This window comes from Lactuca virosa, chromosome 5 (assembly GCF_052849685.1).
Source record: "Lactuca virosa cultivar CGN04683 chromosome 5, Lactuca_virosa_CGN04683_v6, whole genome shotgun sequence".
NCBI lineage: Eukaryota > Viridiplantae > Streptophyta > Magnoliopsida > Asterales > Asteraceae > Lactuca > Lactuca virosa.
Window position 1 is genome coordinate 159,286,326 of NC_136430.1, and position 72,089 is coordinate 159,358,414.

At 38.4% G+C, this 72,089-nt stretch overlaps 1 non-coding gene across 1 annotated transcript; it reads left to right on the forward strand.

Moving 5' to 3' along the window:
• The first annotated feature begins 37,128 nt into the window (after positions 1–37,128).
• LOC145117991 (small nucleolar RNA R71) lies at positions 37,129–37,235 on the forward strand. Its single transcript, XR_013712978.1, has one exon. It is a non-coding gene; the product is annotated as a small nucleolar RNA R71 (small nucleolar RNA).
• Positions 37,236–72,089: the final 34,854 nt, after the last annotated feature.

Genomic DNA, 72,089 nt, shown 5'->3' on the forward strand with positions numbered 1-72,089 from the left:
TGTGTTTCACTTTGCATGTTTTGACTTCCCGAATAACTTGGTTATTCAAACCATCCACAGTCGATCATACTTTGGAAGTAGGTATTGAGGCAAGACTGTCATGAATGGGTCTGTAGTTTGTCTAGGACAAGGTGGTTGTAGTGTTCATGAGTACTCATGGAATAAGATTTGAGTATTGGATTCAACCCACGCTCATCTGAATCACTTCATGAATTTTATCACGAGTGATTGGGAGATGATAATATCTTATATTCTTGAAACGGAGACATGTGAGTTGTAGTTGTGAGTCGGTTGCACATTGACATATGTAAACGCACCAGGAACTTGGATGTTATAAAACATATTGTTGTGTGTAATTTGATGAGTAAGTACAAGCGAGCATTTGGGTCGAAGTTTATCTGTTACTTTTACCCCATGTGGATAAAAGCGATATCTGTGGGCCCCTCGATGATTTAGTGATGACACCAGGCCTGGACTGATTTGATTTGTTCAATTAGTCAGTCGTCATAAATCGGAAATCGGGAAACAACAGATAGACAGAAAGAATGATTATAATCCATGTCTCAGTCCATATGATATCTAGAATGGAGGAATATATGATCCCTTATCTAATGGACACGTCATTGACTAGGTCAGAGTTCGACAACGGCTTTTAAGAGCAACGATTGCTAGTCGGGTTGGAGTCATGCTTGAAATAATAGTTATTAGACTTATCCAAGTGGGAGACTGTTGGACTAGGTGTCTAAGCCCATAACTATTATTGGTATGAACTTGACCCGAGAGTAGCATGGTCTATTTGGGTTGCATGGCACCGGAACAATCTGAAGGATGAATAATTGAGAAGAGGTTATTTATGGTTTATTAATATATTATAAGTTCTAATATATTAACATGAAATCATATTATTTAATTAGTATTGATCAAGAATTAATTTGGAATTAATTTTGTGATCAAAAGAGACTAATTAAATATATGGGGATTAATTTGGTAAATCATTCATTCTTATAAAGTGGGCTTGTGATCCATAGTTCTTCATGTTGGGCTAAACCCATGTGGTAACCCATGCATACTCCATGGAGTCTCACAATTTCCTTGATGTAGATTCTTGTTAGTCGCTCCATCTTGTATGTCTCCTTTATTGGCAGGAAATGGGCAGATTTTGTCAACCTGTCGACTATTACCCATATGGTATCCAATCCATCTATTGTCTTGGGTAATTTGGTCACAAAATCCATAGTAATCCTTTCCCATTTCCACTCGGGTATTACCGGCTGTTATAATAGTCCCGAGGGCTTTCGATACTCTACCTTCACTTTCGCACAAGTGAGGCACTTGCTAACGTAAGTGGCAATCTCTGCCTTCATGTTAGGCCACCAATAGCATTGCTTGACATCCAGGTACATTTTATCTGATCCTGGATGGATGGAGTATTGTGTCTTATGAGCTTCATGATGGGTTTTGAGCATTCTAACACTCCTATGGTGTACATGCAACCCTAGAAACCTTGGATCTATGTTTGACTATGATACATGCAAATAATTATTTTTCCAAGGTTCTTATCCTATCTAGCATGGCATGGGGAACTTGAATCAAATAAAGCTAGTAGAATTACTTACCTTGTAGTTGTAGTTGATTGCTTGGAGTTTTAGAGCCTAGCACCAATAGTGTGGATGCCTCAAATGGAAATCACAAATCACCACAAACTTGGAACTTTGAGAGAATAGTAATCACCTTCTTGAAATCGGCCCTCTTACTTTACTCACCACAACTCGTGTGATTTCAAGAACCAAAGCCTCCTTTATATAGTGTGGTGGATTAGGGTTACATTCATGTAAACCCTAATACCCATGTCTTTTCATTTCCATGAGATCCATGGGTTAAAGCTCCATGGAGTATCCATGGACTTTCCATGCAAGCCTAGCCCATTCCAAATAAGCATTAGCCCACACTATATAAATACAAGATCCCATATTTAATTAGTCATACTTTTGATCTCTAAATTAATTCTAGATTAATTATAGATCAATACTAATTAAATAATATGATTTTATATTAATATATTAGGACTTATAATATATTAATAAATCATAACTTATACTATTCTCAAACGATTATCCATAAATTGTTCGGGTGAAGTGCAACCCAAATGGACCATGACGGGTCGGGTCAAGTACATACCAAATATAGTTATGGACTTAGACACTATATCCAACAGTCTCCCACTTGGATAAGTCTAATAACTATAGTTTCAAGTATGACTTCAGGAACCGATCAGCAATCGTAGCTCTTTAAACTCTGTTGAACTATGAAGCGCCATTTTAGATAAGTGATCATATAATCCTCTGTTCTAGATATCATCCGGACAAATACATGGAACATGGTCTTGCTTATTGTCCAGCATTTGTTTCCCGATTTCCGATTTGTTTGACATAGAACTTAACTGAACACATCAATTTAGTTCTGACCGGGCCCAGTACATAGGACAAAACAAAATCATCGAGGGGCCCAGATATCGCTTCTAATCCTAGAAGGAACAGATAAACTTCGACTCATATGTTTGCTCTATTACTTGTTGAATTACACACAAAAGCACGGTTTATAACATCGAGTTACCAATGCATTTTCGTACAATCAATGCATAACCAACTCATAGGCAACAAATCATATCTCTAGGTTTGAAGACTTATATGATATTACCGTCTCACGATCACTCAAGATAAATTCCATGAAGTGATACAAGTGAGCGTGGGTTGAATCCAATACTCAGAACTTATGAGCACTCATGAGTGTTGTAGCCCCGCTTTGTCTAACATCTTAGACCTCTACAAGCCAACCCATGACAGTCTTGATTCATATCTACTTCCAACATATGACCGACTGTGGAGAGTTTGAATAATATGATATAAACCATAACATAATTATTCTGGAAGTCAAAACATGCAAAAAGAAATAATAGTAAACGATTGACAAGAGATAGCAACACTTTACTCATAAATAACAGCTTTTATTTATCATCAAATGTCAATTACATTTTACAAATTTCAAGATTATCTAACTACTAAAACTAATATCATCCTTCAGCCCTATGCTCCGAGCATGCTGGAGATGCTTAGCCCGAGTCAGTCCCTTCGTGAGGGGATCTGCTGGGTTCTCATCCGATGATACCCTCTTTGCCACGAGGATTCCTTCTTCTATTCGATGTCTGATGAAGTGATATTTTCTGTCAATGTGTCTGGATCTCCCATGATCTCTTGGTTCCTTGGCTAAGGAAACCGCACTATTGCTGTCACAGAAAATCTCCATTGGCTCCTTTATAGCTGGTACAACTCCAAGGTCTCCGATGAAGTTCTTTAGCCATATAGCCTCCTTTGCTGCCTCGCTTGCTGCTATATACTCTGATTCACAAGTGGAATCAGCCACTGTCTCCTGCTTGGAACTTTTCCAAGTAATTGCCCCTCCGTTTAGAGTAAAGACCCAGCCCGACTGAGAGCGGAAATTATCCCTGTCAGTCTGAAAGCTAGCATCACTGTACCCTACAACTCTCAAGTCCTCACTGCCACCGAGGGTAAGGACCCAGTCCTTAGTCCTCCGTAGGTACTTGAGGATATTCTTTACCGCAGTCCAGTGTGCCTTGCCAGGGTTCCCCTGATACCTGCTAACCATGCTCAAAGCAAAGGCTACATCAGGTCGAGTACACGTCATAGCATACATGATCGATCCTACAGCTGAAGCGTAAGGTATTCGACTCATTTCTTCTATCTCAGCCTCAGTACTAGGGCTTTGTGTCTTACTCAATCAGGCGTTACTCTGGATGGGTAACTCTCCTTTCTTGGAGTTATGCATGTTGAACCTTTTCAACACTTTGTCCACATAGGTGCTTTGACTAAGTCCAATTAGTCTTTTACTCCTGTTTCTCAAAATCCTTATCCCTAGGATATAGGAAGCTTCTCCAAGGTCCTTCATAGCGAAACACTTCCCAAGCCAGGACTTTACTTCCTGCAGGGTTGGGATGTCATTTCCTATGAGTAATATGTCATCCACATACAGTACCAAAAAGCTAACTATACTCCCACTAGCCTTGATATAGACACAAGATTCATCTTCACTCCTTGAAAAGCCAAATTCTTTGATTTTCTCATCAAAGCAAAGATTCCATCTGCGAGGTGCCTGTTTTAATCCATAAATGGATTTCTCGAGCTTAAGCACTCTACTGGGGTACTCTGTACTGACAAAACCCTCTGGCTGAACCATGTAAACATCTTCAGCCAACTTTCCATTAAGGAAAGCGGTTTTGACATCCATTTGCCATATTTCATAATCATGAAATGCAGCAATGGCTAACAGAACCCTAATAGACTTAATCTTGGCCACTGGTGAAAAGGTCTCATCATAATCAACTCCCGGAGTTTGAGAATAACCCTTTGCAACCAGTCGTGCCTTATAAGTGTGTACATTACCATCCATGTCGGTCTTCTTCTTGAAGATCCATTTGCACCCAACTATCTTATGATCAGGTACATTGCCAACCAAGTTCCAAACTTGATTGTCATACATGGACTGTATCTCGCTATCCATAGTCTCTTTCCATTTAGCAGCCTCAGGGCTTGCCATGGCTTCCGTGTAGCTGTTAGGCTCGTCCAGATTTACCAGTGTGTTATCACTGATAAGTGTCTCACCTTCTGCAGTAATATGAAAACCATAATAATGCTCAGGTGCATTCCTAACTCTGGTGGAACGCCTCAGAGGTATAGATTCTTCAGTCGGCTCAACAGGAGTTTCCTCCTCAGGTTGAGGGCTAGGGTTTGAGGTTCCTTCACCACTTGACTCTTGAATTTCCTCAAGGTCAATTTGCCTCCCACTGTCTCCTTGTCTCATGAATTCTCTCTCTCGAAAGAATCCTCTTCTTGCTACAAAGACCACATTATCACTGGGTCTGTAGAAGATGTAACCAAAGGATTTCTGTGGGTAGCCGATGAAAATACACCTTTCGCTTCGGGGTTCGAGCTTATCGTGAGTCTCGCGTCTCACGAAAGCCTCGCAACCCCAAATCTTGATGTGGTCTACATTGAGAACTTTTTTCCAGTCCACACCTCGTGAGGTGTTTTGGCAACCTTCTTTGTAGGGACAAGATTAAGGATATGGGCGGCAGTCTCTAAGGCATACCCCCAAAATGAGATTGGTAGCGAAGCTCGACTCATCATGGAACGAACCATGTCCAACAAGGTCCGATTGCGCCTCTCAGCTACACCATTCAACTGTGGTGTCCTAGGAGGTGTCAATTGTGAGACAATCCCACATTCCTTAAGATAGTCAAGGAACTCAGTACTAAGATACTCACCACCACGATCGGATCGAAGCATCTTAATGTTCCTGCCCAACTGATTCTCCACTTCTTGCTTAAACTCTTTGAATTTCTCAAAGGTTTCTGACTTATGCTTGATTAGGTAGACATATCCATATCTACTAAAATCATCAGTAAAAGTCACATAGAACCGATTAGCATCTCTTGTGGCGGTTCTGAAGGGTCCACACACATCCGTGTGTATGAGGTCCAACAAACCTTCACCCCTAGCACAAGTGCCAGTAAAAGGTGACTTTGTCATTTTACCAAGCAAACAAGATTCACAACTATCATCTGACTTTAGGTCAAATGACTCCAAGACTCCATCCTTTTGGAGTTGGCCTATGCGTTTCTTGCTTACATGTCCAAGACGACAATGCCATAAGGGTGCTTTATCTAAGCTAGTGGAAGAGTTAATACCCAATACATTATTTCCTAGATTATCTACAACAGATACAGTTTCATACACGCCATCACAAGGTAATGCTTTAAAATAAAGAACATTATTAAAGAAAGCATCAATACTACCATTATTATTATCAAAATAAAAGGTAAAACCTTGTTTATACAATGCATGAAAGGAAATAACATTTCTTGCCATTTCTGGCGAATAATAACATTTATTCAAATCTAATGTAAACCCACTATTTAGCACTAAGGAATAAACTCCCATCTTGGTGACAGGTGAAGCTTTCCTGTTTCCCATGATCAAGTTTATCTTTCCCTGCTCCACATTCTCACTTCTTTTTAGTCCCTGCAAATCACAACATATGTGAATACCACAACCTGTATCAAGGACCCAACACTTAGAATGAGGTGAGTTATTAGACAATATAGTGTATATACCTGCATGGTTGGGTTTTACTTTCCCATCCTTCAAATCTTGCTGGTACTTTGGGCAGTTTCGCTTCCAGTGCGACTTTTCATGGCAATAGAAGCATTCAGCCTCATTAGGGTTAGCATAAGGAGTGACAAAACCTTTCTTGGTTTTGCTTGAAGAGGAGCCTTCAAGGGCCTTACCCTTGGTACCCTTAGAAGGGTTCTTTCTCTTCTTCCCTTTGCCATGCCCGATTGCCAAGACATTGGCCGCAGTTGGAGTAGGAGTAGGAGTAGTAACAACCGACTTACCCTTTAGACCACTTTCGGCGGTCTTCAAGAGTCCTTGAAGTTTGCTGAGGGTGACTTCTTCCTTGTTCATGTGATATGTCATGCATAACTGATCATAACACAATGGCAAGGAGTGCAAAATGATGTCTATTGCTAACTCCTCAGGGAAGTTCACATTCAGCTTCAGCAAACGGTCCACATACCTTTGCATTTTCTGTATGTGGCCCGTGATGGGTTCACCATCCTTCATTCGGGTTGTTATCATGGAGGAGATTATTTCATATCGCTCTTGACGAGCACTTTGATGGTAGCGGTCCATCAAGTCCTGGTGCATCTCAAAAGGATAATAGTCCTCATAGGACTTTTGGAGCTCGGCTGTCATGGTAGCCATCATGATGCATGCCACTTTTGTAGCATCTCTTTCATGTACCTCATATTCAGCAAGCTCTTCAGGAGTAGCAGTTGGCTCGGGTACCTTCAGCTCCTTGTCGAGAACATATTCTTTGTTCTCATACCGAGTGACCATCCTGATGTTTCTGATCCAATCTGTAAAGTTGGACCCGTCAAAGATGACTCTCCCATAAAGATTCATGAGAGAGAAGAAGCTAGTAGGGTTTGAGCCAGAAGCATTGTTATTGGAAGACATCTGAAAAGAAGAGGGAATATATTAGATTAGATATAGAGATAGTCCTTAACAAAACACCCAAATGTAATATTAAAGCTAGGACCCAACACAATATTTTATAACTTAGAAGAGGGATGCCGTAATCTAAGCTATAAGATATTTGAAGGTAGATGAATGACGATTCACCAATTTCCACCATGAAAAACGAAATATTTAATTAGGTTTTAATTGGTTTAGAAACTCGTAGATTCTTTGAGATTCATTCAACTTTCTTCAATGGCATGTTTCAATCTCGAGTGTGCCCTTCAAGTTTTGTGACTGGGATGCCGAGGATCACAAAACAAGGTGTGAAGTAACCATGCAAATTACTTGGTACCCTTAATGTATTACCCCTCAATCGATGTGCCGGTTAACCACACACGCTCCATCGATACTATGATAAACATTAAGTCACCCTTTACCTACCTTGTTAACTTCAAGTTAGTGTGCCGGTTAACCACACACGCTCCACTAACGACTTAAACAAAGTGTAAAGTCTAATTTCATGGATTAGCACCTTATTCACATTTTCCTAAAATAACTAAGATTGGGAATTCAATAAAGTTTAGTTACTTTAGTATTATCATTATACTTTTAATGAGAATTTATAAGTCCTTGTCCTACCCGTTCGGCTAACGACCCTCCACCGATCAAGGAAGCGGTGGGTGAGAGTGGACACCCATTAAGTTGCCATTTTATAGGCAACAACCTTATACCCCCCTTATAGACCGGCTTCGTGAATGAGGCGTACTAGCGGTAAGACGACTTGATCTTATACATATATAAATATTATTAAACTTATAATATTATAAAGTATAAGGGTTAAATTTTAACTTTTAAAATTCTAGGGGTTGGAACTAAAGTTTTTAATATGACTTTACATGTTCCAAAACTTGAGGGCAAGTTTTGTAAACTTTCAAAACTTTTCATTTCTCATAACTTTTGAGTTAATGGTTATTTAAAAATGAAGACTCTTCATTTTTTGTAACCTATGTGTTCTTTTAATGGTTATTTATAAATGTGACTTTTGGTTATCCATAACTTAAGAACTAGTTATGGACTCCATTAAAACACATAAAGATCAAGAATTAATCTAATCAATTATTAGCACATAATTTCTATGATCTTCTAAACTCAAATGTTTATGAATGTTCATATCAAAAATTTCAAGAATCGTAAGACATATACAAAACTTGAAATTTTGATACGAGCTTTTGAACAAAACTTCATTTTTTCAAGTTTTTTTTTTTTTTTTTTTTTTTTTGCATCAAGTATCAAATAAACAAACCTGGCTCTGATACCACTGATGGGTTTTGAGCATTCTAACACTCCTATGGTGTACATGCAACCCTAGAAACCTTGGATCTATGTTTGACTAAGATACATGCAAATAATTATTTTTCCAAGGTTCTTATCCTAACTAGCATGGCATGGGATACTTGAATCAAATAAAACTAGTAGAATTACTTACCTTGTAGTAGTAGTTGATTGCTTGGAGTTTGAGAGCCTAGCATCAATAATGTGGATGCCTCAAATGGAAGTCACAAATCACCACAAACTTGGAAACTTGAGAGAATAGTCACAAACTTCTTGAAATCGGCCCTCTTGGTTTACACACATACTCGTGCAATTTCAAGAACCAAAGCCTCCTTTATATAGTGTGGTGGATTAGGGTTACATCCATGTAAACCCTAATACCCATGTCTTTTCATTTCCATGAGATCCATGGGTTAAAGCTCCATGGAGTATCCATGGACTTTCCATGCAAGCCTAGCCCATTCCAAATAAGCATTAGCCCACACTATATAAATACAAGAGCCCATATTTAATTAGTCATACTTTTGATCTCTAAATTAATTCTAAATTAATTATAGATCAATACTAATTAAATAATATGATTTTATATTAATATATTAGGACTTATAATATATTAATAAATCATAACTTATACTATTCTCAAACGATTATCCATAAATTGTTCGGGTGAAGTGCAACCCAAATGGACCATGCCGGGTCGGGTCAAGTACATACCAAATATAGTTATGGACTTAGACACTATATCCAACACTTAATACTTAACTCATATCACTAAGAGTTCCATAAATCACAAAGCAAGCAACATTCGTGCAGTAACACTCCAAGCCATAGGATAACCAAAGAACATACAACTTGTGCTAGGAACTTCCACTCTCATTGCCGGTTTCCTTATGCATGCAAATTATACACAATACATGATCAAATAGACTGTCGAATAAAAGACTCTACCCTAGGACCACAACCAAACGAGGAACAGGAAATAAGGCCAAATCAATCATTCTAAGGTAATCTGATCCTAACCGTATATAATTTTTAAAACAGACACTTAGCAATTATTGATTCCAATGCATATTCCCACTCATGGTATCCAATGCTTCCTAGGCTACAAGGCATCACATATCAGGCCTTTCTATCATGCAATTCCTGAAGGTATCCCTAGCCTTATCCTAGAATGAAAACATTCACATCATATAACATATTAACATGTATGGGAATCTTGGGAATCACTTACTTGAGCTCGGACGATTGCATGCACCACACCCTTTTCTTTTATTAGAAAACCATTTTTATAAAACAATTATTTTTGAATTTTTTTACCAAACCCTCAATTTGAGTTCAGACACACTCGAGGGCATGTCCGAATCCCTCAAACTAAGGATCTAATACCAACTTGTAACGTCCCAAAAACTAAGACTATAAGTTTTGAGTTTTATATTAAATAAACCATTATCCAAAACAATATCATAAAACCATAGTGAAATCAGAGTATGTCAATGAAAATCCAAATACATCGGAGTCATGTAAAATGCGGAACAATGTGGTATGTGAAATGCAGTCGTCTCAAGCTCTCCCCTTCGAACCAGAAGTACCTGAAAACATAAAATGAAAACCATGCACAAATCTTAGTGAGTTCCCACAAAATACCACATACCATACATACATACAACCAAGTATATCTGGGTGCTTGCAATCCCCTTCGGTCTATTTCAACCGAATACTGTCAAGTATATATGGGTGCTTGCAATCCCCTTCGGTCTATTTCAATCGGATACTGTCAAGCATATATGGGTAATTGCAATACACTTCGATCTATTTCAATCGATATTGTTAAGCATACCTAGGTGCTTGTAATCCCCCTTCAGTCTATTTCAACCGGATACTGGGTTTATTTCACCCCCTACCACTACCATATAATATCATAACAAATAATCACAGAGTCATCAAGCAAACACAGGCATAACTGTCAGTTGTCATGAAGTTAACCATCATACTAAAATATAAACTACTGAACCGGTATTGGTGCCTTCGACCCACAGATACAGTGAAGGAAAACCACCTCTAGCTGTTGGATCTCTCAAATAAAATCTCATTTTGCTTGTCCGGAAGATCCCTGCGCTAATATTGTCAAATAAATATCCAATTAATAATTGGTTCTCAACCCATAATCAAGAATCTAATCTACTGGTCCAATTTCCAGGGTAAAAGACCATTCTACCCTTTCCCTTGCTTGGCCCAAAGGGCCCAACCCAACTACTCCAAAAGGCCTAAATTCCTTAAATGACATCACAAGGCCCATTAAGGCCCAACTTCCAAATTGGGCCCAAAAATCATTATGGACCTAACTCCGAGGAAGTCCATAACCGTTCCATGGCCCAAAGTCAGAAGTCCAATGACCCAACAAGTCCCAAACCATAAAAGCCCAAAATATGGCCCAAATCGATGAAGTCAAACCGAAGGTCCATCTACTGAGTCTGCGGGGCGTACTCAACTCATACGCTTAGTGTACTCCTTCCGGGGCCAGTATGTGCAGCGTACCAGCTAGGTATGCCCAACATACTCCCCATATCACCACTCCACTCCACTAAGCACTTAATCAACTAAGACCTCTTGCCAAACTCTCAGATCTGATCCTAAATGGCGACTTAATTAGTAAAGTTGGCAAATTTACACCCATGCATGACTTAATGGGACCCAACACTCAAAAAGAAGCTTAATAAGGCTCTTAACACTTGCATGGACCAGTATCTTTTATAAAGTTTGCATTTTTATGAACCAAGGACCTCAATGGAGCTAAGATCTAAAATCTATGGCTTCTGGAGTAGATCAAAAGATCAACTTTAGCTCAAAAGACCCAAAAATGCATAAACAAGGCCCCAAAACTAGATCTAGCATAAGGAACCATCAAGTAGGGAACTTTATACCTTAAATAGCTTGCAAAGATGATGGAGAATCTGGATCTACAAGCTCAAGCTATCCCAAGACAATCTTTAAGAGTTCTTATTCCTTCAAATCACCACAAATACCACCAAAACTCACTTTCAAGCTCAAAACTTACAAAAAGAACTTAGGGTTTTGATATTAGGGTTAAGGTTGATGGAGGCTGAAGATAATAGGGTTTGAACACAAGTTAAGGCCTTTAAATAGGGTCCAAGACTCTAATTTAGGGTTTGCATCAGACTAGAGTACGCCCTGCATACTCTTGGTACGCCCAAAGTACTCCCTCGAACACCCGCGATCAACCTGCCTAGTACACCCATCATACTCTTATGTACGCCCCGCGTACTAGGCTTAGCCTTAAGCCCACCAAACTTTCGAAGGCCATAAATTTTTTGTTCTAATTCTGATTTTGACGATCCTTATATCCACGGAAAGGTAACGAGAAGCTCTACACTTCTATCAGCTCTCCCTTTCCTTAAAACTTTCCGATCTTAAACCCAAAATTCATAAAGTATCAAACTGATACTTTACCGATATACTCTTGGGCTCCAAAACACAAACCGAACTCCCAGATCATCTAACCTACATTATCTACACCAAAAGGGGTCTAAGTCTCTCTTTCCCAAATGCCCTAAGTCTTATGATAATCGGTCTTCGGGTCACGACCCCAAATTTGGAACGATTCAGAACAAGGTGTTACAATTTTGGTTACATGTTAGACTGGTAGAACTGTATGATTACTTGTATATGCTGGTTATATGTTAAACTGGTAGATATGTATAAGTACTTATATATGTTGGTTATATGTCAGACTGGTAGATCTGTGTGATTTCCTGTACTTGCTGGTTATATGTTTATTTGGGATTATGTGGACATAGTGTGGGTCAGTGGCAATCCAGTCAGGAGACTGTAGGCTAAAGTGGAAATCCAGTCGGGAAACTATAGGCCAAAGGGGAAAACCAGTCGGGAGACTGTGGGCCAGGGTAATCCAGTCAGGAGACTGTGGATCCAGCAAGCAATATGTGTATATGTTTGGTTGTATGGGGTACTTTGGGGATACTTACTAAGCTTTGTCATATAGTTTGATTTTGTGGTTTTAGGTACTTCAAAGGACAGGGGCAAGACGAAGGTTTGATTATACACATCATCCTGGATTTTATTGACTTGTGATTTTGGGACACTCTGATTCATGATTTTTGTTTTGGAAACTGTGCTACTGTATAACTTATGGATTTTGAAATGGTTTTAAAAATTAAAATTTTGTCATTATTTTTAGGATATTGCAAATTGGTATCAGAGCCCTAGTTTGAGAGACTTGGATGAACACTTGTGCAATTCCAGACTCAAACAAAGGATATGCAAAACGTTTTCAAAAATGGATAACGACTTGAAAGGGTAACTAACTTTCAACTTTGTTCGTATTTAGTCACTGAACTTTTTTCGTGCTTGATTTTGTAACATCTTGATTTCCATGTATTTCCCCTTTTGACCCTTAGTTGGTGATTGTATTGCAAAATTGGTCCCTAATGGCATTTTCGTAATTATTGACCACGCTGGACGTACGTTGGGCTTACGCTCAGTACGCAGGGCGTATGTAGCCAGGGTGTAAACCCTAATTTTTTAGGGTTTGGACCCTAGTTAAACATATTTATGGCCTCATACCCTCTCTTAACTCCGACACCCTTCCTCATTTCGAAACCCTAAAGTGTGTGAGTGCATTTTGAAGCTTGGAGAGTCTTTTGGTGCCATTTTGGAGCTTTTGGAGGTGGAGGAAGAGCTTTGAAGTTGTAGTATTCCACTCAAGGCCTTGGATCCAACATCTACATTTCATTATGCACCTTTTAGAGGTATAAAGCTCCAACCTTGATGAGTATTTCATTTAGATTTAGATTTAGCTTAAAGTTGGCACCTTTTTGTCCCAATCTTGATCCTTGTAAGTATGGAGATACTCCAAGACGCTTGAGTTGTCCTTTCAGATGTTGTAGGGTGTGTTAAGCCATAAAAATATGATTTTGGGCATTAGTTTCTCTCCATGCATGATCTAGGTTGTCTTAATGAGTTAAAAAGTTAGGTTTTTTGGTGTTGGGCACTTAATAGCCATGCAACATCATAAAGTTGGAAACTTTATGATTAAGGACGTCTTTTTAGGGCTAGATCCGAAGTTTGGACAAAAGAGCTTAAGGATTAAGCTCTTAATGGAATGGATGAGTGGCAGCCGCATATGTTGGGCGTACCAAAGGGTACGCTGCGCATACGTTGTCAGCTCCTCGACTTTGGTGAAGCATGTAGTACCCCCCCCCCCCATACGTGTTGAATATGCCTAGCGTACTCACTGAGTTGACCCTGTTGAATCAGTTGACTTTGACCTGGATTTTGACCAAAGTTTGACCTAGGGTATTTTGGGTATTTTGATCTGTATTCTGAGGTCGTGTCACTAAATTTATAAAGGTGACTGGTAGAGTTGATTTCAGTAGGGGTGTGTATGGGGCGGTTTGGTTCGGTTATAGGCCAAAACCGAACCATAACCACTACATTCGGTTAATATATTTTGGTAACCATTGGGTATTGATTAATATTGGTTATGGTTAATGGTTTAATCGGTTAATAGTTTTTGTTAATGGTTAATATCGGTTAACCATAATGAAAAAAAAGATATAGAAAATTCAAAATACATTGATATATAGAATTAAAAAAAAACATAAAGTTATTGCGGTAATTGAATACATGAACGAAAGGTTAATATACTATAAATCGATAAACTTAATGGATGAGCAAAAACTTAATAAACATTTAACTGAAAATCTGGTGATGAAAAATCTCAAGAAAAACCGTAAATATGTAAATTTACAAAACTCAAAAATACAGGTTTTTTAGTCGATTTGAGATTTTAAAAAAATATGAAATATATAGAACTCAAACCTCAAACTATACATGGGGACTTCCAGGTTCAGTTAAATTTTTTTACTCCACCAATTAATTGTAGTATAGACGTGATTGGAAAACATTTAGCTTTAGGCAAACTTGTTTATGTCTTAGATGTATAAAAATCAAGGGATTAGTGGATTTTCTTAAATTTTTAATTAGGTTTGTACTTTATATATATATATATATATATATATATATATATATATATATATATATATATATATATATATATATATATATATATATATATAATTCTATCGGTTCGGTTAATAATGGATCGGTTACCCTATAAAACCAAAACCGAACTGCTTTCTATCGGTTAACAAAAATTAGAAACCGAACCAATGGTTTTAAAAATGGTTCGCTTATTATGGTTTGGTTTTATCGGTTAATTTGGTTATGGTTCGGTTTTTTGATTATTATGCTCACCCCTAGATTTCGGAGTAGCGAGCTATTTAGTTTTCTCATCTGTCTGTGAGGTGAGTTTTCTCACTGTTTCCATGGGTCGAAGGCACCAATGTCAGCCCATTATTGTGTTATCTAGTATGATAGTTGTTGTGTGGCTTACATGAGTTTGAGTGATGGGTTGAAATAAACCCCAGGGTGGGGCCCACTATCGTATGTTTGGGTTGAATAAAGAACCATAGGCGGGGCCCACTAGTGTATGATCGGTTTGGAAGATTCCCCAGGGCGAGGCCCGAGGGCGGGGCCCATATGTGTTGATCGGGTTGAAATACACCTTAGGGAGAGGCCCCAAGGCAAGGCCTATATATGTATATGAGGTTGGTTATACCCTAGGGTTGAGCCCATTTGTATGTTTTGGTATGTAATACTTTGGAGAACTCACTAAGCTTTGTGCTTATAGTTTATGTTTATGGTTTCAGGTACTTCCGATTCGAAAGGAAAGGACCCGACATGATGGCACATCATCCACCCCTCATGATTTCCGCATTCTGAATAATTATACTCTGATGTTTTGAATATTATGATTTGGTGTTTGATTATGAAACAATTGAAGAATGATTTAATAGACTTCAAATGAAAATTTGTATTACTGTTTTTGGGTCGTTACAGATTTAACCTTGAATTATTTGAAATTCTTCACATTTTACACTTATGACCAGTTATAACCGGTCATAAGGGTAAAATGTGAACAATTTCAAATAATTCAAGGGTAAATCAAGCACGAAAGAAAGTTCAGTGACTAAATATGAACAAAGTTGAAAGTTTGTTACCCTTTCAAGTTATTATCCCTATTTTTAATCATTCCTTAGTTTACTTTATCTATTGGTAACAATTACTTAGATTCATAATTTTCATTTCAACCACATATTACAATAAATTTTGTAATATATATATATATATATATATATATATATATATATATATATATATATATATATATATATATATATATATATATATATAGTACAAGATTTATTTTAATATGTGGTTGAAATATATATATATATATATATATATATATATATATATATATATATATATATAATATGCTATTTATGACGAGGTGTTTGTGAACGCAATACTACTTGTGTGCATTATATATAAAACATATGTTTCAAGATATATTAAGAGATATAAGGACTAGAGAGTTCCAATAAAATGTTATAAATGGCTTATTAGTTGTGGCATGTCTTCACTAAGGTACTTACGACAATTCTTAATACCTTTAGCGGCAAAATATTTCGCCTGTTATGCCCTTAAATCTCTTAGTTAAAGCAAATATACTTATTAAATCTTAAAAAGTAAAACCTACACCCATATAAAATAATATAATGAAATTTATTAAGAGTCCATGTGAAGAACTTAGTAGTGTATTTTACCAAGGTAAAAACATTTATTTACGGGGTAATGAATTGAAAGGGTAACAAACTTTCAACATTGTTCACATTTAGTCACTAAACTTTTTTTTGTGCTTGATTTACCTCTAAATTATTTGACATTGTTCATATTTTACCCTTATGACCGGCTGTAACTAGTCATAAGGGTAAAGTATGAACAATTTCAAATAATTCATGGGTAAATCAAGCAAGAAAAAAATTCAGTGACTAAATGTGAACAAAGTTGAAAGTGCGTTACTCTTTCAAGTCATTATCCCTTTGAAAAAATTTAATCATAAAAGAACCGCCAAGAAGGATTTGATGTGTACAATTAGCCAGAGCCAAGGAAAGTGATCCCCCAAGATACCCACACTTGTTTTGTGTGTATTGATAGAATTGCATGCTAGTGTGTAGGCTAAGGATCTTCATGAATTTCATGATAGAATTACATGTTGTATGATGCCTGATAGCCCATCAGAGTTTCTTGTTATGCTAGATGGAGCTGATATTATTACTGTGGTTGCTTAGTTTGTGCATCATAATTGTACATCACTAAGATTTTATAGCCTGAGAATGTTTGATTTAGCCTTATTTCTTGTTCCTCGTCTGGTTGTGGACTTAAGGAAGAATTAAGTATTCAACTGTCAATCAAATCAAGTGTTATGTATGACTAGCATGCACGAGCAGTTGCAGGGATAGTGGAAGTTTCATGAGTGAATATAGATTTTAGCAGGCCAGCGTGAGGAAGGATTAGCCACTCTTAAGGGAATAGGTATAGGATGTATGTGTATCGTAGATGTTGGGCCTTGTGGCCGGGTGGTCCATGACGAATACTTGAGACAAATACGGGTAGGTGTGGAAGGTAGTATGGGCCCGTACTACTGGACGCACATGACCCATACACGTAGCAAGGTAGTTACGAACCCCAAGGGTTTGGTCTTTCCTTAATATTGTAATAGTATGAATTATGGATTTTCTGATATATTCCGATTTGTTTTTAGTATGCCGATCACTAGAGGCTCAGGGTTAGGAGCGGGCGGCCCGATGAGGCCGGGATTGACGGATAATGACATTCGGGAGATGATCACCACTCAGGTGACCATGGTTGTTAGGGAGGCAATCCTGGAGGTTTTTGGGTCTATTAAGACCACGATGATTGAGCTTTTCGATGAGCGATATGCTGCCATGACTGAGGCTGTTGTTGCTGCTATAGTTACCATAGTTGTTGCTGCTGTGGGGGTTCAGGGGAGATGGTCATTTTAGTACTAGAACTTCAGCAACACAAATCCCTAGAGTTTAACGGTTTCAAGGACTCGATTGTTGTTGTGTGGTGGTTATCTGATCTGGAGGGCTGTTTATTCACATGTTCGTGCCTAGAGGAACAGAATGTCAAGTGCGCCATGAACCTTCTTCGTTTGGGGGCGAAGAACTGGTGGATGCTGGTGACTGGCGGAGAAAGTCGTGGTGACTTGGGAGCAGTTTTCAGAGATGTTCCGTATTAAGTATGTGTCGCCAGTGTAAAGGGAGAGATAAGCTCAGGAGTACCTGTCGCTGAAGTATACGACAGAGTCGGTGATGGAGATCACCAAGATGTTTACAGAGAGAGCCCTTTTCTACCCCGAGTATGTTGCTTTAGAATATGTTCAGATGTCCCGCTACTTGAGCAGGCTCAATGATGTGCACAAATTATACCTATCAACTTTTAAATTTATAACCTAACGAACTTATACTAACTATGTACCTATAGGCAGTGTACCTAGTCAGATTATAGTATAACTTGCGTAATTCTGGTGTCCATCACAGGGAACGAATTTAATTAACTAGTTTAACTACTAAAAATTAATCTAAAACAAGCAAAAGTTAATTGGGTTTTTATCCGATTTTGCAAGTTCAGACAAACTTAATCTCTTGACTATCGAATTTAGTCAATTACTAAAAACACTTCTGTTTAGTTCGAATCCACTTCTCCTTTATGGTTAGCTTCTTATTATGGATTATTAACGTTGGTTATCAAATTTTATATTATTAGTAATTTAAGTCCGAATTTACTAATGTTTCACTAATTCATGTAAAACTATGTATGGTCACACACAATCAAACACAGAATGAGTTATGAATTATGAATGGGCTATGTAAGATTTATTTAACAAACACAATTATGGTCATAATTTATGCTCTCCAGCACAGCTAAATTTAATTACTTTAATTACTTGTCTAAGATTGGGTCGATCCTACCTCTAGAAATTCAATGGTCACTAAATCACTAGGTGTCAAGTTCATGTAATTTAATAGTCACTAAGCTACACAGAACATGAATTCAAGAAATTAAAGTATCTACTATTAGCATGCTAGGTATTAACAATCAAACACAAGCACATAACCAACTATAAAAATCCATAATTAATTAAACTAATCCATAAAGTTGAAGCTTCATCTAGCTAAATAAAAGCAGCTAGATTCAACTACTCATGGCTGAAATCACATACATAAATTTAATAAATAAAAACATGATTAAATGTACCAAACTAAATTGATGATTATAATCTTCACTCTCTGAACCTTTAATCAGTTCTCATTCCTTCAATGATTGGACTTGGTTTTTCTGATTAAATTTCCTCCAGAAATCGTTCTCTAAACCCTCCAAGTCTCCAAAAAAACTCTCAAATCGTAAGTGCCAAGGACTTTATATATTTTTCGGAAAAGCCCTGCTCACGTCGTAAGAAGGATTCCTCACGTTGTGAGCTTAGTTGTAATCCATATCGAACACGGACTCTGTCATTCGAATGTTTATCTTCTAGAAGCTCGAGACTCACGTCGTGAGAAGGATTCCTCACGTTGTGAGATTGACTTTTCAGCTAGATTCTTCTCCTCTTTAGCTCCAATCCTCCAAAGTTCCAATTCTTGTCGCTTTTGGTCCTTTATCTTCAAGAGTGCTTATTTTGGCTGCAAAATATAATTCAATCTCATAAGTACCATATATCTTTGCAAATAACCAAAATATTAATCAAAATGCATTAAAATATTGCCTAAAAATGTGTATAAATATGACAATATCAAATACCCCACACTTATCTTTCTCTTTCCCCCAAGCAAAACTAAATTTTTAAGTATAACTTTCATCACCAATATCATATAAAACAATCCATTTTGAACTCAACCATTATACCAAGACCTCAATGCGTATATTTGTGTCTAATATCCTAATAACTTCCCAATCCTAAATACTCACAATCCTTATAAACCTTCACCCCTTAGTTTATACGACACTCATTTCTGCAACCCTCCCAATCGATCCTCAGAAATCTTTCTTAACCTCAAGGTATTTTTGGTTAAGCTACCCAAGCATACATAATCTCGAAAAATTACAACTTTAGATACAACAATGGAGCTCTTTGGAATTCTTCACGTCTTTGAATAATTGATCTTTGATTTCTTTGAATTCACCACCTATTTGTTTGATTTTTGGTATCTTCAACTTTTGATTCTTCAGAATTTTGATCTTTTGATCTTCATACTTTGATAGCTCCAAAATTCTTACAACAACTTTTTGGTAATTTCTCTCTTTTTTATATATATAACTCACTTTTTTCGCTCAAATCCTACATGCTTATGCTAGGGAGCTTAACTTCAACCTTTATTGGTTAGAGGTATTAGTCTAAGTGCAATGACTACATAAGATTTCCTGGATAGATTTCAGGTACAGCCTGCAAAACTTATTATGCCATAAAAACTACCAGATTATCTTTTATATCTCATGACTTTCCACTAAAACTTGGGTAGCCACAAATATACTATAACATATGTTAGCTCAATTAAACATTTGAGCTCGCATTGGATCATCCCACACAACACTAGCAACTTATGTTTTTAAATTATCACTAGATTTAATTTTTAGATTATTATTTATTTCTAAAATTTTTAAATTTTCTAAATTTCTAGCAATTTACTTTTTCGACCCCCTACCCCACACTTATTACATACAATGCCCTTATTGTATGCATAAAATAATTTAAAAGCAAGAAAATAGAGAAAAAGGAACAGACTCCCACGGGGTAGTAGTGGCGAGATCGATTCTGAACGTGTGTGAAAACTTGAACATCTTGAATTTGTGAATGGAACTTGGATCTTCAGAGATATGTGAACGTGCCGACAAAATGTGAAGCAGAAACTCGCATCTTCAACAAGTGCGGTGTATATAATCTTCAAATCAATGCATTGTAATGTGGGAAAGCATATGCCACATTTTATTGGTTAGAGAAAGAGTAATAACCAGATTTATGATATCTTTGGTCATGATAATAGTGAGCCATGACATGAAAATGGAATAAAAGGCTTCAAAATCGTAGAAATATTTGACTCACGACATGGGGTATGAAACTCACGATGTGGTGTCGTATGAAATCGAACTCTGAATATTATTGTCTTCGAGCTCACGACGTGAGGGATGAATGCTCACGTCGTGAGAACTGGGTCTCACAGATTGTCATCTTGCAAAAATTTCTTCCAACAAGTGCAATGCAACTGAATGTCTTAATATATTAAGACCCTTCTATGACTCTATATTTTCTTGACTCTTTCCTCATTGTTAGACTTGTTTTTCTAACGAAATTAACCCCGCACTTATTAAAACTTACGGGTCTCGACTCTTGACTCTAAACAACACGACGTCACTCATATACTCTCTTATCTCTATATCTTTATTTTCGCTCACGATTTTCTGCAAACAAGCAACCAAAATGTGGAAGGAAGCAACATAATCATCAAAAAGTTTTGTTACACACTCTAAACAAAACAAATAAAAACAAACAAAAACAAACACACTAAAAATAAGAAAGAACTAAAAACTAAAAAGAAAAGGATAAATATCAATCATCGTCTTCTTCGTCATGTGCCACACTCGGCCCAACTCCATCTCCGCGTCTCGTCCTATACTCACTCCATGTCAGACAAACTGGATAGTGATCTCCTAAATGAGGTGGTTGCAAAACATTGAAGTGTTGGATCATATTCTCCATTGTCCCTCCAATCCAGTTCATGCTCAAGGTCATTTGATCAAAATAACTAGCCATAGTATCCTCGCCAAAAGGTGCTCCTCCAATTGGTGCATTCTGGTGCACTGGCTGACCTCTCTCACCATGCCCCCCGAACATTTCTCCTCCCCCTAGGATGTGGCTGTTGCTCAGGATGATCATGTTGTTCCACATCATTGTCAGCAGGAATGCTCCAGTGCGAGCCCATATTTACCACAACATACATAGACTCCAAGTATCCCATAGAAAGATCATCACCCGCCTTGCATGTTAAAGTCCTAGTCAACCGAGGTGTCAAAAGTCCATAAGATCTCGCCAGGCGAGTATGAAAATGTCCCCCATTGATAGGGCTTCCTGCTCGAGAGATGGTTTCCTTGCTACCCAAGTAGCTAGCAAGATGATAGGGGATATTACAAAAAACCGTCGATGTAATAATTGTCCACAAGAAGAATAAATTTAAACTCGTTACTTTGTCTCCATGATTTTTGTGGTTGATAGAAAAAGTCACCAGTCGATGAAGGAGTCTATGAATCAGAGACCGAATATGGCTTTCTGTCACACCCCCAAACCAGAACGGCGGAAACGTTCGGGGGCGGAGGACTTTAGGTAAGTATCACAACACATGCAATATAGTAATCAAAGTACAAACAACCATTTCATTAATAAGTATAACTTTTACATAAGTGTTTAAACATTACATATTCAAACACTAAAGTAGGTACAGTAGAAGACAAAAGTCGCGGTAAGGTACTAGGTAGTCTTCTCAAAAGCTTCGGGAGTGTACTTGTCTACTAGATTCCTGAGAATACAAGTTATTTGGAAAGAGAAGATAAGCATTTAAGCTGGTGAGTTCATAAGTATTTTAGTTCTGTTAAGTATACTCTAAGTTCTTTGGATAAGTTCACTAGTTTCTCCAGGAAATCCTATATTTCCTGAGGTGATTAACTGATAACCTCAATAGTTTCCCTCTGTAATTACTTAGTTTATACTAATTATATATAACCCAATATCGAATGGACAATTAAATGGGTGTATCTGCCCTAAGCCCACAACCAAACAAGGAACAGGAAGTAAGGCAGAAGTCACACATTTCACTGTCAATCGGATATTACTTATGTATAACTATGATGTAATAACTAAGGAATTATAGAATTAACCACTAAAGGTCTTTTATGTTATACTAGTTTACCGAAAGTGAATGACTAGGTTCCCATTTGTAAAAGTGGTTTAATCCCATAAACCGTTTCATTTGTAAAAGTGTTCTTAGTTATATTTGTTCTATAGTGAAAACCTTAGTATTAATCCTGGAAAATATTGTATTATCCATAATACTGCCTTGTGGTTTTAAATGTTCAAAACCAGAAGTACAATACTTGATTTCATGATACGTAGCTTTTACTGTAAGTAAAAACTACAGAAGGTATATTTGGTCGGGATGTAATTATCTTTTCTTACTGTTATAAGAGAAGTATATTACTTTGTAATTCACTCGTTGTTTTATTCATGTGAGTTCTATTAACCATACTAATATGACTGATATGCCTGCGGCGACGTTCTTCAGGCGTCAGAATGGTATGATATTTGACACTCTAGGCCTGCCGGCCAAACTGTAGCGAACAGTAGAGGTGCGGGATTGTCAGTCCCATATAGATCTATACACAAATTCACGCTCTCCCTACAAGAGATTCTGGTTAATAGGTCAGGACTTAAAATTCGTACTTAGATAAGTACACCGTGAAGGGTCTCACAAATTTATTGTTTCAACGAGATTTACGATGTATTATTACTACCCTGTGATTGCTAACTCTGGTACTTTGTATCGTACCCTTGGTTAATGCAAACCAGGTATGATGTATTATTACCTCGTATTTGCTAACTCTGGTACTCTGTATAGTATCTTTGTTAATGCAAACCCGGTATGATGTATTATTACTTCTTTAATATGTTGTTCTTATATTAAAGGTATTATACATATCGTGGTATAGTTGAATGAATTTTGGTAATTTCCTTGGAAAGTATACAGTCGTGAATCATACTTGTGTATTTAGTTTTGAATCATAAATTATACCTATTATAATTTATATGTTCTATCTGATTAGCATGATTTCTCATGGATGAACACCTTTGCTCAGCCTGATACAAAGGTAATGATACCAAAAGGAGTTACCTTTTATACTCATATATGTATAATATATATATATATATATATATATATATATATATATATATATATATATATATATATATATATAATTAAGAAGGAAACGACCTTCGGACAAATAATACAACCTTAATTCCACATCCAAACAAGGAAAAGGAAATAAGATAATTCATTAGTCCTAAGCCCTTCAAATCTTATTTATATATTTATACATATATAAACATGATTTTGGCATTTATAATTTGAAATAGTTTATAAAACATTTTTCAAAGAATTTAACGGAGTTTTCATGACTTTAAAGATTTAACATGGCTTTAAGTCATTTTGGAAGTATTTGGTAATTCTTAAAAGCATACAGAAACATTTTGTGTGATTATTATCACATACAGTTATTAACACAATTTAATATTGTGTTAAACTTGTATTCCCCCCCTAAAAAGCATATAAAACCATTTAAAAAGGTATATTATAGGGGTATGAACTCACTTTGATAAGCGGTGATTCGGGCAGCGTTTCGTTTCCCGAAAAGAGTTTATTTGACGAGAAACCGGCTCAAACCGGGCAGAGTTTCGACTGGAGAGAGGATAACTTCTCGAGAATTCTGGGGCTCTGGGGCTTGCTTCGGGTTTTACACACGATACCGGGTCCTTGGGGGGTCGTGAGAAAGTTTACGGGGTGAAAATGTGAAAAATGGGGAAATTTGGGGTGAAAAATGCCTTAAATCCGAGAAGGCTCGCATGCCGTATATAGGCCGCAGCCTCGGATCCGGAGCAAGGAGAACGAGACACGTGCCTCGGACAGGTGGCGAAGGGAGCTTCGGTTCGGACAGCTGGCTCGCAGATGGCAGCTTCGGATTGGACCCAACTTCGGTCCAATGGGAGGAGGGCACGAGGGTCCGAGGGTCATCCGAGGAGGGTGTGCGGTGTGTCTCATGCGATGGTGTCCGAGGCTTAGTGGACCGCGGACTTGGTCCAATCAGAAGGCGACCCACGAAGCTCGGTCCTATCAGGAGGTGACACGTGGAGGCCTCGCATGCGAGGTGACGTGTCCGAAGATGACTCATGCGAAATTTCCCGGTTTTCAACATTTTCTTGATTTTTGTGCCAAAAACTTGCGAAAATCATAACTTTCCCATACGAGCTCCGTTTTTTGTGTTCTTTATATGCACGCGTAGGTAAAATCATACTCTACGACTTTGTTTAGACTTCGTCGGCTGATTTTGACTTTATTTTTAATATTATTATTTTTAATAGACCGGGACAGGAAATTCGTTAAAATTTCATAACTTCTTTATCCGACGTCCGTTTTCGTCTGTCTTTTTACCGTTGTGCTACTTTTGACGAGACCTTCGATTTTCGTTTAAGTTGAGTCGGCTAAATATCGATCGATTTATATTTCAAATTTTTAGCTGTCTACTGCTAAACCGAAACTTCGAAAAATCATAACTTCCTCATACGAAGTCAGATTTTGACGTTCTTTTTATTAACGTTCTCGGTTTAACATATTCTACAACTTTCATTTGGATTGTTAAGGCTAAAAAGCCTTTTATCGAAAATTCGCTTTTTACACTGAAGAGTGTTTTGCCGGTTTTGTCGCGGATTTTCGATTGGTCATAACTTCTTCGTTATAACTCGGATTTCAGTGTTCTTTATGTTTTTGGAAACCTTGTTACAAACTCTACCACTTGCTTCATCCCAATTACTATTATTGATCAATTTATTTTTGACCAAAGTTTGACTGGTGTCACACTTTCCTATGAGACACCCAAATGGAATGCCCTGTTTGCGATGGTAGCCCAAAAATCATATCCACTAACTCCCGGTAAATACTCCCGAACAGCTGTCCCAAAGAGGATATCAAAAGCTGGTGAGCGCGTCTCACTCACATCATATATCCCCATGCGCCAAGAAAACTCCGCCAAACTACACTCCCTATATTCGCCCCCGAGGCGAAATACTAAAGCCTGTGAAAACTATGGGTCTACGGTGGCACCCTCAAATGATACGGATGCGAAAAATTCCACGCATAGCTCTTGAAAAACTAGCTCGCTTATTTCAAATAAATTCTTCGACCCATTACAAGTGAAAGAAAAACCATCCATAGTAAACGTTGTGTCAAATAAGGAGCCATTCTATCCGTAAGCCCCACTTCCCCTAGTTTCACCCAATCAACTCTAGGAGAGATAGCGAATTCTCTGCTATGTAGCCAACCCAACTTGTTCGTAAAATTCATCACCACATTTTGGGACATGTTAACCAGTAATTGGTACAACGGGTGGCGGTCAAAAACATTTCCTTGAAACCGCACATTTACCCTTCTTGAAGCCATATCCTGAAAAATAAAAAATAAACAAGACCAAGGGAAGACACAAAGATCAAACCAAACAGCAACAAAACAGGAAGGCTGAGAACCCAGTCCTCACGTCGTGGGCTCGAAACTCACGCCGTGAGTTTGGTCGACTAGCAATTTAAATTGGGCATATTAGGAACAAAATCGAAAGAAAATAAAGGTTTGGGTTTGCTTAAAACTCGATTCTAAGTAAGTCCAAGCAACATGAAGCCTCTAAATTACATAAATTTAAATCGATTTTGACATTTAGACTCCAAGAAAAACTCCAACTCTAAATGTATAAAATTAGCAGAAATTAACAAGAACAAGGGATGGAGAAATTACCAAAAGTGGATATGAAACACAAAATCAAGAAATTATGGAAGAAATTTGATGCAAAAATCCCAAGTGTGGGTGTGTTCGTCCGTGCGTAAGTGAGTGGGAAATGTTTTTGGGTCAAAGGCTGAAGTCATATAAATTGGTCCCCTCCCGTGATTTTTAAAGCTCACGTCGTGAGTACGCTGTTGGACTAAGAATACAGGCCAATTTAAATGGGTCACGAGGTGGGCTTTAAAACCGCGACGTGTTGTCGATGTTTTTCGTCAAAAAATCCATTTTTTCTAAATAAAATTTAACCACTCTATATTTATGAACCTCACACTTGATTTTTGCTGTGTGTTAAAAAGTTAGATGCCTTTGATGATTTTTACCCTAAATCTAAACTAAAAATGCAAAAATTAAAAATGCAAAAACAAAAAGAAAATCGCAAACCGAGCTTGGGTTGCTTCCCGAGAAGCACTTCTTTTTATAGGAGTCATAAGCCGGACTCCGTGCCACCTCATGTTGTATCTTTAGGAGTTTCCATCACCATTTGCACCTTTTGATCCTTCGATCATTTTTCGTACGATTGCACTCGTCTAAGATAAGCCTTTTTAGAATTCTCTTGTTTAACCTTAGCATCACCTTCTTCAAGCTTCCTTTTTCACCCCTTTATTTTTCACGATAAGCTCACGTTCGTTATCTTCTTTTTCTTCACTTTTTAGTTCCATAGTGGCAATCTTCTCATTGACAAAGGTTGGTGGTTCCAAGACTTGGGTAACCTCTTCCTCATCACTCAACACCAAATCTTCATCACCTTCCCCACTTACTAAAGATGTTGGATTTGTGTACGCTTAACTTCTTTAATGGATTGAATCTCTTCTTCCATTAATTTCTCCAATTCCTCAAGCTCATTTTCGTCATCCAAATTGAACACTTCATTTTGAGCATAGGCTTCTTTAAATCCATCTTCCACTCAAAATGTCATTTCTTCATCTCCCACTAGCAATGTAAAAAACGATTATGGGAAAATTTTTATCTTCTTTCATATCCAACACGACAAAATCAATTGGAAAAACAAATTTCCCAATTTTTACTAATATGTCCTCCACTATTCCTCGAGTATGAGTCACTGAACGATTGGCCATGTGAATCGTCATTCTTGTAGCCTTCAAGTATAGAAGATTTAGCTTCTCATAGAACGAATAAGGCATTAAATTTATGCTTGCTCAAGAATCGGCTAAAGCATAAGTCTTCATATTATTCCCGAATTCACAAGGAAGTGTAAGGCATACAGGATCTCCCATATTTTTTTGGTATTTCTCCCAATATCACCTTGGAACTCTGCTCACTAAGGATCACTTTGCAAGTATTTTCTAGTTTTTGGCGAGTGTCGAGTAAGTCTTGAAGAAACTTCGCATATTCAGGTACTTGTGCCAAAGATTCAATAAAAGGAGTATTTATAGGGATACCCGTGACTTGCTTCATGAATTTTAAATGTTCTTGCTCTAGTGGATGAATCTTAGCTCGAGAAGGAAACGGTAGCAGAGGACGAAAAACTTGAGCACAAGACGAATTTTTTTGTTCATACCCGTCCCACGTCGTGAGGTGTGAATCCTCATGTCGTGTCACACCCCCAAACCGGAACGGAGGAAACGTTCGGGGGTGGAGGACGTCATATAAAGTATCACAACAATTGCATCATAGTAATCAAAGTAAACACAACCATTACATTGATTAAATAAAACATTTACATCTGTTTGATTCATGTTTATATACATCAAAAGTATAACAAAAGTAAAAGACGTGACTCTATGCGCTCCGTCTTCTCAAAATCTGTGTGTTATACCTGTCTACTGATTTCCTAAAAATACAAGCAGTTTTGAAAGAGTATCAGCATAAAGTTGGTGAGTTCATAAGCATGTTTTCGTAAGTAAAATCGGTTAATGAATCAATGAAAGTATTTGTATGTTTCCAAGAAAATCCATTATTTTCTAACATGTGTATTTTGTTTCTGAATCTCATAATGTATTAGTTCGTATGTCTAGTTACCATTGAATGTGTTGTACATTGTTCGTTTTGAATGAGAAACCCTTTTTTACATGAAAAACCCTGGCTATCACCAGTATGTATAGTAAGTTCGGAAAGCTCTGAAAACTTTAATATGTATAGTAGCTCTATTACTTTATAATAAAACTAATTGAAGTTATTACCATCCGTACATTAATCGTATAATCTTAGTACCAAATTTATGAGTTGTTATAACCATACCTGACCATTGAATTGCCTGAACGACGTTCTTCAGGTGTCGGAATCGAAATGACTTTGTCACCCAGGCATGCCGGCCTAACTGTAGCTAACAGTTATGGTGCGGGATTGTCAATCCCGTATAGATCGATACACAAACTCACGTTCTCCCGCAAGGAGACTCTGGTTATAATCTCAGGACTTTTGTTAGTACTTAACTAAGTACGCGAAGAATGCTCACTCATAAAATGATATACTAACGATTACATGTAGAATAAAATGAATTCTTGATTTTAACTAGTTGAATATATGTCTCATAAACTATACTCTATATAGCTTATATGTTTGATCACCTTGAATCTATGTTTGTACATTTATAAGATAGTTATCCCATAAACTATACCTATTATAGTTTATATGTTCGTTAATGTATCCATGTTAAACATTGAAAAACTCTATGATTTGTGTTGAAAACCTCCCTTATGCTCAGCAATATACAAAACGGATGAAATATCTGAATATTTGATAAAATTATGAAAACTGTATGGTTGTGTCAATTGTATCAGTTCTAAGTGTATTGAAATCCTTCATGTATAATTTCACAAGATCAATGATGTTTGGCTTGTATCCCCCCCCCCCCTGAAAACGTTAAAACTGTAAAGCAATAGGGGTATGAACTCACCTGCAGTGAGTGATCTGGAAGGTACGATAGATATAGGATTCTTGAATTCACAAATGAAGTTCTGAAGCACGGTTGGATCCTATAAGGCATATATTCACATATATGTGTATTCAATTAGTGGTTATAACTACTAGCAAGTATAGGAAACCACCTAAGATTGTAGGAAACACCCTAAACGAAGTGTTAGGCTCACAAATGGAAACTTGGAAGGGGTTTACGGCCACCCAAGGATGGGTTTGCGGCCGTATAGGGTTCACGGCCTCATGAGGTGTTCACGGCCCTTATGAATCTATGAAGGGTTCACGGCTGGGATCCCTTCAAGTTCATGAAGGTGATGATGAAACTTGACAAATCATGGCTAGGATCTAGTAGTCTTTCAAGTAATACAAGTTTAAGGTTGAAACACTTACGTTTTTGGAGCTTTGGAGGGTTCACGGTCGAAGCTTTTTGAGAGAGAATGAGGGTGTTCACAGTTGGGAGGAGGAGAAATGAGAAGAAAATGAGGTCACGCATATATATATATGTAGGAGGTGGTTCACGGTCATGAACAGGTTTGCGGCCGTGAACACCTTGTGAGTGTTTTTCTGGTTCGAATCTAGCCTCCCGATCTCAAGCTAACTCATCCTAGCATCCATCCATACATTACACTAGGCTCATAAACTCTCAAACGGCCTCTTAACAATGATAAAAGATAGCAGAAACTAGTCTGAGTTTGATTGAATTGAATGGTTGTACAAGATTGAAGTTTTGGGTTGTCACATCATCCCCCCGTTAGAGGGAATTTCGTCCCGAAATTCAAACATAGAATACAAATCATGGACTCGGAAATAGATGTGGATACTTCTATTGCATTGAATCTTCGCGTTCCCAAGTGAATTCAGGTCCCCGCTTGGCATTCCAGCGAACCTTTACTATCGGGATACGGCTTTGTTTCGTTCGTTTGACTTCCCGATCCATAATTTATACGGGTTCCTCCACGAAGTGTAAGCTCTTGTCTAGTTCGATCTCGTCGAGGGGTATCTCAAGTGTCTCATCGGACAGAAACTTCTTTAGGTTCGACACGTGGAAGACGGGATGTACGTTGCTAAGTTCCTAGGGTAGACGAAGTTTGTATGCTACGGGACCGATCCTAGCGAGGATCTCGAATGGTCCTATGTATCTTGGATTCAGCTTTTCACGCTTTCCGAAGCGTATCATGCCTTTCCAGGGTGAGACCTTCAACAGGACGCGGTCACCAACCTGGAATTCCAAGGGTTTTCGCCTCTTATCGGCGTAGCTCTTTTGTCTATCTCTTGAAGCTTTTAGTCGTTCCCGGATTTGTATGATCTTTTCAGTAGTTGCTCGGATGATTTATGGGCCAGTGAGAGTGCTATCGGGGACTTGACCCTTAACTAGTTGCGTGTCACCCACCTCAGCCCAGCACAGTGGGGATCTGCACTTACGGCCATAGAGGGCTTCGAACGGCGCAGCCTTGATGCTGGTATAGTAGCTGTTGTTGTAGGAAAATTCGACCAAGGGCAAATGCGTGTCCCACGACATGCCAAAGTCAATGACACACGCTCTCAACATGTCTTCCAATGTTTGAATGGTTCTTTCACTCTACCCATCTGTCTGTGGATGATAGCGTATTTCGAACTCATAATCACTAAGTAGCTCTACCCATCGCCGTTGTCTCATGTTCAACTCCTTCTGATAGAATATATGTTGTAGGCTCTTGTGGTCGGTGAAGACGGTGCACTTGGTTCTGTATAGATAATGTCTCCAAATCTTTAACGCAAAGACCATTGCTCCCAACTCCAAATCGTGAGTTGTATAATTAACTTCATGTGCTTTCAGCTGTCTCGAGGCATAGGCAATAACCTTTCCTCGTTGCATGAGCACACAGCCTAGGCCCTGATTATATGCATCGCAGCAGACAACGAAGTCCTCCGTCCCTTCTGGCAGGGATAAGATAGGTGTGCTGCATAAGGCCTGCTTTAATGTTTGGAACACAGTGTCTTGCTTTTCTCCCCAACTAAAGGTTACACCTTTCTAAGTCAGGGTGGTTAAGGGCTTAGCAATCCTGGAGAAGTTCTGGATAAACCTGCGATAATAGCCAGCGAGACCCAAGAATTGACGAATTTCTGTGGGTGTCTTCGGTGCTGACTAATTCTCAATCGCTTTGATTTTGGAAGGGTCCACATGTATGCCTTCCTCGCTAACCACGTGACCGAGGAATGTTACTTTTCTGATCCATAATTCGCACTTAGAAAATTTTGCGTATAGTTTCTCCATCCTTAATGTTTCTAGCACGAGTCTCAAGTGCTGTCTATGATCTTCCTCGCTTCGGCAATAGACAAGTATATCATCAATGAACACTATCACGAACTTGTCCAGAAAAGGGCGGCACACCCGATTCATCAGATCCATGAATACAGCGGGTACGTTGGTTAGACCAAAGGGCATTACTACAAATTCGTAGTGTCCATAGCGAATTCGGAATGCTGTCTTGGGAACATCATTCTCATGAACTCGCAGCTGGTGGTACCCTGATCTTAGGTCTATCTTGGAGAAGTAGCTGTCTCCTTGAAGTTGGTCGAAGAGATCGTCGATTTTGGGTAAGGGGTAACGGTTTTTTACGGTAAGCTTGTTCAGTTCACGATAGTCTATGCACATCCGAAAGGATCCATCCTTCTTTTTCACGAATAAGATCGGGGCTCCCCAAGGTGAGGAACTTGGTCTAATGAATCCCTTGTTGAGCAGTTCATTGAGCTGGCTGGATAACTCTTGCATTTCTGCCGGTGCTAGACGGTATGGGGATTTAGCTACAAGAGTAGCTCCTGGAATTAAGTCGATACGGAACTCGACTTGGCGCTCGGGAGGGATTCCGAGAAGATCTTCGGGGAAAACATCAGGAAAGTTGCAGACTTCGGGGATGCTCTCGAGGTCCTTAACTTCCTGTTTCTCATTAACAACATGGGCTAGGAATGCATATCACTCCTTTCGCAGATATTTCTAAGCCTTGATGCATGAAATGATACGGAGGTTCGAGCTGAGTTTATCGCCATATATAACAAGGGCTTCGTCGGATGGCAGATTGAGTCGTATGGCTTTTTCATAACAAAGAATATCAGCACGATTGGGGCTCAACCAATCCATGTCAATGATAACGTCGAAACGTTTTATGGAAATTGGCATAAGGTCAATTGGAAAAGAATGATCGTTTAAGGTGAGGGTACAGCCTATGAATACGTTGTTAGTACTCTCTTTCTTTCCGTTAGCCATCTCGACGGTAAACGTTTCGGTTAAAGGTTGGGATTTACACTTGAGTAGATGTTTAAATGCATGGCTGACAAAACTTCTCTCCGCACCAGAATCGAAAAGAATGCATGCATAAGAGTTGTCGAGGAGGAACATACCCGTAACAACAGTGGGATCAACAACCGCCTCCTCCTGGCCCATCGCTAGTACCTTCCCTGTGTTACCACCTGTTGTTGCCTTGGGGCAATTTATCTTGAAGTGCACAACCTCCCAACAGCCATAACAGGTTTGACCCACGCCTGCTCCAGAAGCTTGATTGGTCGGTTGAGCTGGTGTCTTGGAAAATCGAGTCGTGTGCCCCTTTCGGCCACATTTTTCGGATTACATCTCTCTACAAACTCCCATATGATGGAAGTTGCATTTGTTGCACAAGGGAAAATTTCCAGCGTAACGACTGGGAGTTGTTGGAGTAGAGGGAACAGCAGCAGGGGTAGTAGCAACATGAACTGTCACTACTTGTTGTTTCTTGGAGGCCTCCTGCGAAGACTGGCCCTTACGCTTGTTCCAGAATTTCTTCTTCCCACCACTCTCCTTTGATGGTTTGGGAACAGTTGTTACTGCATCAAGATCAACCCCGTGATCTATAAGAGTTTGTGCTAAACATTTGGAATTGTCGAAAGTGGAAGGTTTAGCTGCCAAGACATTTCCTTGAGTTGGGGGCGTCAATCCCCAAATGTATCTCTCTATTTTCTTGCTTTCCGGGGTGACCATCCCCGAACAGAGAAGAGCCAGATCGCAGAATCTAGTCATATAGGAGGCAATGTCGGAACCCTTCATCTTCAGTTTCCAAAGCTCGTGTTCCAATTTCTGCATCTCGCCCCTTGGGTAGTACTCAACAAGCATGTGTTCCTTTAAGCTTTCCCATCCCATGGCATTTGCTACCGGCAGAGTTAGGGATTTGACCCGGCTATTCCACCAGGTCAATGCTCTGTCAGTGAAGGTGCAAGCGGAAAACTTCACTTTGTTGGCCTCAGAACAAGCACAATTTCGAAATTTGATTCGATCTTTTCGAACCATCGAGTAATGACTCCTCCATTGTCGTTGAAAGATTTGGGTTTTGCATTCATGAAGTCTTTATAGGAACACTCCTTCTGGTGTCCCTGACCTCCACCAAGGTTTTGGGGATCACTTCCACCTCCTGGTCCACCAGAACCACATGGGTTTATTTGTGACATTGCAGCAGCCACAGCGGCCGTAACTGCTTCTTGGAACAACGCAGGATCGAACTGAGGAGGTGGTGGCGGCGGAGGATTGTTGTTCTGTTTGTTGGGTCTCTTTCTGGGAGGCATCTTTCTCTAAAAGATACAAGGGAAAGAATGACGATAAGCCTACTATATGATCATGAATCGAATATCTGAGCAAGATATATCTTAATCCTACAACAATAATAAAGACCTATAATGATAGCTATTAACACTAACAAGGAACAGTAGGTCTTTCTATTATAAGGATTTGTACTAGAAGTGATGACTATGTGCAGTGTTATAGTACCATAAAATACTCCTATAGTATTTTATCTATGTGATTTCATTAGTATAGGATTTGGTGAGTTTTAGACTTGTCGCAACACCACAGTCACTCCCAAACACATGTTAGTCATATCTCGGACAAATATAGTTGATCAGGTTATATTGGCCCCACATATGACTACATAACTGCCCAGGTTCAACCGTAGTGTCCAACTCGCCCTAAATACTTTTATGTGGTTCCTACTATGTTATAGTTTCTTATACGTATGTATACTTATATACTTCTTGTAAAAATACTTGTATATTTTAAAGTATACTTTTAGCTTCAGAGCACTTCGGCCCCTTTAATGTTTATAGTTGTATACCATGTAAGGTTCGGTATACTTAGCTCACTATAAACAAAAGCTCTGATACCAATCTGTCACACCCCCAAAACGGAACGGCGGAAACGTTCGGGGGTGGAGGACATCATATGTAGTATCACAACAGTTGCATCATAGTAATCAAAGTAAACACAACCATTACATTGATTAAGTAAAACATTTACATCTGTTTGATTCATGTTTATATACGTCAAAAGTATAACAAAAGTAAAAGACGTGACTCTATGCACTCCGTCTTCTCAAAATCTGTGTGTTGTACCTGTCTACTGATTTCTTGAGAATACAAGCAGTTTTGAAAGAGTATCAGCATAAAGCTGGTGAGTTCATAAGCATGCTTTTGTAAGGAAAATCGGTTAATGAATCAATGAAAGTATTTGTATGTTTCCAAGAAAATCCATTATTTTCTAACATTTGTATTTTGTTTATGAATCTCATAATGTATTAGTTGGTATGTCTAGGTACCATTGAATGTGTTGTACATTGTTCGTTTTGAATGAGAAACCCCTTTTTACATGAAAAACCCTGGCTATCACCAGTATGTATAGTAAGTTCGGAAAGCTCTTAAAACTTTAATATGTATAGTAGTTCTATTACTTTATAATAAAACTAATTGAAGTTATTACCATCCGTACATTAATCGTATAATCTTAGTACCAAATTTATGAGTTGTTATAACCATACCTGACCATTGAATTGCCTGAACGACGTTCTTCAGGTGTCGGAATCGAAATGACTTTGTCACCCAGGCATGCCGGCCTAACTGTAGCTAACAGTTATGGTGCGGGATTGTCAATCCCGTATAGATCGATACACAAACTCACGTTCTCCCGCAAGGAGACTCTGGTTATAATCTCAGGACTTTTGTTAGTACTTAACTAAGTACGCGAAGAATGCTCACTCATAAAATGATATACTAACGATTACATGTAGAATAAAATGAATTCTTGATTTTAACTAGTTGAATATATGTCTCATAAACTATACTCTATATAGCTTATATGTTTGATCACCTTGAATCTATGTTTGTACATTTATAAGATAGTTATCCCATAAACTATACCTATTATAGTTTATATGTTCGTTAATGTATCCATGTTAAACATTGAAAAACTCTATGATTTGTGTTGAAAACCTCCCTTATGCTCAGCAATATACAAAACGGATGAAATATCTGAATATTTGATAAAATTATGAAAACTGTATGGTTGTGTCAATTGTATCAGTTCTAAGTGTATTGAAATCCTTCATGTATAATTTCACAAGATCAATGATGTTTGGCTTGTATCCCCCCTGAAAACGTTAAAACTGTAAAGAAATAGGGGTATGAACTCGCCTGCAGTGAGTGATCTAGAAGGTACGATAGATATAGGATTCTTGAATTCACAAATGAAGTTTTGAAGCACGGTTGGATCCTATAAGGCATATATTCACATATATGTGTATTCAATTAGTGGTTATAACCACTAACAAGTATAGGAAACCACCTAAGATTGTAGGAAACACCCTAAACGAAGTGTTAGGCTCACAAATGGAAACTTGGAAGGGGTTTACGGCCACCCAAGGATGGGTTTGCGGCCGTATAGGGTTCACGGCCTCATGAGGTTCACGGCCTCATGAGGTGTTCACGGCCCTTATGAATCTATGAAGCGTTCACGACCCTTATGAAGGGTTCACGTCCGTGATCCCTTCAGGTTCATGAAGATGATGATGAAACTTGACAAATCATGGCTAGGATCTAATAGTCTTTCAAGTAATATAAGTTTAAGGTTGAAACACTTACGTTTTTTGAGCTTTGGAGGGTTCACGGTCGAAGCTTTTTGAGAGATAATGGGGGTGTTCACGGTTGGGAGGAGGAGAAATGAGAAGAAAATGAGGTCACATATATATATATATATATATATATATATATATATATATATATATATATATATATATATATATATATATATATATATATATGTAGGAGGTGGTTCACGACCGTAAACAGGTTTGCGGTCGTGAACACCTTGTGAGTGTTTTTCTGGTTCGAATCTAGCCTCCCGATCTCAAGCTAAGTCATCCTAGCATCCATCCATACATTACACTAGACTCATAAACTCTAAAACAACCTCTTAACAATGATAAAAGATAGCAGAAACTAGTCTGACTTTGATTTAATTGAATGGTTGTACAAGATTGAAGTTTCGGTTTGTCACATGTCGTGAGATCGAGGATTCAGCAGAAAAATTTTCTTCGATCTTCTACTTCTTCGGCTTTGGTCTGGGCTGATGTGGATCTACTTCGAGGGCTTCTAGGAACTCAGAAATAATATCTTCTTCAATATCGATGACCATGACATGTGGTTGTGGCTTCCTATCGGGAATTTGTGGAGATAAACGCTCATTAACTAATGTAGTTAATTGACCAAGTTGAGCTTCAATGTTTTTGATCGATGCTTGATGATTCCTTATCAAAGCTTGTTGGTCTCTCATGAGAATTTGTTGGTCTCTTATCACCGCATCGGTCTCATCGTGTCGTTTTTTCGAAGCCTCCATGAATCTATTAAGCATGGACTCTAAATCAATTTTCATTTCTGATTGTGGTTGCTCTTTTTGATAAAAGCCTCGGCCAGTTTGCCTTTAATTTTCTTCTTTTTGCTTTTTATATTCATCATATGGCAACCACTCTTACTTTGGCTTCCTCCAATCTTCATCGTATTTGTCTCCACTAGAGTGACATACTTGAGCCTTCTTATTCCCGTTATCGTCCAAGTGACCATCTTTAGTCAAATGTGGACCATTGCATCTTTCACAACCCACACGAATAGCATGTATGGATTGGTCCATCTTGGTCATTCTTCGGTCCATAGTATTTAGCATAGCTAAAATAGCTGCCATATCCTCAGAAGTGCCACTCCCTATTCCTTTTGCTCCATCATGTCGAGGGTTGTGGTATTCACGTGAATGCTTAGAAAACTCTTCAATCAATTCCTTAATCTCACCGGGATTTTTCTTTGTTAAAGGTACTTGAGAATCAAGTAGTTGCCTTGTCATCACATTTACCCCATCATAGAAGATTGATACTTCTTGTTGCTCATTTAAATCGTTTTGGGGACAATTCCTTATTAATCCCTTGTATCTCTCCCATGCCTCATAGAGTGACTCACCCGGTTGTTGCTCGAAGTTTGCTATGGCCTTCTTGAGTTTAGCAACCTTAGACGGTGGGAAAAAGTGCTCTAAAAATTGTTCACGCATTTGCGCCCATGTAGTAATTGCACCGGGTGGAAGTGCCTTCAACCAATCCTTAGCAGCTCCTTTAAAGGTAACTAGTAGCATTCTCAATAACACCATCTCTCGTGGAACATTTGGTATGTTGAAGTAATCAGTTATGTCATTGACTTCATCAAGGTGTTTGTAAGCATCCTCATGATCTTTCCCGGAATATGGAACTTCCTTAAGCGCGAAAAGAATATGTCCTTTAAGCTTAAATGTTGTGGTAGCGGGAATTGCAGGTTGCACTAGACCGGGACCGGTATCCTCTCGGATTTTTTTTCTTGTATGCCTCCATGGACATGTTGGCAATGTTCGCCATCTCGTTTTTCGGCTCGTCTTCGGGTTCGCTACTTTCGTCGGTTTCTGATTCGGAATCGGATTCTTGAGGATTAGGATTTTTCTTAAAGCTTTCAACCTTGCTTTCGTCTTTTGAGGAATTGCTCGATTCACCTACGTTCTTGCCTTTCTTCTTTCCAAAAACCGATTTAAGATCCTTGAAAGATGATTTCTTTGGTGGTTGGGTTTCTCCTACGTTCTTATCCATCTTTTTACGAAGGGCTGACTTTTGATCTTCTAGCGGTGGTATCATAGGTGTGTTGGATCCACGGGTCATGTACTACTACAACAAAAACAAAAATAAAAACGTAAAATAGAACAAAAACTAAATAAAAATTCCTACTGACTGTTCATCACGACGTGATAAGGGATACCACCTCGTGTTGTTGCTACAAAAACAAAAGAAAAATATGAAATTACTAATCTCACGTCGTGAGTTTGGTTATTCAGAAAAATCAACTAATACTAAAAATTAACTTTTTGCAGGTTTAACCCCACAAAAAGGATCGATTATACTAAAGCACTTAAATCAGAACTAAACTAGTCGTTCCCCGGCAACGGAGCCAAAAACTTGATGTGCACAAATTATACATATCAACTTTTGAATTTATAACCTAACAAACTTATACTAACTATGCACCTATAGGCAGTGTACCTAGTCAGATTATAGTATAGCTTGGGTAAGTCGGGTGTCGATCACAGGGAACAGATTTAATTAACTAATTTAACTACTAAAAATTAATCTAAAACAAGCAAAAGTTAATTGGGTTTTTATCTAATTTTGCAAGTTCAGACAAACTTAATCTCTTAACTATCGAATTCAGTCAATTACTAAAAACACTTCTGTTTAGTTCGAATCCACTTCTCCTCTATGGTTAGCTTCTTATTATGGATTATTAAAGTTGGTTACAAAATTTTTATATTATTAATAATTGAAGTCTAAATTTACTAATGTTTCACTAATTCATGTAAAACTATGTATGGTCACACACAATCAAATACACAATCAGTTATGAATTATGAATGGGCTATGTAAGATTTATTTAACAAACACAATTATGGTCATAATTTATGTTCTCCACCACAGCTAAATTTAATTACTTCAATTACTTGTCTAAGATTGGGTTGGTCCTAGCTCTAGCAATTTAATGGTCACTAAATCACTAGGTGTCAAGTTCATGTAATTTAATAGTCACTAAGCTACACTAAACATCAATTCAAGCTATTAAAGTATCTACTATTAGCAGAATATGTATTAATAATCAAACACAAGCACATAACCAACTATTAAAAATCCATAATTAATTAAACTAATCCGTGAAGTTGAAGCATCATCTAGCTAAACAAAAGCAGCTAGATTCAGCTACTCACGGCTAAAATCACACACATAAATTCAATAAATAAAGACATGATTAAATGTACCAAACTAAATTGATGATTATAATCTTCACTATCTGAACCTTTAATCAATTCTCCTTCCTTCAATGCTAGGACTTGATTTTTCTGATTCAACTTCCTCCAGAAATCGTTCTCTAAACCCTCCAAGTCTCCAAAAAAACTCTCAAATTGTAAGTGCCAAGGACTTTATATATTTTTCGGAAAAGCCCTGCTCATGTCGTGAGAAGGATTCCTCACGTCGTGAGCTTAGTTGTAATCCATATCGAACACAGACTTTTTCCCCCGAATGTCTATCTTCTATAAGCTCGAGGCTCATGTCGTGAGAAGGATTCCTCACGTCGTGAGATTGACTTTTCAGCTAGATTCTTCTCCTTTTCAGCTCCAATCCTCCAAAGTTCCAATTCTTGTCACGTCGTGAGATTGACTATTAGGATCATAGATAGACAACACGGGAGGACTGAGACCCCGAAAGCTAGGGGTCATGCGTTTCAGCTCATAGCAGAGGAGGCCAAGGCGACACCTGACGTCGTTACTGGTATGATCTCATTTATTATTTTGTCAAGTTATTTTATTGTATGCTTATGATTGTATTTCTTCTAGGTACTTTCTTAGTGAATTCCTTGCTTGGTCTTGTGCTTTTTGACTTGGGTGCCATTCGGGATTTTGTGTCTCAGTACTTCATTAGGAGTTTCGATATAAGCCTTAGAGAGTTGGAGTGTCCATTGTGAGTTTCCATCGCCAACGAACATGGGATTTCTGTGATGAACGTTTTTCGACATTGTACCTTGGAGATATTTGGGGAGTCTTATCTAATCGACTTGATTCACATCTCTATGGGGGATGTGTGTATGATTGTAGGGATGGACTGTTTAAGCAGATTCGAAGCTATGATCGACTATGAGAGATAGCGGGTGGTAGTTCGAACCCCAAGTGGGGGAGAACTGATTATTTAGGGTGAGGGTACTAGGGTTGGTTCGGCCTTTTGTTCAGCTGCCACGGCTCGACAGTATTTTCAGCATGGATGTATGGGTTACCTTGCTTATATGGTAACCACTCGGGTTGAAGAGAGAGTTTGGGTTACCATCAGATGAGATTCAGGGTGGAGGACATGAAGAAGACAGCATTCCAGACTTGTTATGGTTATTACGAGTTCGTGGAAATGTCGTTTGGGCTCACCAACATGCCTGCAGCGTTCATGGAGTGGATGAACCTGTTGGATTAATGTCTAAGTCCATAACTATATTTGGTATGTACTTGACCCGACCCGACATGGTCCATTTGGGTTGCACTTCACCGACACAATTTATATGGATAGTCTTTTGAGAATAGTATATTTATGATTTATATTAATATATTATAAGCTCTAATATATTAATATGGAATCATATTATTTAATTAGTATTGATCAAGAATTAATTTAGAATTAATTAAGTGATAAAAAAGGAACTAATTAAATATGGACTCTTAGATATATATATGTGTAGTGGGCCAAGTTCATTTAGGTTGGGCTAAGTCTTCATGGATAGTCCATGCAGCTTTAACCCATGGATCCTAGGAAATGAAAGGTCATGGGTATTAGGGTTTAACCCTAATCCTCCACACTATATAAAGGGTCTTATGGTTCATGAAATTATGCTAGTGGCTAGTGTGGATACACTAAAGAGGGCAATAACCGATTTCATAGTGTGAGCCAAATATCCATATTCTCTAAAGGTTTTCCAAGGTGTTTTGGTGATTTGTGATTCCACTTGAGGCTTCCACACTATTGGGGCTAAGCTCTTAAAGCTTGAAGACATCAAGCTACATCAAAAGGTATGTCATCTAACTAGAACTTTGTAGTATAGGTGCTTCATAATATGCTAGTTAGGATGAAACCTTGGAATATTTAATATTTGCATGTATAATAGAGAAAACATAGATCCAAGGTTTATAGGGTTGCATGTACACCATAGGAGTGTTAGAATGCTCAAAACCCAACAGTGGTATCAGAGCCAGGTTTGTTTTCTTGTTATACTTGCAAAAGTAGCTGAAAAATCGAGTTGGATGCATATATTCGATTGTTTTGGCTGGAATTGGACTAGGAACATTACCCTAAGATGTTTTTGGACTTATAAACTTGTTTTTGATGTGGTAATGTTCATGCTAATCCAATTTCTAAGATAATTGTCATAATTTCAAGATTTGTATTAGTTTGTATGTTCATGCTAATTTCTTGAAGATTGATGATTTGAATTATCTTGTTCTTATGAGGTTCTTAGATTAATAGAAAAGTTGTGTGAAATAGTTGTTTTCAATCCATTTTAATCTAAGAGTTGATTCCAAAGTGTGTTTTTGTAACTTGTCCTCAAGTTATATGAAAAGTCACATTTAAGAATCATAAAACTCATAAAAGTTGGCAAAGGTTACAAAATGAAGAGTCTAGTTCTAATTAAATGGTTTTATGACTCCATAACTTGTCCTCAAGTTATGGAGGTTCAAGAGTCTCTTCATTAAATTAAAAAAAAAAGTGTAACCTTAATTAGTTCCATAAGTTACAATAAAAAAAAAAGAGTTATTTTTTTTTATTAATTAGTTTAAAGTCTTCCATAACTTGTCCTCAAGTTATGGAACTTGAAGATTTTTTTTTTTTAATTAAAACTACTTTAAACTCATAAGTTATGGAATTAATTAGTTTTGAATAGTTTCAAAACTTGCCCTCAAGTTTTGGAATTTGAAAAGTTTTCACTTATGAATACTTTAATTCCAAGTTAGCCCTTAGAATTTTAAAAGTTAAAATTCAACCCTTATACTTTATAATATTATAAGTTAATAATATTTATATATATGTATAAGAGTAAAGTCAGTCTTACCGTTAGTAGGCCTCATTCACGAAGCCGGTCTATAAGGGGGGTATAAGGTTACTGCCTATAAAATGGCAGTTTAATGGGTGTCCACTCTCACCCACCGCTTCCTTGACTGGTGGAGGGTCGTTAGCCGAACGGGTAGGACAAGGACTATAATTCTCCTTTCATTAAAAGTATTAATGATAAATACTAAGTAACTAAACTCTTATTAATACCCAATCTTAGTTACTTAGGAAAATGTGAATTTGGTGCTAACCCATGAAATTACACTTTGCACTTTGCTTAAGTCGTTAGTGGAGCGTGTGTGGTTAACCGGCACACTAACCTGGACTTAACAAGGTAGGCAAAGGGTAACTTAATATTTATCATAGTATCGGTGGAGCGTGTGTGGTTAACCGGCACACTGATTAAGGGGTAAATATTAAGGGTACCAAGTATATTTGCATGGTTATTCACACCTTGTTTTGTGATCCTCGGCATCCCAGTCACAAAACCTGAAGATCACACTCGAGATTGAAACATGCCTTTGAACAGTTCAATGAATCTCAAAGATCTAGGACTTTCAAATCCAATTAAAACCTAATAAATTATTTCGTTTTTCATGGTGGAAATTGGTGAATCGTCATTCACCTACCTTCAAATATTTTATAGCTTGGATTACGGCATCCCTCTTCTAAGTTATAAAATAGTTTGTTGGGTCCTAGCCTTAATATTTCATATTGGGTGTCATAGTAAGGACTTTAAATCAACTATCTCCCAAAAAGATGTCTGGTCTAGACATTTATGATCTTCCCAAATCTCTTGAAACAAGCTTTCCTAAATGAAGATGATGTCCCATGGATATCATACTTCTTTCACCTCCTCCAATTATTCTCCCTAACCCACAAGTTCCTAAAAAGTTTAAGGTCACTCAAGCCCTATTGGCAAGGCAAGGTCTAGGTGTGATCACATCTTGGAGATGTAGTCACATATTGACAAGCCGGGAGAGTTGGGTGTCAAAGTCTTGAGAAAGTTGGTGGCTCAACTACTTTCTAAGTCACATAGTGAGTTCTTTTGGGAATCCTATGAAACAGACTAAGACAAGACCCTTAATGATCTTATCTATTTGCTAAGATCAACTTCCTAAAACGCTATGGACATTGACAATGATGACATTGGATATCCAGTAAAGCTCTCTCTTCCCAATGGAAAGGGATCGGCCATAGTCAACTCGGTTGACCCAATGGTAAAGAGAGAGGCGAAGTCTGAGATAGTCCCATTATCAAGGGTCCATAGGTAACTATTGCCAAAGGAAGGGGCATTGGTTACGAAGCTGCCAAATTTACCTAAGGATGTTAAAGTCAATAAGTTTGGCTCTACTTCAGGTAAAGTCCATTGTCTAACTCTATTAAGTACATGCTGATTCTGATCGCGAAGATGGATTTCAATCGCATGGTTTGGTGATCAGAATTTTGGGCTACTACTTAAGAGTTATGATATTTATATTGCTTAGGAATAGATAACAACAAGGTTTTCATATGGATTGTAAGGATAAGTTTTTCTGCAAAGTTTTAAAATAAAATAAAAAGGTTTTGATTTTATTTATTTTAAGTATCCTTACAATGGCATTTGTGAAAAGTTGTTGCTTATAAGATTCCATTGATAGCAATATTGGAAAAATGGATTTGATTCTTTCGGTTGTGGTAGTGTCTAATATTACCAAATAAGGAAAGATTCTCATCACCCAAGGTTCAATTGGACCGAAACTTGGAATCATGCAAGTTGTATAGTATGATGAATGAGAACTTTCAGCTTGGAAAATTAAGACTAATTCCTTATGTGAATAAGGAAAGGACTAAGGGATCGAGTACACATTCTTGTGCACTGGTCAAGTCCACCACAAAAGATCAAGAAGACTATTCGTCATGATTTACTTAAGTTCAGTAAATATGGTTATACTTATAAGTTTAAGTATAAGTCTGTAGCATTGGAGAAGTTTCAATGTGAGACAGAACGAATAAGAAGAATCAAAGTATGGCAGAAAGATAAAAGTTTCTCAAATCTGAAAAGATGGGAGAGTACTTTAGTATCATGTTTATGATCATCTTAATGATTAAGATACCATATCACAATTGGTCCTCTAAAGTCATCTTAGTGCATTCTTATGACTAAGAAGAGGAGTCATGAATTGTTGAAATGGTTAAATCAAAAAGATGAATCATACTTCGTTCCAAAACAATTCTTAGAGTCATACTCCAAGATTGTAACTTGAGTGACATATCTTAAAGTGGGTTTGTTAACACTAGTCAAATGTAAGAGTAAAAGGTTATCTACTCTTGTACATTTGAAATTGGTAAGTTGTGATGTTTTGGATAAAACAGAGACCAACTTAGGCCAATTGTGTAAAGTGTTAGTCTTGATAAAGAATCCGCACTATCTCTTGAATATGTGACAAGGGAGTCTTATATGTCAAGAGGACAGTGGGAGTCTTAAAGCTCTTGAAAGTTTCAAGACTTAATCAAGAATAAAACCTAAAGTCCTTCACTAGCACACGACTTGAGGTTTATAACCTATCGTGTTGAAATTTGTGTGCCTATTCAAGTTGGCTTTGCATAGGAGTTCTGAGAGTTCTCAATTGGTTGCACAACTACTTGGAAGCAATGGCAGGCACCTGAGCTGCCAAATAGCAAAAATTTAAGATTGCACAAGTTTAATTAATATGAGTTTGGATTTGTCACTAACCTTGTCTTGTGATTATGGTTTTGACAAATTCACATGGATAAGAACACATACACTATTAAATCTAAGTGTCATAAGGTTTCTCTCCGATTCATGAAAATGATGGTGAGGAAACACTTTCACTAAGTAGATTTTAGCTAGATAGCAATTGTGATATTTGCATTCTCAAAGTCGTTAGTGGAGCGTGTGTGGTTTACCGGCACACTAACATGGACTTGTGAGAAGTGGCAAAGGTCTAAACAATTGAGACTATGATTACGGCATCCCTTTTCATAGTTCTAAAATTGTTTAGACACACATGTGAGCTATCTAAGAGAGGTGTATGATTTTGATAAAGTTTTATCAAAACAATCTAGTATCAGAAATCTGAACTTTGGTAAGAAAGTCAGCTGATTTCTGAGTACATGTCAAAGCTAGTGGGAGCATAAGTGTTATGCTAATAATCATCATGTTAGTGGGAGCATGATAATTATGACAAAGGTTGCAAGTTAGCAATGTTAATTATAGAAAACAAAAGTTTCAATTCGTGAGGTTGCAGGGGTTGAAAAAGTTGTTTTGCTATAATTAAGGGAGAGGAAATTATACTTCATTTCAAATCTAAAAGCTTAGATTGAGATTTTAATCGTATTTAATCAAGGATATATATATGAATTCATGTTGGAATGGCTCAACATAAGGAAATTCTATATATGGTTCCATTATTTGAAATGGAAATATTATAGCAAAAGACTGGTTTAGTCTTTATGTGAGACATCATGAATCGTGTCCCATATGCTTCGGATATAGGATCGATTACATGTGCTATATTCATCCTTTCTAAAATTTTCCAAATGCCTGGGGCATTATGAAGGGAAAAGGTCTAGAATTGGATATGACTAAAATGATTAAGCAATTGTCGAGGACAATCTAAGGTTTACCAAAGATTGGTTGCTCAAGGACAGTTGGAAGTATAATGTTAATTCTGGAAGGACCATATTGACATAATCTGTAAGGAGGCAACTCTTGTTCAGAAGTGATAGTCAAAATGGAATATGGAAATGTTTCAAAGTTAGAAATTATTCAATCTGTGTAAGATTAGGAAACTTAATGAAAGAAGGATGTTTGCAAGGAGCTGATCTCCTTTGGAATGCTCTGTAATGATTGTTGTCAAGTCTTTCTGACTTTGTGCATAATCATTAAGAGGATCAATGCATATAAGTTTAGAATCTAACATATTTCAGTAAATGGCATGAATTTGGAATTCTTGCATTTGCAGTAAGGATTTGGGACTGTGAAAAGAGGATCATTGGAGTGATGTTCAATTGGTTTATTTCACAAAGTAAGGATCATAGACAAACATAGAGTGCATACTTGGTGTATGGCAAAGCTATTGTTTAAGAAAAACATAGTGTACATGCTTGGAGCATGGGACAACTAGTGTTTTTAATTCAAGTATAAAGTTGATAAAACCGAAACAATGAATAATGAGTAATCAGTATGGTGATAAATAAAAGTGTTTATTTATATTCATAGGGTTTGATACCATATTTGATTCATTTATTCTTGTGTTTCACTTTGCATGTTTTGACTTCCCGAATAACTAAGTCGCTCTTCCTGAATGATTAAGTTATTCAAACCATTCACAGTCGGTCATATGTTGGAAGTAGATATGAATCAAGACTGTCATGGGTTGGTTTGTAGAGGTCCAAGTTGGTGGACAAAGTGGTGCTACAACACTCACGAGTGCTCATAAGTTCTGAGTATTGGATTCAACCCACGCTCATTTGAATCACTTCATGGATTTTATCACGAGTGATCATGAGACGATAATATCTTATATTCTTCAAACCTAGAGATATGAGTTGTTACTATGAGTTGGTTATACATTGATTGCACGAAAACGCATTTGGTAACTCGATGTTATAAAACGTGCCTTTGTGTATGATTCAACAAGTAGTAGAACAAGCCATATGAGTCGAAGTTTATCCATTCCTTTTACCTTCGGGATAAAAGCGATATCTGTGGGCCCCTCGATGATTTAGCGATGACACATGTGAGTGCTTGGCCAAGCCAGGACTGATTTGATTTGTTCAATCAGTCAGTCATCATAAATCGAAAATCGGGAAACAACAAATGGACAGAGAGAATGATTATAATCCATGTCTCAGTCCATATGATATCTAGAATGGAGGAATATATGATCCCTTATCTAATGGACAAGTCATTGACAAGGTCAGAGTTCGACAGCGGCTTTAAGAGCTACGATTGCCAGTTAGGTTTTGAAGTCATACTCAATAATAGTTTTAGACTTATCCAAGTGGGAGACTGTTGGATTAATGTCTAAGTCCATAACTATATTTGGTATGTACTTGACCCGACCCGGCATGGTCCATTTGGGTTGCACTTCACCGGCACAATTTATATGGATAGTCTTTTGAGAATAGTATATTTATGATTTATATTAATATATTATAAGTTCTAATATATTAATATGGAATCATATTATTTAATTAGTATTGATCAAGAATTAATTTAGAATTAATTAAGTGATAAAAAAGGAACTAATTAAATATGGACTCTTAGATATATATATATATATATATATATATATATATATATATATATATATATATATATATATATGTGTAGTGGGCCAAGTTCATTTAGGTTGGGCTAAGTCTTCATGGATAGTCCATGCAGCTTTAACCCATGGATCCTAGGAAATGAAAGGTCATGGGTATTAGGGTTTAACCCTAATCCTCCACACTATATAAAGGGTCTTATGGTTCATGAAATTATGCTAGTGGCTAGTGTGGATACACTAAAGAGGGCAATAACCGATTTCATAGTGTGAGCCAAGTATCCATATTCTCTAAAGGTTTTCCAAGGTGTTTTGGTGATTTGTGATTCCACTTGAGGCTTCCACACTATTGGGGCTAAGCTCTTAAATCTTGAAGACATCAAGCTACATCAAAAGGTATGTCATCTAACTAGAACTTTGTAGTATAGGTGCTTCATAATATGATAGTTAGGATGAAACCTTGGAATATTTAATATTTGCATGTATAATAGAGAAAACATAGATCCAAGGTTTATAGGGTTGCATGTACACCATAGGAGTGTTAGAATGCTCAAAACCCAACAGAACCGTGTATGTAGACTGATGCTTGACCGGTTAGTTATTGTTTTTGTTAATGATATTCTTGTTTACTCCAAGACTAGGGAGCAACATGACGAGCACCTAAGGGAGCTACTTGGAGTACTGAGACAAGAGAGACTTTATGCCAAATGCTCAAAGTGCGAGTTCTGGATACGAGAGGTCCATTTTCTGGGACACCTCGTCAATCCGAATAGGATTCTAGTTGATCCGGCCAAGATTGATGTGGTGATGCAGTGGGAGGTCTTGAAGTCCCCATCTGACATTTGGTGTTTTCTAGGATTGGATGGTTATTATCGAATATTTATTCAAGAATTCTCCAAGATTATTGTTCCTCTTACCCACCTGACGAAGAAAGGTACATATTTCCTTTGGGCTTGAGCAGCAGGCCGCATTTTAGACTCTGAGGAAGAAGTTATGTGAGGCCCCAGTATTGACCCTCCCTAATGGTTTTGAGGATTTTGTGGTGTTTTGTGGTTCATCGATCACAGGTTTGGGTGCGGTTCTCATGAAAAGAGGTAGATTCATTGCTTATGCACCCAGACAGTTAAAGTCTCATGAGAGTAGGTATCCAACTCATGATTTGGAGTTGGGGGAAATTGTTTTGCCCTTAAGATTTGGTGACATTATCTATATGGGATCTGTTGTACCATCTACATGGATCACCAGAGCATGAGGTATCTTATGGATCAGCCAAATATGAACATGAGGCAGCGCAAGTGTCTTGATGTGGTCAAGGATTATGATTGTGAGATTCTCTACCATCTGGATAGGCCAATGTGGTCGTCGACGCTTTAAGTCGCAAGGTAGCCAATACTCCTGCTCGAGGGCACTGTTTGAGGATGACCGTTGACTCCCCACTTCTTGATTTGATCAGAGAGGCTCAAGCCAAGGGAATCAAGAAGGAAAATTGGAAGCAGGAGAGGATCACGGGTGAGATTGAAAGTTTTCTATCGACAGTCGCAGGCTTTTGACCCAGTGTGCTCGGGTTTAGGTGCCATTTTTTGGCGGAGTTCGACAGATAGTATTTGTGAGAACAAGGATCTGATTGCGCAGGGACAAGGCTTGAAAATTCTAACCTTGAGTTAATGCTTAAGATCAATGTCTGCTTCTGATTAAGTGTTCCAGTCAAGACTGAAGATGAGAATCAACAAAGTACTTCAAGTATTAAATATGGAACAATGAGTATAATCAAGGTAAAGACAATAAAATGAGTAAGTAGAATGTTTGAAAGAGTTTGATTTGAGAGAAAAGTGCAAGTGAAGTAAATTCAAATATAACTATCTTTGGAGCAACAATCCGTTTACTATTCTTGTCATTAATCACTCCTTATAAAGCAGAAAGAAGTACAACGTACAAACCAAAATACATACAAAGGACCGGATAAATGAGTTACTTCTGACACTCTGATTATCCCATTTGACAAAAAGACTAATTCCTATGTAAGGTTACATCAAGTAAAAGACAAGAATAATTAATGCTCAGACGGATACACATCTCGGAAGACTTCTTCACTTTAAACCATGAACTCCATTCCGGAGTCCAACTTCCATCTCTAACCATAAGCTGATCTCGTACCTCATCACACTTCGGACTCATTACTGACTTCGGAACTCCAAAGGTTAGAGATTTCTAGAGGTTCGCTTTAAAGTTCCAACAATCTCCCCTAAGTGAACTTAGCAATCTAGTCAGCTTAGTTCGAGTCTTCCTTGATAAACACGTAAGCCCTGTACAACCATTCTATGACTTCGATATACCACTGCAGTTGACTTATAAACTTTGCCTTCACATGCTCTGGTGCGTCGGACTTCGATGCTTGACTAATAAACTTCCGAAGGGCCTTGGTGGGAACCAGATGTTTGTCAAGGGCTCGGAAGAAGTCCTTCTTGTTTGTTTTCCTTTGAAGATAGAAAAATCCTAGCACTAGTTCATTAATGGGTCCCTCTGCCAATATCTCTGCTTCTGGCAGCTTGAAGTCAATTTTGGCCAAGTATTTTTCGGTTCCGAACAGATGGGCCAATTCAATGTAGCACCGACAAAATTCAGCAACGTAATCTTTGAGGAAGCTCAAAGCAGCGTGATAAGCTCCCATGTTGAGATCATCAACTTCGTGACTTTTGAAATAAGCAGGAATTGTCGGGATATCATTTGGGTTTATTGCAGGGAAGTCGGCGTTAGTGATGGTTTTCTGAGTTGGTTTGTTTTGGAAGATGTGGTATCGGAACAGCACACAATTGAGTTCGAACTTGGTCAATATTTTCCTTCCGAACCCATAAATTTTAGGGATCCTTTTCCGAGACCAGACTTCTTTTTGGGGAAGTGCGTTCTTGGAGTAAAAGGTCTTCAATCGTTCACGTTCAGTTGTGATGATCATCTGTGGATCATTTTCCAGGTGGAGAGGAGCGAACTTTGTGTAAAACATGCTATAAGGAGAGGGAGGCAAATCAATCTGGTCCGAGTCTTGATTGGTAAGATCATAGTACATGAAAGGCACTATGTCTACATCTTGTAAGATCCCATCCCTGCAAAGGGGAGAGATTCCTAGCATCGGATGAGGATTATCATCGTTGAAGGATTGAATCCAGATGCTTTCCTCAAGAGCTCGATTAATTTCTTCCTGGGACCAGCCACTTCTTTCTTTCAAGGGACGTGCGGAGTAAGAAAAGTCTGAGATGGGATTCTTTCCCTTGTCTTTCTATTTTTGGAGGGCGGAGAGGATGTATTTCATGTTCTCGTCACCAATGAATTTCGGAGGAGAGAAAGGCATGGGCTCTTTCGGAATATCATCCGGCTTCCGGAGTGGAGAGCCTTCATCGATAGGAGCAATCTTAGGCAAAGGGATCAGAGGCAGCATTGATGTCGTGGCTAGTTGGCTTTTAGCCTTTTCCAATTCTTGGCTTCTATGAAGCACATCGGCCAGAGTTGATGGCCATGATACTGCTGACCAAATCCTTTTCTCTTCCTCGGAGAGCACCTTGGCTGGAAACTTTTTCGGGGCTGGAAGCCCTATGATGGAATTCGTAACGTACATATCTTCATCATCATCATCATCATCATCATCGTCATTATCATCACCACCTGGAGAACCTGTAAGAATTTGTAAGGAATCATCAGAGTTTTCATCTCGGAGTCTGAACTTTGAGACATGTTTCAAAGGTTGATTTCTCCAGCTAGGTCCTTCTCCCCCTCTTGCAACAGAGAATCCTGCAACCGGTGCAAGCAATGTAGAAGCCTTGATATCCGAGAATTTATCAAACACTTTTTGAAAACTCTGATTCATCTGAAGAGTCAGAGCGTTATAAGCTTCAGCTGTGGGAGCCTGAGCTTTTAGATGATCGAAGAGGGCTGAAAGAATGGAAAGCATCTCATCAAATTTGTTGTTCGAAACATCCACGATGTTCCAGCATCCCGTAAGAAGCTTGATAAGAACTTTTTGGATGATCATGTTCATCTCATCTTTCTTTCGGATCTCCTTCTCTAACCATTGAATCTGTTTTTCATGACGAACATGAGTTTTTTTGATGAGTTCGTTTGTGGCACTGACTAAATCATCATGAACGTTGAGCATCTTGGTGATGGTGTCGAGATAGTGATCAACGGAGGCATCATACTTTTGTTCTACCTCCTCGATAGTGTGCTTGAGTCGGAGAGAGATGAGTTGATCAACTTGGGCTTCCCTTTCAGCAGCAGTAGGTCCGGAATTGTTTGCTTCAGACAAGGAGTTGAGGATTGCATCAAGCTTAGAATCCAGTCCGGAAACCTTTTCATCAAGATTTTTATTGAGTCCGGCCACAAAAGTTTCTATTGCATCAACCTTCTTCATTGTTTCAGAGACATTGTCTCGGAGTTTCAGGAGGGCAAAAGGATCAATGTAATTTCTAGCGGATGATCCTGTGTCCGGAGTGGAAGTCCAGGACTTGTTTTTGTCATCAGCTTGGTTGTTGGCGGTTCGGAAGGGCCAAGCTGAGTTGTATCCGCATCGACTTGTTTAGGAGTAGATCCTGTTTCAGCTCTGGGAGGCATTTGAGCTTGATCATCAATGTTGATTTCCTCATCAACCGGTCCGGAAGATGAGGATGAAAGTTAGAAATCAAAATCTGGCCTTGATGAGGATGGCTTTGATGGGAAGGGAAATGAGGAGAACAGCTGAGGAGCAGCAATGGAAGTACCTTCATCATCGAACATGACTTCATCTGAAAGTTCTTCATTTGGATCGGAGTGTATAACATCATGGGGATGAGTCTTTGGCGTTTCTCCGGAAGCGAACTCCAGATATGTGATATCATCAGTAGGGGCTATGAATGGAAAGTTGCTTTGAATGGCCCTGTTCCTCATTGAGATGAGAGTTGCTTCGACTTGAGGCCTAGTGAGTTCCGGATGCCTCGTATGTGCCCTGTCAACATAATCTTCCCACAAAGGATCATTAGCACCTGGTCGTCCTGTACCCTTACCGGGCATCAGACCAGTTGTGGCACCTAAGATTGGAGGGACTACTCCAGCCTCGGAATGCTTGGGGTCCGAAACAGGGATCTCGGACCGTGCTTGTGTAGAAAGAATTGGGTTTTCCAAAGAGACACGTGGGTTTGTTCCAGGGGGCAAGGAACTTTGTTCTACACCAGCAGCACCTTGTTGGGAAGGTGAGGGTGGCTTATGTGGTGACACCCCGTGTGTGTGTGTGTGCTTGTGTTTTTGAAACTCGGAAGGGTACTTCGGAAGAGTGGGTAGGTAGGGTAAGAGGATGGCCAGAGTCAGACGTAATGTCTTTGGCTCCTACCTGTTGAGAGGAGGAACCGACTTTGGTTCTCTTTTTGGATTTTGGCTTTGAAGGAGAGTATTTCCTCTTGGCAGATTTCTTCTTCTTACCACCTGAAGGAGCAGGCTTGGTCACTTACGGAGTGGGCTCAATGGGGACCGGGGTAGATTGTTTATGGCTATACGCAATCGAGGTCTCCTTGTGATGTTTCAAATGAATTGATCCGGAAGGTAAGATGGCCAACATATGTTCCGGTAATCGTCTAATTGGTCTGAAGGATGTTTGGTCCGGAATGCGGTAATTTCTAATAGTTTTGAAATAAACAAATACCTCTCTTGGAATTGTATCCACATGAATTGGTTCGGATATTTCTTTGTACAATTGTTGGATCGTCAGGGCCCAAAATCTCGGGCTAGAAATCTCATTGGGCTTCCAGTTGATGGTAAACTTCCGAAGGTCTTGCCATAACACTTCAGGAAGATCTACAACATTGCTTTTGCCGGAGAAGATGTTGTAAACCACATATAACCAATCTTTGTTGAGGGTGTCTGTACCTCTATGTTTGCCAGATAGACCCCTGACAATGAAATGCATCAGTACCGTCCAAAGGCTTAAGACAGCTGATTTCTTGAATTTCTTGGCTTTATGTTCTTCGCCATAACCGATGTGACTGAGAAACAGTTGGAATTCATCTGCTATTGGTTCTTGGACCTTGAAGTTTGTAGGGTTTTCGTCTATTCCAATCGCCTTCAGAAACGTGGATTTGTGGGTAGGTACAATTCGATCACCTATTATCTTCGTCTCAAGAACGTTGTTTTCAATCTTTATTCGCTTAAAGGTTGTGTGAAGAAGACGAAGAGGGATTGGTGGGTCTGGTATCTTGGTGAGTGAAACAGCGATGGGATGGTGAGAAATGAACTCAATCATGACTCTGATGGACTCGTCGAAATCCATGGGGTCTAGGGAAAACAGTTGTATCGTATCTCTAAGAAAGGGTTCGTTGGACTGAGAGGATGAAGATCCTTTGGATGATTTCTTTTTGGGAGCCGGTTTGGAAACTGCGGGAGCAGGTTGAGAAACTTTGGGAGGAGATTGTGAAGACGCCATTGTTGCAGAAGATGAAAGCTTGAAGAACGCGGTTGAAATTGCAAAGAAAATAGATGAGTTTGAGAGCATAAAGGTGAAAAAGGGTATGAAGAGGGGTTTATATAGGGTTAGGGTGAAAATGGGTCGGGTCTAGAAAGGGTAATGATGAAACCCGGAAATGGAAACGGATCGCATTTACTATGTTGCCGTTTTTAGGTGAGTTGACCTGCAATGACTAAAGATGCCAATGGCTTGATGTGCAAAATAGAAACTGTCACTTTTTTGATGTGATGTTTACTTTACAGAGACGTGTGCAACATGGAGAGAGTTTCGAGGGGAAAAGATAATCATCATTAAAAAGTAACCGTTAAAAAACATTTCATATGAAAACCTTTTGGACTTCATCGTGTGATTTGATTTCGGAGCCGTAAGGTTCCGGAATGTTTTGAAAACAGTTTCTGACCATGAAGAGTTCGAAATTTTTTTTGAATGATCTCGGAACATGAGAAAGGTCCGAGATACGATCCTGAATGAAAACATATGAGCCATAAGGTCCGGAGTGAATTTTTGAAAATGCTGGCGTCAAGAGTCCGGAGTGAAATTTTTGAAGAGATTCCGGAGTCAAGAGTCCGGAGTGAATTTTGATAAACTCCGAGATAAGAAGAATCTGATTGTGGACAAGGAATGAGAGTTCAATACCGTTTCGGACTTGGATTACGGTATGATCTTATGAATTTAAGTTCCGAGGTGAGACAAATACCAATGTGACTATATTGGTCATGGACTTCATATGATGAGATGAGTTGTGCAACTTAAAACTACAAGAGGTGGTTAGATAAAAAGACACGTAAAATGACCCTTTATTCTGAGAGGCAATAGTTCTGAGATGAGAGAAAATTTGACTCCATAACTTATTTACTTTATGATGTTGCCATTAGAGAGTACATACCTCTTGAAAGAATTGAGGATCAGGCATCATCATACCCATTTTTTCCAGAAAACCATTGAATTTGGTTTCGTCCAATGCCTTAGTAAAGACATCAGCAATTTCATCGTCAGATTGAACAAAAATAAGTTTGATGTTACCATTTAAAACATGATCTTTAATGAAATGGTACCGTATGTCGTTGTGCTTCGTCATAGAGTGTTGAATTGGATTGTGCGAACTTGCAATGGCACTTTGAGAATCACAATAGATTGGGATTTGTTGAAACCGGTAACCATAATCCAAGAGCTGTGATTTCATCCAAAGAACTTGAGATGTGCAGCTAGCAGCAGCAATGTATTCCGCTTCAGCTGTTGAGAGAGCAATACAGTTCTGCTTCTTAGATGACCAGCTAACCAATCGACCACCTAAAAATTGACAGCCACCAGATGTGCTTTTTCTGTCCAATTGAAGACATCCATAGTTCGAATCAGAATATGCTTGAAGGAGGAAACTCTCATTTGTTGGGTACCAGATTCTGAGATTCTTTGTACCTTTGAGGTATCGGAATATTTTCTTAACGGCCAAGAAATAAGACATCTTTGGATTAACTTGAAATCTGGCACACAAACATGTTGAAAACATGATGTCCGGACGACTTGCTGTAAGGTAGAGTAGTGATCCAATCATTCCTCTGTACTTCTTTTCATCAACAGCAACACCTGAAGGGTCCGAAAAGATCTTGTGTCCAAAACCCATAGGTACCTTTGCCGAGGCACAGGTGTCTATGGAATATTTCTTGAGAAGTTCCGAGATATACTTTTCTTGGTGAATAAATATTCCTCTGTTGGTATGTTTTCTTTGGAGACCTAGGAAGAAGCTTAGTTCACGATTCACGCTCATTTGGAATCGACTAACCATTAACTTAGCAAATTCAACAACCATTGATGAATCGGTGGATCCATAAATGATGTCGTCAACCTAAATTTGGACAAGCATGAGATGTTTTCCATTTGACCTTCGGAACAGGGTAGGATTGAGAATAAGCCTAAACGCTTGAGAAAGTCGGTGAGGGTCTCGTACCAGGCGCGAGGATATTGCTTGAGGCCATAAACAGCTTTTCGGAGTTTGTAGCAGTAGTTAGGAAATGAGAGATTGACAAAACCGGGAGGATGTTGGAGATACACTTCAGTATCAAGTTTACCATTTAGAAAAGCACTTTTGACGTCCATCTGGTAAACTTTAAAGCCTTTGTGAGCAGCATAAGAAAAGAAGATTTTGATGGCTTCAAGACGGGCAACAGGAGCAAAGATTTCATCGTAGTCAAGTCCTTCGATCTGTATGAATCCTTTGGCTACCAATCTTGCTTTATTCTGACTGATAAATCCTGCGTCTGTAACATCCGTCACTTGAGGTATTATTTATTTTGTTTAAAGTAATTATAATCTATTTGTTGGACTTGGAATGAGTATGGATTATTGAGTGGACTTAGCAAGTGGGCCCTGTAGTTGGGCTGCCCAGAAGACGTACGCTGGGCGTAAGCTTAGCGTACACGGAGCGTAGAGGAGCATTGGATTCAGGGGCGCATGCACGTACGTGCAACGTACCAAGGAGTACGCACAACATACGTGAGCAGACTCCAAACCTTAATTTTTAGGGTTTAATCCATATAAATAGAACATTATGACTCAAACCCTAGCCTCCTTACCAGCCTCTCAACCTCAGAAACCCTAGATACCTTCTCATACTCCATTCTTGTGTGTGTTTGGCCTTTTGAAGCTTGTTTTGAAAATTTTGAGCTTGGAAGAAGAAAGAAGGAGTTGGAGAAGAAGAACTTGAGTATCTTGAGCTCAAGGATTTGAGATTATCTCAAAATTTGGCACAAATTGGAGGTATAAAGCTTCCAACTTTCCTCATGAATACTTAGATCTAGATTTATGGAGTTTTGGACCTTTTTAGGTCCAAAGGATAGATTTTTATGGTGCAACTTCGTATTTAGGCTTAGGGTTGCCACCCTTAGTGCTAAATGTGTCCCGTTAGTAGTAAAGTCTCGATCTTTAAGGTCCTTTTGTGACCATGCATGAGATCTAACCATTTCCATGGAAGTTACTTGTTATATTCCAAGTTTGGGTCCATTTGGTGGGTTGCAAGCTACCAAGTGAACTTTATGAGTTAAGACATGTTAAGGGACTCATATATGTAATTTAGACTTAATGTCTTAATGGAATAAGCAATTTTAAAGTTTATGGCTTAACAGGGTAGTATGTTGGGCGTACAAGCCAGTACGCACAACGTACAAGCCATGCAGCAGTATGCTTAGCATACAAAGGAGTACGCCCTGCATACTCTCAAGTTTTGGGCTTGCGATGTTTGGGCCTCGGTTTGGGCCAATCTTTGGACTTAGCAGTTATTGGGCCTTAATGGGCCATCAGAAGTCAGAAAATGGACTAAGGACATGTTTGGGCTTAAGGGAATGCCCATTTGAGGAGTTGGGCCCAATTTATAAATTTAGGCCATTAGTGGGCCTTTAGTGGGCCATTAGTGGGCTTGGAAAGATTAAATGTAATTGGACCTTGGATATTGTCCAATTTGGACCAGGGGTAAAATGGTCATTTTACCCAAAGAAGAATTATGGATTTTGACTAAGTGTTGTAATGATAATGATAGTTGGGAAGTCGTTGGAGCAGCCACTAGAGATTTTCTCACTGTGAGATTCAGCAGTCAGCTTTGCGAGGTGAGTTTCCTCTAGTAGGAACGGGTCTACGGCACCAAGGCCGGCCCGTATATGTAATCTGATTAGTAGTTGAGTGTGGGTGAGGCCCGTATCTCGTAGATAGCTGATATAATATGGATTGACATTCTGATTAGTAGTCGAGTGTGGGTGAGGCCCATATCTCATAGATAGTTGATATGGTATGGATGGATATGCTTAGTTATACTTGTTGTCTGTGTGATACCTATATGTGTTCATGATTAGTTGAGTGTGGGCGAGGCTCGCATCTCATAGTAGCTGAGTGTGGGAGAGGCCCGTATCTCATAGCAGCTGAGTGTGGGCGAGGCCTGTATCTCAGAGATAGCGGAGTGTGGGCGAGGCCCGTATCTCCTAGTTAGATGAGGGTGGGCGGGGCCCGTATCTCATTGAGTGTGGGTGGGGCCCGTATCTCCTAGTCGCATGTTATGTATGGTATGTGGTAGTTTGGGGATCTCACTAAGCTTCGTGCTTACAGTTTTCAGTTTTGGTTTCAGGTACTTCCGGTAGCAAGGGGAGGAGCTCGGGATGACTGCAGTGCACACACCATTTGTTTTAGCCTAGGATGTTTTTACTCTGATATTTGGATATGAGTTTTGATGTGATACTCTGACTTGATACTACGAATTATGTTTTTGGATGGAATGCTTTTGATAACTATGGTTTATTTAATAATTAAAAACGAAATTTTTGGACTGTAGTTTTGGGATGTTTCAGCATCGTCTTGTTTGTTCCGAAACACCCATCTAGTACCAACAATGGGATGATTCTGAGGAGGAGGGACGAGAGTCCATACTTCATTTCAATAGAATTCTGCCAATTCTTCCTACATGACTGTGATCCAATCAGCATGTTCTAATGCTTCTTTGATGGATTTGGGTTCAACCATTGAGATAAATGCCGAGAAATGACATTCATTTTGAACATTTGTGGCAGAACGAGTTTGTACACTAGCGTTTGGATTTCCAATAACTTGGTTTGGAGGATGATCCTTAATCCAAATATGTAGTCTCAGAAGCTCTTGTGCAGCAAAGGATCCTATATCAACAATGGGGTTGTGTTGCTCCCCCTGAATGGTTTGAATTTGTGGATGATGCTCCCCCTGAACTTCTGAACCGGATAGGTTGACATCGTCTTCATGTGGGAAATTTGATAAGAACTTCAATTCCTTTGATAAAATTGGTGAACTCTGAACCATTGTCACTTCGGATTCGCCTTACTGGAAGTTTGATGAGAACTTCAATTCCTTTGATAAAGTTGATGAGTTCTAAGGCTGTTTCTGACTTGAGCCTTAGGAAGAAGACCCAAGTGAACCTAGTAAAATCATCCACAATCACAAGAATGTATTTTTTGTGATGTAGACTTTCTACCATTGAGGGTCCACACAGATCAATGTGCAAAAGTTCTAATGGCTTCGAGATAGACTTTTCAATGATAGTGGGATGACCCTTCTTCGATTGCTTTCTACACTCACATGTAACACATAAATGATAATTTTCAAACTTGAGGAGTGGAAAACCTCTTACCATCTCACCGAAAACAAGATCATTCATATATCTAAAGTTCAGATGAGCAAGCCTCCTATGCCATAACCAAATGACGTCAGGAACAGCTTTTGAGAGAGCAGAATTAGGGCTTGCCAATCATCATGTTGATGTCAAGAGGATACATGTTCTTGTTGCGATTTGACTTGATTAAACATTCCTTCCTGTCTTCTGACATGATATAGCTGTGTTTCTTGCAGAATTCAACTCGTCGATTCACATCAGTGAGTTGAGCCATACTTATCAAATTATGCTTAAAATCAGCTACATATGCCACGTTTGAAATGGAGAAGTTGCCATTTGTAAGGATGCCATAACCCCTGATCCAAGAGTTGGAGTTGTTGCCATACTTCACGTAGCCAGCATTTGGTGAAAGTTTTAGATATCGCAGAAAGTCCTTCTGCCCCGTCATGTGCATGGAGCAAGCACTATCAATATACCATATTGTTTCTTGCTCCGAAGCACAAAGTGCCTGCAAAATTAGTGAGTTGTAGAGTTTTTAGGCTCCGAGTTAGGTTTTGGGACAAAGGAACATGTTTTGGACTTCAGTTGTGACTTTTGGGCAACAGGTGTTTTGGAAGGTTTGTTCTGAGATTCTTTAGGAAACAAACAGAATGACATGGTTCTTTCATCTATCGAATAATCATACTCAATGACATGAGGGTTCGGAACAATTTTTCTCGGACCAGCGGCTTCCGGAGCAGTGGGAATCACTGTATCTCTCGGAGTTGCAGTTTCATTTTTGTGATTTTTTACTTTCCATACAAGATTTTGTTTCGAAGATTTTTGCGAAACTGTTTTCTTAAAAACTTGTTCTTTGGTTGATGATACATTTGGTTTTGAAAATTATAACATCAGATTTGGCTATAAAAACAGATGTAACAGTTCGAGGAGAGTTAGTTCTGACAGATTGAGTACCTACAATGGGCTTTTTCGAGGTAGGACCGACCACTTTCTTATGTTGTACCGGATTGGAAGGATTAGATGGTCTTTTGAGAATCTTAGTGGATGCGAAGGTGTTGTTATTCCTAGTTGGTGGGATGGCAGTCTGAGATACACTCATGTTGCAGTTCTCAAGGAATCTGGAATTTTGTCTCAACTTAACTTCCTTTTTGTGAGCATTTCGGGCTTCTACCTTAGGATCAACAACATCTTCCCTATTTAACATGGGTTTCTTTTAGGAATGAAATGAGGATTTGGAAGTTTGACCTACAGAAGGATTGTTAAACACAGGCTTGACTGACACAAGATTTGTTTTGGAAATCACTTGTGGGTCAGAATCACATGAATTTGACGAATCATCAACGTCGCTATCTAAATATGCCCCCAACAAACTCATAGGTATCGGGTCTTGTTGTCTCCGGAGTGATTTCCTCAACAACACAGTTGTTAGGAGGGCCGTGGTTCGGAATTTGAACGACAGTGTTTGGAATACTAGAGTGGTCCAGGTTTGTCAGAGGCGGAAAATGCGTGGAATCGGGACACTTGACAACTATAGGCTGAAACTCAGGAATTAGTGATGCAAATTGGCTAGAAGTCTCAGGAAGGGGTCACAAAGGCGAGACAGGGGTGTCCGAATGTTTGTGATTCGGAATGCCTCCCATAAAAGTTAGGTTTTGCAACTCCTTCAAGGGACGAGAAATAGGTTTCAGAAACTCGCTTCCGAGACCAGGAGCTTTTGACCATGGATGACAAAAATTGTGAGTCATCCGTTCATTTGCTTCAAGAATGTCAATGGAATTATGCAAAGCATCTATTTTAGCATTGAGACGTTTGTTGTCGGAAATTAAACATTTCTTTCAGAATAAGTGATTTCACATTTGTCTTTAAGAATGATACATTCATCTTTTGACATTACAAGCTCTCGTTCTAAAGACTCTATTTTTAACTTCTTATCCTCGAAACGTAATCTAAGACGACTTAATTCATTCTCCATCTTCTCACTGGCTTCTATGGCTGAATCATAGGCTTTGTAAATGATGTTCATATCTGATTGAATTTGGGTTAGATTTGGTTCGCAAAGAGACAAATCAAAGTGATTATTAGTAATCATAAATCTTACCTGTTGAATGATGCTTCTACATGGTGGATCGTTAGTAGCCATGTAGCAGTAGTTTGGTTCAACATCTTTATAGTCACCTTCTAATCCAGACGGCCAGTAGCCTTCATCACATTCAATTGTTTGTCTAGCCATAAAGCACATGTTCCTTCCAGTACTCACATCATCATCATCTCCAGAATACCAATATCCTTCCACATCTCTTGATACAGTTTTAACAAAAGCCTTTTCACTCTCTTCCGTTTCTTGAGCTCGACGTGCATAGTAAGCAGAATCCTTGATCTTGGGTTTTTGTGGGTCTTCAGCCAAGCAGTCTTTGGCAAAGTGATTTGCATGACCACATTTGTGACATACAATCTTGGGTTTGTCTGACTTCGGAGTCTGTGAAGATTCTGAGGTGTGATTTGGTGTAGGAAGGTTAGGTTTGTAAGTTGGTGGATTTTCTGAAGGTTTTTTTGAATGATTGAGGGTTATTTTAGTGAGGAGCCTAGAAACGGTTGAGATATGGCTTGTTAAAAGGACGATTGTATCTCATGGAAAGCAAAGCAAACTTTTGTTGGAAGCGGAGTTCGGAGTCCATTTCTTCAGGGTCGAGGTCACCATTTAATTACTAGTGGCTGTTGGTGGGAGCAGGTATGGTTGGAGGTGAGGATTAAACAGGAGGAATATATGGAACAACAGTAGTGAAGGGGTCCGAGACAGCGAGGTTCGGAATCTGAGGATCGTAAGAACTAACAAGAGCTAGAGGACCTCCTGTGAGTTCTCGTAAGGTTTAATGCAACATTTGATTCATGACCTTGAAGCTTATCGAATAGTTGGTAGAGCTTCAGCTTTTTCAGAGATCCATTACTCTGAAGACATGATTTCACATTTACCCAGCCCTTTCCGAGGCTGTTAATGAACTTGAGGTTATATTCAAGTGGGGTTCGGACTATCACATGAGCTGTCATGTTGTTGAAAACAATTCGGTATCTGTTTGAGGCCGAGGCAACTTATTCGCTAGGAGCTGTAGTGAAAGTGTCGAACTCGTTGACAACGGATGTTAGACGCTTATCCTTCATGTTCTTTGATCCCTCGAACAATTCTTGAAGTGTGTCCCAAATCTCTTTGGCAGATTTGCATAGTTTAATGTGCTCAAAGAGAGAAGGTGGAACACCAAACACCATTTCCGAAAAGCCAACTTGATATGCATGCAGCTTTTCGATGTCATCAGTAGTGAGAGGTGCTTGACGTTGTTCATCCTGTCCCATGAGAGTTGCAGTAGCATCTCTAACAATTGTTCAAACTGGAACACAAGGACCTTCTTTAACGGATCTCCAGATAGCTTCACCTTTTTCTTTACCAGGTAAAAATCTTTCCATTATGACTTTCCAATGATCATACTCTTCAACAACTAGTAGCGGGGAACGAGTAGGGCAACCCATGCTATTTGCTATTTGCATTGAATACATTTGTTTGAGAATTAGAAACAGCCATTGAAGTTAAGATATCTTGAGTCAAAGTGGTATATAGAAGAACTTTTATCCTGAACATAGATATGATCAAAATACCAAGTTAATCTCGAATCAACTATAATCTGTTCTTATGGATTCAAAGGACAACCACTCAAGCCCTGATACTAATTGTGAGAACAAGGATCTGATTGCGTAAGGACAAGGCTTGAAAACTCAAACCTTGAGTTAATGCTTAAGATCAATGTCTGCTTCTGATTAAGTGTTCCAGTCAACTCTAGCAAGACCAGTCAAGACTGAAGATGAGAATCAACAAAGTACTTCAAGTATTAAATATGGAATAATGAGTATAATCAAGGTAAAGACAATAAAATGAATAAGTAGAATGTTTGAAAGAGTTTGATTTGAGAGAAAAAGTGCAAGTGAAGTAAATTCAAATATAACTATCTTTGGAGCAACAATCTGTCTACTATTCTTTTCATTAATCACTCCTTATAAAGGAGAAAGAGGTACAGCGTACAAACCGAAATACATACAAAGGACCAGATAAATGAGTTACTTCTGACACTCTGGTTATCCCATTTTACAAAAAGACTAAGTCCTATGTAAGATTATATCAAGTAAAAGACAAGAATAATTAATGCTCAGACAGATACACATCTCAGAAGACTTCTTCACTTCGAACCATGAACTCCATTCCGGACTCCAACTTGCATCTCTAACCATAAGCTGATCTCGTACATCATCACACTTCAAACTTATTACTGACTTCGGAACTCCAAGGGTTAGAGATTTCTAGAGGTTTACTTTTAGGTTCTAACAATATTGGAGGAGGCGCATAAGTCCAGGTTCTCGATTCACCCTGGAGCCACCAAGATGTATCGGGATTTAAGACTTAGTTTTTGGTTGCCCTGCATGAAGCGGGAGATAGCACGGTACATGGCGATATGCTTGACATGTCGGATGGTCAAGGTTGATCACAAGAGGCCACATGGCAAGCTTCAGCCTTTGGAGGTGCCCATGTGGAAATGGGAGCAGATCAATATGGATTTCATCACCAAATTGCTGAGGACGGCCAAGGGGTTTGATGCAATTTGGGTCATTGTCGACCGATTGACCAAGAGTGCCCACTTCCTCACCATTCAGGAGAGTTCTTCAGTCGAGAAGTTGGATGATGTGTATGTGCGCGATATCATTGCTCGCCACGAGCTGCCGGTGTCTATCGTCTCCAACCGTGATGTACGGTTTACTTCTTGTTTATGGCAGAAGTTTCACGAGGAGCTGGGTACGAGACTGCATTTCAACACTGCTTATCACCCCCAGACTGATGGACAGAGTGAGCAACCTATTCAGACACTCGAGGATATGTCGAGGGCTTGTGTTATAGATTTTAGTGAGAGCTGGGAGTCCTACCTTCCCCTAGATGAGTTCTCTTACAACAACAATTACTATTCCAGTATTGGTGCACCGCCTTTCGAGCTTCTCTATGGAAGGGAGTTTCGTACACCAGTGTGTTAGGGCGAGGTTGGTCACAGGGTCATGGGGAGGACTGAAGTGTTCCTTTAGAATATAGAGCTTATCTATTAGATCAGGCGGAGATTGCAGAGAGCCTAGAGCCGATAGAAGAGTTATGCCAACCAACAACGATCTGAGATAAAGCTCCAAGTCGGGGATATGGTTCTACTGAAGGTATCACACTGAGAGGGTGTTATACGCTTCATGAAGAGAGGCAAGTTGGGGCCCCGATTTATTGTACCGTTCCGAGTAGTGGCCAGGGTAGGCAGGGTAGCCTATCGATTGGAGCTGCCTGAGGAGCTTAGTCAGATTCACAGCACCTTCCATGTATCTCAGCTTCAGAATTATATGGTTGATGATTCCGTTGTAGTCCCCATGTACAACATTCAGGTTGATGAGCGCCTGAATTATGTCGATAGGCTGATAGTTATTTTAGATAGGAAGACGAAGACGTTGCGCAACAAGGTAATACCTTTAGTCAAGGTTCAGTGGTAGCATCGGAAGGGTTCCGAGTGGAGAAGCGAACCCAAGGCAGAGATGCGGGAGCACTACCTAGAGTTATTCATAAAATCGGACTTCGAGGACGAAGTCTAATTCAAGTGGGGGAGAATTGTAACACCTGTTCATATCAGGTAAAAATTTCCCTTCTTTAATTCTTAAGATTTCGTGAGGTCCAAGTCTACACAGGGCGTAGATAGCATCTACGCACTGCGTAGAAGGGAAGTTGATACGAGACTTTTATGAACTACGCGGAACATAGTTAGAGAGTATTAAGGACGTACTCGGCCAGAGTGCAAACCCTAAATCTAGGGTTTTGAGCCCTATTTAAACACTTTAACCTCCACAAACCTCTTCCATTCTCAGCCTCAATCTCTCCAAACGTCTCCCTTGAAACCCTAACCCCATATTTGTGCCTTGTGAGCTAAAAAGTGTGTTTTTGGGTGCTTTTGATAGAAAAAGAAGTTGATGGTGTTGCTTGGAAAGCTTTAAGCATTGTAGATATAGGATTTGTACCTCTTAAGTATTCTGCAAGAGGTATAAAGTTCAGAACTTCATGAATCGCTTGTTAGATCTTGTTAGCTTTAGGTTTATGTCCCTTTTTGTCCCATATTCTTTGTCTTGATGAGTATGAACTACTCTAGACCATATGAGTAGCCTTTTCTAAAGTTTTTGAGTGCATAGAGTCATAAAAATGTGATCTTGGTCCCTTCTTTCCACCTATGCATGAGTTGTGGAGTTTAGGATCTTGTGATAATTTAGGGTTTTGGTCTTGGGCACTTTCTAGCCATGCAAAGTCATAAAGTTGGAAACTGTATGATTTAGGATGTTATTTGGGGTTAGATATGAGTTTTGGATGAAAGGTCTTAAGGGAATAAGTGCTTAATGAAGAGTTGGGATTTGACTTGAGTATGCAGGACGTACCTAAGGGTATGCAGCGCGTAGCCCATAAGTGCCCCATAAAAGCCAAGTAACCCTCTATGCAAGGCGTACTTGGTTTGGTCATGACCATTGACTTTTGACTATTGACTTTGACCAAGTTTGACTTTAGGTCATTTTGGGTCATTTGAATAGTAAATTGAGATTTGGTGCATGTTTATTGTATACGTGACCTGTAGAGACAATATTTGGAGCAGTGATCAGTTCAACTATCTTTTAGACTGTGAGGTAAGTCTTCATCGTTGTACTTGTGGGTCGAAGGCACCAATGCCGGCCCACTAGGTTATCTATCCTTATATATGGGATGATGCTATGTTGGTTACATGTGAGACTAGTAGATCTGTATGATTACATGTATATGTTGGTTATATATTAGACTGGTAGATCTATATGATTACTTATAGATGTTGGTTATATGTTAGACTGGTAGATCTGTGTGATTTCTTGTACTTACTGGTTATATTTTTACTTGTGCATATGTCGACATAGTGTGAATCAGTGGCAATCCAGTTCGGAGACTGTGGGCCAGAGTGGTAATTCGATTGGGATATTGTGGGCCAGAGGGGCAAACCAATCGGGAGACTATATGCCAGGGTAATCCAGTCGGGAGACTATGGACCCAACATGCAATATGTATATATGTTTAGTTGTGTGGAATACTTTGGGGAAACTCACTAAGTTGTGGCTTACAGTTTGATTTTATGGTTTCATGTACTTCAGAGGACAGGGGCAAGGCGAAGGCTTGATTGTGCACATCATCCTAGATTTTATTGACTTATGATTTTGGGACATTCTGATTCATGATTTTTGTTTTGGAAAGTATGCTATTGTATTACTTACGGATTTTTAGAATGGTTTTAAAAATGAAAAATTTGTCATGATTTTTGGGATGTTGCATCAGAATTCTTTGGATCACATCTATTCCCATTTCAGTTATGAAAATTTCCTTTTAGGTTATCGACATAAGTTTAAAGCTTTTAATACCTTAACATTTCTATGAAAAAAGGAAATTACTTTTGATACATGCAATACTCTTATTTATTAACCGGTGGTGCCGCCCTAACAGGGTGGTGGCTGAATATTGTTTTGGTGTTCTCGATCATTTTTTCACCATATTTGATAATATCAATATGATTTACAATGAATGCAGGCGAGTTCTAATACTTTACCATGACACGTGGCAACATCAATGATGCCACATCATCGGACAACTCAAAGAAACCAAATCTCCATTACTCACCTAAAAGTAATGGAAGTAGTTTGAGTTTGATTCGTAAGAGAAGCAAATGAAGGGCGACCAGATCACGATCACCATCGCGGGCATGCTGTACTTTTTGGAAACTTGCAACTCGAGAATAAAAGGGGAAGAAGAGGTTGTTGTGTGGAGAAGATGGAGGTGAAATGGGGGAGGAAGAAAGATTTTGTTGGTTGTTACCTAGATGTTATCAACTACAAGACCATTCACCTGCTAAATGGCATATTTGACAAAAACAACCCAAATGTTACACATTACCACACCAAAAATCATTGCAGGGATAAAACCGTCCTATTTTGACAAATTTAGGGACTTTTATGGCAATAACCCTTATAAATTTATGCCTGGAAGTAAATTGATTCAAGTATAATGGAGAGTAGAGAAGTGAGAAGAATAGTCGATATGCCCAATTGCAACAACAATGACAACAACAGTTGGACTAGAGTCGATCTTCGGTGTAGAGTTAATAGATCCTCCACTAAAGAGAAGAACTTTGGAGAGTCAAACAATATTTAAATGACATTCTCCACATCCAATATTCCACAAGGTTGGGCCAACTCATGCTTTGGAAACTTTTTCAACAATACAGTAGCAATGTGATCAAGTATATAACCCAAAAGGGACAAATAAATAACGAACTTTAATTTCGCTACATTTAGTAGAATAATATATGGAAGCTATTTTGAACAAAAAAAATACTTGATATAATGAAGATTTTAGACAAACACCTTACGTGCTCACATAGACAAAATTAACAGGAAAAAACTAGAGCAAGATCCACTTATGTAAGAATATCATACTTAATGTCGAGACTTTAGACAATAGGATAATACTGCATGCATAACCATGAAAAAAGGAGTTATGAAGATAGGTACTTTATGAATGCTCTTAAAGGAAATAATAGCAACTTGAATAGTTACATAACTTATTGGAAGAAATCCTCATGTTTAATTAGCATTCAGGCCAACATAAACCCACATTCCTCTACTTGGTTCAAAAGTTGCATGGTGGTGTAGGTTAAGGACTTGGTAAAATTATTGAAGTTCTTCTCAATCATCATAACATCTAGTTTATTGTAACACCCTTTTTCTGGATTTATCAGCTAAAGGATTTGGGGTTTTGAGAATAAGGTTTTGGAAAAACCTTCAGTCGCGGCGTGGAAGTTATGGTATCGCAACGCAACCACTTGTTTAAATGGAGGCATGTTTGGTGTTTTTCCGCAACGTGGCAGCCACCACAACCCAAAATCCTAGGTCTCAGGCCTTGAACCCTATTTAAGGAATGTAAGGCTTTAGGTTTGTTATTCTCTCTAACCTCCATCCTTTCAACGCAAAATTTTAGTCTCCATGTTTGTATGTTGTTGTTATTTAAGCATTTGGAAGGTTATGAAGCTCTCAAGTGATCAAGATTGGTGTTTGCTCTCATACTATGCCAAAGAAACCATCTTCTAACCCTATTTTATGCATTGTAAGTCTTCAAGATCTCAACTTTATTCAAGTTAGTGCTTAGATCTAAGAGTTATTTGTGTTTGGAGTCACTTGTGGTCATTTCGACCTTATGTTCTTAGAGTTTGAGCAACTCCAAAAATTTGGATGGAAAATATGTATGATTATGGAATTTAGGAAAAACAAAAATGTGCTTGCTTGTGCTCTTATTCAACTATGCTAGGAATTATAAGCTTTATTGGGTTTAATCAAGTTAGGGTTGTAGATTAGGATAGATCTAGCCATTTGAATGGATAAAGTTGGAAACTTTATCCATTAAGTCATTGGTATGAACCACATCTGAAGATATGCTTTGATGTGTAGAAAAAGTGATTAATGAAATAAGGGTTTTGTCATGGAACCACGATGCGAGAAGTAGAAGGTGTTTGCGACAGTTTTGTCGTAACGTCTCTACAGCGTGACCAACAGCTGGGCCGTGACGCTTTGATTGCTGACATTAATTTTTTTTTACCAAGTTTGACTTTTGGTCAACTCTATTCGGCTTGGGTCTTAGAGGGGGTAGAATGGTCTTTTTCCAATTGAATAACTTTTATTTAGACATAGATCACTAAGTAGGTGTAGATATATGTTTTACCTTAACTGTTAATTTGAGGTTAATTAATGTGTATTGATTTGAGGAAGACTCGATGCTACTAGGTTGGTTTTGTGGGTTTCATCTTGTCAGATATTTAGACAAGTTCTCAAGAACTTACTTATTATATGGACAATGTGTTCTATGCCAGCCAACTAGAAAAAAAACCTCTTAGAGGGAATCTAGTTAAATTAAAAGGAAGTAAGACCATGATAGTCCTCTCGAAGGGAAGTAGTCAACATTAGGTCAACTACAGATTGACCTCTCAGAGGCAATCTAGTTGAATGGGGTTATGTGTGTTAGAATATATTATGTGTTTAATTATATGTGATCACTATTTTATGTTCATGTGCATAATGTGAAATGCATATGATATGTATAATGGGTGAGTGTTCTGATTACTCAGTAAGCCTTAGGCTTATAGTTTATACTTTATGTTTTAGTTGCATGTCCTTTAGGTCCAAGCAACATGGAGTTGGTATGATTAGGATATTTAGACATTCTCGGAGAGGCATGACATATGGTTTATCCATTTTATGTCACGTTAAGGTTTTCAAAACAAGACTTAGCTTCAACATTCTTCTTATGATTATGTTGACGTGACATGAAAAGATGATTTTATCAGTTTTCTAATGATCATGAATAAAACCTTTTGGTAAAACCCACACTTTGATTTTCAAAAAGTTATAGTTGGAATTTGGTACGTTTATTAGATTGACCAAGTGAATATGACAAGGTTTTTAATGTGATAATGAATTTTCATAGCACTTTGTTGCCAAAAACTTCATGGAAGTTTGTTTGAACGATTAGAAGAAATGGTTCATTTTCGCATACAAATGGGGATCTTCTTTAGTTCGAACACATATAATCATGTGGCTTGGAAGAATACATACTTTTTTTGGCTATACAAGAATCTCATGTTTGAACCTTGGAAGTTGGGCATGTCCCTTCTATGACTTTGTCTCCCCTATTGATTGGGATTTTGATTTAGAGTTTGGGAATATTTAGAAGTTCGGGAATTGATGATGAAGATGGCTTACAGTCGTTTAAATAAGAATATATAGAAGTTTGAAAAGTTGATGATGATCATGCATGCAACATCCTTACTCAAAATCAGAATCCTACAAACATGCTTCATCAAGTAATGTTTATCCTTTAAAGTGGAAGTTGAAAGGCCAAAGTATGCTTTCTATGTGCGTGAGAAATAAAAACATGGATACCGAGAAACATTATATTAATTCAAATGGATATTTGGTTACTAGGGTTGAATAACATGATCATGAGTTCCTTATAATGATAGTAGTATGGATAATAGGGTGTCATAAGACCTAAGGTTGGAAGTAGCTATTTTTGGAAGTAGGACGATGAAAAAAGTGATGAGTATTATGCTCAAGAACAAATCACACAGATTCAATGAAAAATAAAAACACAATGATGTTATGAGCATTTAAAATACCATAACTCGTGATAGCTCGAACAACTTATATTGTTATGATCATTTAAAAGACCATAACTCGTGACCTAATATAGAGATTCATCATGTTATAGTCTAACTAATAATAACTATACATATAAAAATGTGACATTAACGCACTAACTACCTGCTCACACTAACCAATACCTTTTGTTAGGATCATGATAGTCCACATGATAGTTTACCATATTGAATTAGTATAATAAGCTCAACAACCTACTTCAACATCAAAACATCTTCAAACATCTTCACAAAAAAGTCTTCTACAATCTCACCCTTTGTGAAGAGTCATTAGATCGATGAAGGAGCTTTGCAAATATGAACAACACTTAGTAACACTTTTCACACCTCAAGCCACCCAGTAAGGTATTCCTTTTTTTCATAATTTAAGTTGCATGAAAAGATCCTAATAATGAGATGTTGAATGTGATTAGTAGGAAATTTCTCCTTCTACTCCACTTCGAAAAACTCTTTTTAGAGGTCCTTTGCATTTCTTTCCAAAATGTACAACTCCCCAAGGCTTGATGACTATTCCCCCATCATTGTACTTCGATATGTCTTTCAACAAAACTTTTTAAGTTGCAATTGTCTTTCCTAATGCCTTTGTAATGCTATGTTAGTCAATACCATCTGGCCATAGTAGTATTGCATAAAACCCCTCACATGACCATACCCAATATTGAAGATATTCTGATTAACTGCAACAATAGTATTATAATCAATCCGTGAAAGAATAAGCAACATTGTCACAAAGTCATTGAGATTCAACAGTGGGAAATCTACAATAGTAAACTCATGAGTTTTATCGTCTCTTCTAACCACCTTAAACCTATAGTTTTGCAACTTCTCTTTGAAAAATACATCTTTTGCAATGTGCAAAACCTTAACAATCCTTTTCGAAGGCCATACATCTTCTTATAGTTTTCCCAACACAACCTGAAACCTTATCTTCAATTATTTAAACCTTTCATATTTTAAGTCATAAATTTTTACAGTAAGTTGTTGAATGTTAAACATCAAGGGATTAAGAGGTAAATCCATATGATTTGTAATCGAATTTTCCATATAAAAACCTATCTTTAATAATTTGTCAGAATACTCAACATCGCCAAAAGCCATGTCTTGAACTGTTTCTGTATTCCAAACTTTTGAAATATCACCCATGTCTACTCTTGAAGAAATATTATTTCTCAGCATAGCTAAAGAATTCATCTGTTTATATCTCTATAATATATCATTCTCTTCATTTTACTTCTCATCCTTTGAAAGTTAAACATCAATCCCTTTTCCTCTATCTAATAGTTTCGGTGAAGTAGTAACAACCATTGAAACTATTGGTTGTTCAGTAACAATAGTAATTGCCTTGTTCAATGTTGCCTGAAACATAACAGGAGTAGAGGCAACAATAAATGGAAAAGAAGTATCAATTGACCTAACAATCGAATAACCAGTAGGTCTAGACGCACCGGCATGACTACTTCCTAAAGATCTGGGTTACAAAAATTGTTCTAAACACATAAGATAAGGCAGTGACCGTTTTTCTCCCCCTTGTGACAAAGGTAACGAAGTAACCTTTTGAGAATTTGTTGGGATTCGGGAAACCAGATCAACTAAAGGTTAAATTTAGAAGAAATCAAATCATGAAACTTGTCAATTGCTTGGATAAAATTCTCTTCAAACACTTGATTAATTCATTAATACGCTTGATGTAACGCCCGATTCCTGGTATGTATTTTAATAAGAATTATTCATTTTTGCAAAGGGACTCGACGAGTTGGAGGCCCCAAACTCGTCGAGTAGGAATGGGATATTTTTGGATGCAAGACTTGAAGTCTACTCGACGAGTTGAGAAGCCTCAACTCGACGATTAGACCTGCCAGAGTGAAACCTTAATTTTCAGGGTTTGCACCCTATTTAAGGACCTTAACACCCCCATTGTGGCCTCCCTCATTGCCTCCCTTAGTCCATAAAACCCTAATTCGAGATCTTGAGCTTTATGAGTGTGTGTGAGTGAAAAAGGAGTATTTCTTTGG